Below are 72,089 nucleotides of genomic sequence, written 5' to 3'. Positions count from 1 at the left end.
ACCTGTAGAGAAGGTACCAAAGCACATGCAGGGGATCTAATAGTAATAAGAAGAAACCGTGATAAGTGAAACACATGCCAGTAAACGGGCCTGAGTACGTCTTATGTTTTTGTTCATCCAAAATCTTCAGAACAAAATTCATAGTACTTTCTTCAGGAGGCTGCATCTTCATATTACTATTAATTCCTCTGTGTGTGCTGCTTTGGTGACTTCTCCTCAAGTCATAATGATGTAACTAAGAATATGCATATGTTAAATTAAGTGGGACCAGGAATGAAGTTATGTATCGCACCAACACCAACGATGCTACACAAGCCACTGCTAAATTATTGTCACCCTCAGTTGCCATCCAGTATGAAAGAGGAACTAGGTTGCACTTGTAAGGATTACATTTGGCCTTTCCACCAACTAATCCCCAATTCCGCCTCCAGGGCCAGATTTAAAACTTACAAGGGCAATTTGGTTCTCCTTTCATGTTGAACGGCAACAGAGTGAGGCCAAACAAGCAGACACGCAGATGGGATAGAACAAACAAGCACTGCTTCCACTGTTATTCCTCATAGCTGTGTAGACTTTCCATGGCTATGCCCCAAACGACAGCCACAGCAGTAATGTTACCACACCCTCCTGTTTACCTGGGAACCAAAGCAATACTCGTGAGGTTTCGGGTACCAATGTTAATGCATAGACTACATGGACTGTACATCACAATTCATTTCAGTTGGTCGTGCAGTGCAGGAACCACTTTTCGCATAATATAAAGGAAACACTGTCTGATACTACATCACCACCACCATTTGATTGAAATCTGGAAATTTCAGGGATCACTTAAATGTTAATCAGCCATACCAAAGTCATTGGAAGGAACATTTTATAAGTACCTGCAAGCTGGCGTTTATTTGTACCATTGTGGGATGAGAATGTGGTGCACTGCGCAATAGAAAGGAGCGTTCACACACACTCATGCCTACTCTGCAGTGCTGGACTGACCCTTCAGGCACTTTGGCACTGCCGTAGAGGTCAGCTTTAAAGGATCAGAGTGTCAGCCTTTTTTTTTTGGTGCTCTGGGCCGTGACAGAATGTAAAACGCATTTGTAATGCAATGGGTCTCGCGTTTGATCGACTTAGAGCTGTTAGTGTTGTACATTCCTAACTGTACTTTTCTTGCCACATAAATTGAAATTGAAAAGTAAAACAGTTGATATAAGCAAGCCAATTCAAAGCGCCACGGCTGCCATGAGCGTGAGCGCAAGAGTTATTGGCTCCCTGCGTGAATGTCTAGAAAGGATCGTGGCTAGGATGAAACACAGGCTAAAACCGGAGGAGGGGCCATCACACGCTGCAACAGGAGGAAGCGTGACGTAATGTGATGGCCAACAAAAATGTTCACTTAGTGAAATCATCTTTGGGAGGGAACGCAGCACACAAAGGAGGGCCATTTCACAAAATGCACCAATAAAAATGAGGCATTTAAAAAAGCACACCAAAGAATGAATAGCAAGAGTGGGCGTGGTTATGAGCCCACAGAGAGATTACAACAGGCCAGAGCGCTTGCGCCGCTCGACCCTAAAAAGTAGTGCTTTTGATGTTAGCAGGAAACTATACAAATCATCCATTCAAAAGGATGTAAAGAAGCTATTATTTTTCCTGGGGAGAAATAAACACAAGAAGAGGGAGAACAAACATTGAATAGGAAGCAAGCAAATGAGACTGATAAGACAGCGATGAAATGATAAGCAATGGGCTGACCCAAATCCCACTCTAAGTATTGAGATCTAGTAAAATACTTCCTTACATTTACTCCTGCATTTGGAGCAAATGTATGATTTTTCTATAATTCTTTCTAAATAGCAGGAGTACTCTGGGAAAGCTATGACAGTCGCCGTTTTAAAGGAGTTCTTGCCATTGTAATCATTTACTCAAGCCTATGTTTATATGATATACATTTATTGCCTCTATAAATTAATATTAAGAGTACATTTGCCTTGCTAACCTTTCTCCCCAAGAATGTATGGAAAAACTGTACACCACCACCAATTATGGCAGGGGTCCTATCCCCGTTCCCAATTTGGATAGCGATCAGTACTTTCCTGTGCCAGGAGTAAACCTCTGTCCACATTCGCAGTCCATGGCATCGCCACCCTGGAACACCCAAGTAGAATAACTCCCACGTAAAATTACACATTAGTGGGGTAATTGTGTGTCTCAGTAAATCAGTTTATGAGACTGAATTCGCGTTCTGAGAGTTTGGAACTTAAATTTACTTCTATAAACCATGCCCTTTGCATAACTTAGCTGAATCTAGGTGTGCAAATGTGTGTTTGGATCAAGCTAGAGTGTGCTAGAGTTTGCCATATCACGACTCCCCCTCTCACCCTGGCCATGGATGCAAATACCTTCTCAAATGTGCAATTGCGCCCTGCATTCCCAGGGCAGGGAAGTTGCACTCAAAAACCTATGAGGGGCGGGAAAGAGGAAAGCCTTACACCCTAGGCCACAGGCAGGCCCCTCCAGTGCTGCAGATATTGTAATTAGTCTCCCAGCAGAGGGCAGAGCGTTAACCCAGGTACTAAACTGCAAATTGCCGCTCTGCTTAGTTTGTCAGACAGATTGCTACACCAGGGCTGACGGAAGCCGTCTCGGGATGCGCGCCGAACGCGGCAGAGGTTATGACGAACCGCGGCTCTGCCAATCAGCAGCCAGCCTGCGGCACGGCAGACATTCTTCATTAGTGTCCCCTCTGGTCTTAGGTCTGGAGTTGTGTGTCTGAAATGGCACATCTCTGTTTCCTAGGAAGTCACTTCTCATAATGATAGGGAAAGGAGGACTTTGTAGAAGTCTGTAGTGCCGAGCCACAGGTAAAATAAGAAGGTCCTTTGAGCAGCGATGTGACAGCCAGGTTTTATTTAGTAGAATTATTTTACGATGGCAAAGTAGTAAGAGCCACGGCTACAGGAGTTCGCCCGGTGAGAGGTTCAGATCAACTGCCTCTCACCAGAAACCAAAAGCATTCATTCCAAAAGAACGTGGAATGAGATTGCATCAGAGAGAAAGAACTCTCCGACGTAATCTCATTCCAGGATAAAATAAAGACACATACTACATCACCTCCCTTCTTTTAACAAAATTAACTAAGATCATAGTCTAGCAATTTTACAGGCAATTTAGCGACAGAACCCTGAGGAAGAAAACAAGAAGTATTATCAACATTTGCATCATTGTTGTAAGAATTATTCTCAGGTGCTCTGGACAAATCAGGATCTGGTATAACAGGACACTCATTTGATGAGGAAACTGCACTTTGTTCGCAACTTCTTTTTTCCTCGGTTTCGAAAATTATAGTGTCATCCTTAAGGGAAACACATGTTTTGTCGTAAATCTCTTTCTGTATATCAGAAATGTGTACCAATCTACTCTTGTTCCACCAAACCTTACTTGTCAGCAACACAGAACTATTAGTGACCCGCTCAACTCTAAAGGGAGAGGAAAACTGAGACATTCCTTTAGCAACCTTGTAAGTTTTTTTTATTAGAACCCATTGTCCTACAACAAAACATTTCTCCCGTACATGCTTACGAGAATCAAAATATTGTTTCTGTTGAACCTGTTTTATCCACACTCTTTCCTGAACAGACAGTTGGAAATGATTAGGGCAATTGTGAGCACGCTCTAACCAATTAGGAAAGACCCTAGACACACATTTTCTCCCCCTCAATAATTCAAAAGGAGACACACCCATGGTAGAATGAGGGGTAGAGTGATAGGCATTAACTTTGTTTGTCAAAAAATTCAAAACTTCTGTGCCAGAAGAAAGGGCGGATTGAATACGTTCTTTGAGAAATCGGTTTACTCTCTCAACCAAACCATTCGATGAGGGACTGTACAAGGCTACTTGCAGATGTTTAATGTCATGTTTAGCAAAGAAAGGCCTCATTTAACTGGTAACAAAGTGAGTGCCATTATCCGTAACTATTTCTGTAGGGGCCCCTTCAACAGAAAAGATATTCTCAAGGAATTGAATAACGAATTTGGTATTGGGAGATTCCACGAAAGCAATATAAATCCACTTTGAAAAATAATCAACAAGAGCAATCAAGAACTTGTTACTGGAAGAGAGTAGGCTGAATAGACCCATGAAATCCATGGCTACTTTCTTCCACGGTAGATCAGGAAATGGTACAGGAAAGAGTGGCTTCTCAGCTGTTTTCCAGTGCTTATCAGAAACAATGCAAGACGGGCACAAATTGATGAAAGAGGAAACCTGGCTATTAAAACCTGGCCACCAATAGTGTTCTTTGATTTTTCTGCATGTAGCAGTGATACCTAAGTGGCCCTTGTGTGCTAAAGTAATCAATCTGTTTCTTAGACCAGAAGGTGGAATACAACACCCCCCCAATGCAAATCCCATATTCTCACAATAGCTCTTCTGAAATTTGAGCAAAAGGCTTCAAGGCAGCATAGGTGGCCAACCTTTTTGTATAAACGTTATGACTTTCAACAACACGTCATCGTGAGACACGGCTTCTAACCATTCTTTTTCAGAAATGGTAGTTCTGACACTGCGTCCATGGCAGCGACCACACATTCAATATCTTCCTCAACATCAGTATCATCGGGTAGTGATAATAGTGAAAGGCAATCTGCGATGAAATTCCTCCCACCTTGTATGTAATGAATGGAAAAATTATACTCCTGCAGCTTAGACAGTAAACGTACTAAGCAAGCAGACGCTTTGCCTAAGCCATCCCCTTGAAGTAAATAGACTAGTGGTCTGTGATCTGTAAATAACTCAAACGAATTACCCCATAAATAGGTCTTAAATTTCTGAACTGCCCAGACACAGGCTAACGCCTCTCTTTCTATTGTGCTGTAATTTCTCTTAGAGACAGTGAGGCTTCTAGATGCAAAGGCAGTTGTGGCTTGCTTGCTGTTACTCAACTGACCTTTAACACTAGCATCCACATTGATGAAGCACTTTTGACCATGAACAAAAGGACGCAAAGCAGGAGCCTTAAGCACTAGATTCTTAGCAGAAAGTGAAAGCCTCATCAATGTCAGTGGACCACGTAAACTTGGCACCCTTTTTAAGTAAATTCCTCATGGGTTATACAATGGAAGCATGATTGGGAACAAATCTTGCATAATATTCACATAAACCCAGAAATGATTTGAGGGAATCTTTATCAGTGGGTGCAGGAGCTTTGAGTTTGGCCTCAACATTGCAAAATTTAGGTTTGATAACATCCGGAGATATGAAGTGGCCAAGATAATCAATTTGTTATGCTAAAAATTTACATTTTCTGGACTGACAGTGATTCCTCTATCATTAAGAATACTAAAGACTCTCTCCAAAACAACAAAATGCTCTTCCCTATTTTTTGTGAATACCAGGATGTCATCCTGAAACGCTTGTACATTTTGTAGGTCTTTGAAAAGGAAATCCACTAGTCTCTGAAATACACTAGCTGCCGATGCCAGACCAAAAGGCAACCTCAGGTATTTGTAAGCCCCAAAAGGAGTGACAAAAGTCGTAAGATCCTGCCACTCAACATTCAAAGTAATCTGATGGTAAGCAGCGTTTAAGTCAATGACGGAAAAATATTTAGACTCTCCTATATTGGCTAACATCTCATGTATCCGGGGCAAAGGGTGACAATCAATAAGGATGTTATTGTTAAGGGACCTGAGGTCAACACATAAACAAAGCTCTCCTGATTTTTTCCTAGCTAGAACAATGAGAGAAACCCATTCCAATGACTCAGTGGGGGTTATGATACCATCTCGCTCCAAATTTGCAAGTAACGTTTTCAAAAAAATTCCTAACGCTGATGGGTACTGGTCTAACCTTGTGGGAAACAAGTTTGGCATTGGGTTTCAATTTAATTTTGTGCTGGAAACCCAAAACAGTGCCAATCTCAGACCTAAAAAGGTCTGTAAATTTGGAGACTAAAGTAGACAAAACATCAGACTGCGTTTCAACAGATAACACTGGTAGTTCACCCAAAACAACTGGATCAACTTGTCCAGGTCTGAGATGAATACCAAGCCTGGCCAAGTCCATCCAACCAACAATGTTACTACTATTAACAGCTACATAGATTTTGGTTGAAGTGCTCCTGCCAAGAATCTGTAAAGAAGCATAAAAGAAACCAAGCAATTCAATCACTTTGTCTCCGAATGCACTGGGGTTGATGTCAGGATTTTCCAATTTAAAGGTGGTAGGCCAAACAGAGTGAAAAGTACTGTCAGATAGGATTGTAATGGGGACATCATGATTGGGAGAGATCTACCATCAATCAGGGCTAGAGACAAAGGTCCCTTAATGTCAAGATGTGGATGATCCCTATCACTGGTGAGAATCACATTAGAAATCTGTCCGAACAATCTTGGATTTGCGACTTGTAGGTATCAGGAAAGTCTTGAGCAGAGCAAACCTCAACATTATGTACTCTAACACTCGCGTTTGGAGGTAGCGACTTACAAACTGCTTGGCAAAGTCCCATTTTATTACACCTCATACATTTCTTGCTGATCGCTGGACAAGAAGAATGGTTACCAAGGTGGTTGCATGAACCACATCTGTAGCAAGTAGTTTTCCTCCTTTCCTTTACATTACTTACAGTAGCAATGGTACAGTCGCCATCTGTAATGCAAGAAACCGATGAGTGACCTTCTTGTTTATTGAGAGCTTGCGAGGAAACAATGGATCTCTCAATACTTTTGGCAATGTCCATGGCTTCAGAAAGAGAAGGATTTCTGCAGGTGAGTAACCTTTCTTGCATTTTTTTGGAGAAGCAGTTGAAAACAAACTGGTCTCTGATATATGTATCAATGGAATTCTCAAACTCACAAGGAGCTGCTAAAATGCGCAGAGCCGCAACAGATTCCTCTACAGACTCGTCGCTGGACTGTTTGCGTTTGAAAAAACAATGTCTTTCTAACAATACACTAGACTCTTCAGCAAAATGCTTCTTTAACCTCTCAATTGCTTCAGTGTAGACATTCCAGATGCTGTCCCATCTGGGGTTAGGTATTTGGGGAAGGTTGTCGAAAACATTTTGACCCACCACTCCTAGATGAGTAAATAGTAAAGCAAACTTCCTGGGAGGATTATATGAAAGACCATCAATATCTGCTACATAGTTTTCAAAGATACATATCCAATGTTTCCACTGTATCTCAGGCTTGCCAGGTCTTGACAGAAAAGGAGGAGGATTAATAATATTTTGTGGTGATTCCATAGTTTAAAAAAAAAGAAGAAAAGAATTTCCTTTTTCTTCATATATATATATATATTTTATTTTAAAATACGACTGGTGGAGAATAAACACAAATTAGAAGAAAACTCCTTGTGAAGACGAAGCAAAACAGCCAGGCATCCCTTTGATCAAACATACGATAAGCTTCAAGTATAAGGATATACACTTAAGAGTTCTAAGCTTCACAATGGCCGCTAGACGTCCGGTGCAAAATGTCAGTCTTTAGAGAAAGTAGGCCTTGTGAACCAAACGTCAGGAAAAACATGCTGCGCGTGTCAGGTTATCACGCAACAGGGTGGAATCAAAGGCGCAGGAGCAAATAGTAACGTGTTGCCAAGACAACGTACGCGCGTGCATCCAAGCATGTGACAGGAAGGCCTGAACGAGCAGAGACGAAACGGAAAGGCCAACGGTAAGCGGCAAGAGAAGGTACAAAATGAAATCTTGACAGCAGGTCCACACCACGCACCTTAGGTAAAAGAAGAGGGTTGGATGGATCCGATGCCGCAGCCAAACTCCAGTGGCTCTCGAAATGATAAATGTGGAAGAACCCCACTCCTGGTACAAAAATGTAGTGCCGGTGCACAGGTAAAATAAGAAGGTCCTTTGAGCAGCGATGTGAGAGACGGGTTTTATTTAGTAGAATTCTTTTACGATGGAAAAGTAGTAAGTGCCACGGCTACAGGGGTTTGCCCGGTGAGAGGTTCAGATCAACTGCCTCTCACCAGAAACCAAAAGCAAACATTCCGAAAGAACGTGGAATGAGATCGCATCAGAGAGAAGGAACTCTCCGATGTAATCTCATTCCAGGATAAAATAAAGACACATACTACAGCGTCACCCGTTGTTAATGGCTCGTGGAAGTTTAGTCTACTGGTTTCAAGTGGCTTCAGATGAGTTACTGGCTTTAAAAAAAAAAAAAAAATCTCTGACTGGATTTGTATGTTACAAAAAACAACGCAGACTCAAATGGTGAAATAATAAAAGACAACTGTTGGACACATGCAACTGTGACCAGTTACATAGTTTTACACTTTTTTTTAACTCTATTTGTCTCAACATACTGAAAGGACTGTTCACTTGGCGAAAAAGGTATCGCAGCTTTTAAGAATACTGAAAATTATTCTAATCGGATCGCAAGGTTTGGGAAGTCAATTTAGCCTCAGTAAGACATTCAAGAGCTGAACGTCTTGGTTGGGGAAGTAGAATCTTCGGGTTACATCAATTTAAAGTCAATAGGGCCTTTTCTTTGCACCAGTATAAATTATATTTTGCTAAGATGTACATTAAAAACAAAAAGGATTTATATATCTGTTCCACCTACACTACTCTGTTAGGAAACTTCCAGACTATTATGCAGGATAGTTATTATTTTGTTTTGCATTTAAATTTTAATTGGAAGCATATGTCAGCCACATTTAAGAGGCGGCATGTGTTCTTTTCATAACCGTAAAAAGTGCAATAACTGTGTAACAGGGTCGATATTATGCAAAGCTCTCAAATTCTGCCAAGCGAGATCGCGTTGCGAAAATAGAGAAAAAGTAGTCCACAAACCGAATGGAAAACAGCGAGCCTCGTATGTTTTCTCTACTTGGTCGATGCGCTCGAGGAGGGCTAACCACCGGAAAAGGCATGACGTATGCGTGCCTTCCACTAATGAAATCAAGCAGATTCTAACAGGCAAGCCCACAAACCAATGAAAGACACTGACGTCACGTGGACGGGGCTCTGAGCCCTTATTAATTCCTAAAGTGTCTCGCTAGTGAAACGCATGCGCAAGTGCTAGCGACGCAGGCTCGGCCCTAAAAAGTAAGCCTACACATTCAAGATGGTCCATCTGGCAGTCCCAGTGTGTCTAAAAAGCCAGTCCAAAACTGCTATTCTGTTACTCCCTTTTCTTATAGCTTTTCTGTTGTGATAACATGAATAATTCAAAAACTAATTAAAAGAAACTGAAATTCATATTTACATATGTTATATCTACAGAACTACTGAAAATGAAACAATGAGGTACAATCCAACTTTTTGACGCTTCATTTACAATAGTCTGACCCTCACACACCCACATTAATACCCAGCTGTAAATACGCATACAAAGGCACTGATTTCGACTCAGGTTTAGAGTTTGCCCAGGTAATCTACAGTTTCCCCTGATCACAAATAGTCCAGTTTTTCTGCATGGGATTAAAATTGATTTAGGCTCCTACTGCAAGTGTAGCCCCGTCCTGTGCCCCGCCATCACCCAAGCCCCATATTAGGCACGGAGGATCATGTGATGTTCCCCTTGCTTTTCCACATTCCCCCGCCCCTCCTCTAACCTTCCCAACCATCCCTCACCAGCCCTTCCTGCTAAAGTTTACCACCTACATGTAAATGTCAGAGTGAATCCCCACAGAAATGGGAATTCCATGAAGAATAGTGCTTGAAACACCGGTTTTGCAATTATTCCCCATTCCATGGAGATTAACTCCTAATAGACAGCGTTAGGTGTGAAGATATCAGCTGAAAACCTAAATTGGGGTCACTGAGAATCTATGCAACTAAATCCATCCTGCTCATAACCAGGACCAAAGTGGAATATGTGCTTCCAAAAAGTATGCATAAACACAAAAGGCACAGTTTCCTCATGTGAATCTATAACGTCTGCAAGCACAAACTGCTCTAACAAAAATATGTGTTAATGTGCTGAGAATGACAGTGTGAGATGGACTACACAAGCCTGTGTTCTTGTGGAAACCTGAAGAGTCAAAAGAAAGGCAAGCCACACAGGGTGAACCAACAGCGACAGGACCAATCCCAGAGAAGGGTCTCTTTAAAAACAAGCATTTACAATGCATCGGGTCTCGCGTTTGCTCCTGTAAGAGCTGATCGCGTTGTAAACTCCTAACCCGCCTTTTCACCTATCGGGCAAAAGTGCATTTATGTACATAACCCGAAAAAGTGAAATCAAGTATGTAAAGCGTTCGACTTCTGCCAAGCAAGATCGGGCTCGTAAATTAGAGAAACAAAAGTCCACGAGCCCGATGGAAAACTGCGAGCCTCGCATGTTTTCTGTACTTGGTCGCTGCGCTGGAGGAGGGCTAGCCACCAGAAAAGGCATGCCATATGCGTGCCTTCGACTAATGAAAGCAAGCATATTTTATTAGGGAAGCCCACCAACCAATAAAAAACACTGATGTGAAGTTGACAGGGCTCCGAGCCCTTTTATAAATACAAAAGAGTCTCCCTGCGAAAGCTCAACTTCTGCCAAGCGAGATCGCGTTGCGAAAATAGATAAAAAGTAGTCCACAAACCGAATGGAAAACAGCGAGCCTCGTATGTTTTCTCTACTTGGTCGATGCGCTCGAGGAGTGCTAACCACTAATGAAATCAAGCAGATTCTAACAGGCAAGCCCACGAACCAATGAAAGACACTGACGTCACGTGGACGGGGCTCCGAGCCCTTATTAATTCCTAAAGTGTCTCGCTAGTGAAACGTATGCGCAAGCGCTAGCGACGCAGGCTCGACCCTAAAAAGTAAGCCGACACATTCAAGATGGTCCATCTGGCAGTCCCAGTGTGTCTAAAAAGCCAGTCCAAAACTGCTATTCTGTTACTCCCTTTTCTTATAGCTTTTCTGTTGTGATAACATAAATAATTCAAAAACTAATTAAAAGAAACTGAAATTCATATTTACATATGTTATATCTACAGAACTACTGAAAATGAAACAATGAGGTACAATCCAACTTTTTCACGATTCATTTACAATAGTCTGACCCTCACACACCCACATTAATACCCAGCTGTAAATACGCATACAAAGGCACTGATTTCGACTCAGGTTTAGAGTTTGCCCAGGTAATCTACAGTTTCTCCTGATCACAAATAGTCCAGTTTTTCTGCATGGGATTAAAATTGATTTAGGCTCCTACTGCAAGTGTAGCCCCGTCCTGTGCCCCGCCATCACCCAAGCCCCATATTAGGCACGGAGGATCATGTGATGTTCCCCTTGCTTTTCCACATTCCCCCGCCCCTCCTCTAACCTTCCCAACCATCCCTCACCAGCCCTTCCTGCTAAAGTTTACCACCTACATGTAAATGTCAGTGTGAATCCCCACAGAACTGGGAATTCCATGAAGAATTGTGCTTGAAACACCGGTTTTGCAATTATTCCCCATTCCATGGAGATTAACTCCTAATAGACAGCGTTAGGTGAGAAGATATCAGCTGAAAACCTAAATTGGGGTCACTGAGAATCTATGCAACTAAGTCCATCCTGCTCATAACTAGGACCAAAGTGGAATATGTGCTTCCAAAAAGTATGCAGAAATGCAAAAGGCACAGTTTCCTCACGTGAATCTATAACGTCTGCAAGCACAAACTGCTCTATCAAAAATATGTGTTAATGTGCTGAGAATGACAGTGTGAGATGGACTACACAAGCATGTGTGCTTGTCGAAACCTGAAAAGTCAAAAGAAAGGCAAGCCACACAGGGTGAACCAACAGGGACAGGGCCAATCCCAGAGAAGGGTCGCTTTAAAAACAAGCATTTACAATGCATCGGGTCTCGCGTTTGCTCATGTAAGAGCTGATCGCATTGTAAACTCCTAACCCGACTTTTCACCTATCGGGCAAAAGTGCATTTATGTACATAACCCGAAAAAGTGAAATCAAGTATCTAAAGCCTGGACTTCTGCCAAGCGAGATCGGGCTCGTAAATTAGAGAAAAAAAAAGTCCACGATCCCGATGGAAAACTGCGAACCTCGCATGTTTTCTGTACTTGGTCGGGCTAGCCACCGGAAAAGGCATGCCATATGCGTGCCTTCGACTAATGAAAGCAAGTAGATTTTATTAGGGAAGCCCACCAACCAATAAAAAACACTGATGTGAAGTTGACAGGGCTCTCAGTCCTTTTATAAATACAAAAGAGTCTCCATGCGAAAAGCATGCGCGACCGCATGCAAAGCAGGCTCGACCCTAAAAAGGGGGAGTGAATGCTTTTGATTAAAATGCGCATTTTTTTTCAAACTCCAAGTAGAAGCACAAAGTAAAATCAATTTATTTTTGGGGCAAATTGCTTTAAATCGCCACATGCATTGTGCCATAGTATAATGGTGAGATATATCCGAAATATGCTGAAAAAGGAGGAGCTGGTGTTATGCCGTTAATGCAAATCGACATGAATATCACTAAACACAACCATTCAAAATATACAGTACACTAGTTATCTTATTCCATTACTAGTCCTTTCCAATATGTAGAATTTATTGACACTGGGATATTTATGCGGGATGTGACCCACACACTACCCATTGGCATCGTTTCTTGACTACTTGAACAGCACTGGTTATTGGACTAGTAAGTTTCCGTTGTCTATTAGTCAGCAAGTGGAAGTGATAGACAAGGATGTCTTCTTCTTAAGCTAGCGGACATAACAAAGCTGAAGGGTACCGGAAATCAGGACAAAGGAAAATAAAATACTCAATTTATCTGCCATCATCACATATTCTATCATCAAAAGTGGATAACTCGGTTACAACTGTAGTTTGTAGGTGTGAGAAAACAGAATAGAAATATGAGCAATGTTTCATTTGTAACAGGTATTTGTACTCATCATGTGGGTATTGTGGGACAATAATAATGAGAAGTGGTTCACTCCACACACGCATTGCACTTTGTGCTATACAGAGCTGGCGAATCGCCCTCATGGCGCGTTTTACACGCTTGTTTAAGTGCCAATTTGTGCCCGCCGCATTTCATACGATTTCAATTTTCTTTGTGAATGGCCTCCAGTGTGTTTATTGAATGGTGCGCTCTGAAATTACCACTCAAGCACACACAACATATGTATGGGGCGCAGAATCAAGCACTGTAACATCATTGCATATTCTGCAATACATTAGGATTTGGAATGAACATAGGAGAGCTCCCACAGGAATGCAGGCAAAATGTAATGCAAGCACTACAACTATTACTGGAACCGTCTCGATGAAGCAGTCAGCCAACCGAGTCAGATATTTAACATCTCCTGCAAGATAACCAGCACAGAAGCTACGAAAATCTCCCCAGGCACTTCGCACACAACTATGTAAAAAAACTGCATCCTGCAGACCCAAAACAATTAATTTTTTATAACACATAACATACAACATAATAGAGCCTAGTTCGCCAGCTGTTCCTCTTACGTTTTGATATGCTTCTTTTACACCTTGAAACCCTAACAAAGGAGGTAGAGAAACTAAAAGAAAAAATCAAAACTCCAAATTATATGGTGGAGACAGGGATGTAGTTTAGTGACTGAGTATCGAGAGATGTGAATCTCAAATTTCCAACAAAAAGTGATGGGTCGCAGGGTGGATTTGTGGACTTCGTGCCCAGTTTATTTTACTGACCTACATTTTTGTGCCTGCACTGCAGCACCTAATAAATATCGCTGCAATTGGAGACTGGATTGAGACTGGGGCAGGGGGGTGGAAGGGAGGCTCCCAGTGAAAAGGAACAGAAAACAACAAGCATTTGCAGTGCAATGGGTCTCGCGTTTGCTTGAGTTAGAGCTATTAGCGTTGTACATTTCTAACTGGAACTTTCTTGCTACACAAATTGAAAATAAAAAGTAAAACACATCAGCAAGCCAATTTAAAGCGCCGCCGTGAGCACAAAAGATAGATACGAAAGGAAAAACAAGTTTGCTTACAGTCAAACTTATCGGCAATAGTGCAATTATCCATGCAACAGGGTCGCTGGCCAAGGCGGTAACAAAACCGCTCTAAGGAGGGACAAACGTAAAGCATTTCCCAACGAAAACAAAGGATTTTTGAAAGGCAACCCATGAACGAGCGATAGTGATGAGTGTGGTTAAAAGCCCAGATACATACCAACACGTTGGAAAATTAACACTTGCGTGCTGCAATGCTCGACCTAAAAATGGCAATCACCGTAGGGAAAACACCAGTGTCAAGAGTGAGTTGGATTTGCCCCACAGCAAAATGTTTGCAAATCCTCAGGGTGGAAGGGTAAAATGAGCAAGGTAGGGGATGGACTGTTGTCATAAGGAGCAGTCTGAGCAGTGATTCACAAAAGGAGGGGGGCGCTGTCTGCAGTGGCACAGTGGGCAAAAAACAATGGGTTGGAATGCTACCCAAAGTGATTGCCACTGGTTAGGCTATTTGGAAGAATTCATCCAATCATCTTGTGGGTGTTTGATTGCCAGTAGAATGCCTGGAAACATGAGACTGCTGCAACTTGGTATTTTGGAATTTGTGAAGTCAAAAAGTAGTAGATTTATACCATCCAAAGAATACTCCTGTGGGGTCACCTTTACTACTTTTTTGGCAACCCAGTCACTATTTATATTTAAGTCTGCACTCCAAAAAATGAGCAAGTTAAAAGCTATTTGTTAGAAATGGGGTTTCTGGTTGGCTAGGGTATGCAGCTCAACCAGGCAGAACTTACCCACTCTAGTCAGGGCAAGGGAGTTACACATCCAAGATAACCCCTGCTCACCCCCTTCGTAGCTTGGTACGAGCAGTTAGGCTTATCCCAGAGGCAATGTGTGAAGTGTTTGCACGACACACACAACACACGTGACGCAATATCCCCACCACAAAGGAGACACAACACCAGATTATATGAAAATATACTGTATTGTACATAACGCAATTATCAGACCAAACATCACATCTCAGTACTATCCTGCTACCTTAGCAGTTGTCAGAACATTACACATTAGTTACTCTGCAAACCAGCAGTAGTCACACATAACACACAGGTTACTCAGTATTCTTCAACATAAGCAGTAGCCAGGAAACACATTATTACACCAAAGCACTTGCCATAAGAATATCATAAAATGCCCATAGTAAGAACATTAGAAAACATATGGCAAGTTAGAAAAACATATTAGGAAGCATGTCCATAAAAGGAACATTTACATATGCACACAAAAACATCATAAAACAGGTAGGCAATATATATTAATTCACAAAATCTTTAGAAAGAACTTTAGATTATATATATGGATCCTTAATCAGTACCTGGGTAAGATGAAACAGGCACCTCCAGTGCCTAACAAACGAAGAAGGTGAAAAATGGGCCACCTTGTGCTCCTCTGCGCCGAACGGGGGCCTCCCTTATCTTTTAGACCCAAGGAGGACTGCACGCACCTCCTCTCTTTTATGTGCGGGCCCCTCTGGGGACCTATGATTACTAGGGCCCCCCACTGGCCTCCACCGCCCCTCAGGAGGGGGGGGGCAACGTCCTTGTAATAATGGAGGAGGAGGCGGGCATCACGCACCCCCTCTGACTTTGTAATGGGCCCCTCTAGGGGCCCATGATCTCCGAGGGTCTCCCCCGGGCCTGTCCTGGCCCTCTGCTGTAGGGGGGAGACCTCTACTGTGAATGCTCCGATGAGGCTGCTGCCCACCCGCAGTACAACCAAAGCCTTCCGAGGCTTCAGTAGGCGAGGTTCCAGCCAGTTACAACAGGTTCTGGGAGTGCCCCCTCTCTCCTTTTTAGCACAGGCTCCAAACATCAGTGGGGGGTTAAAGACCCTATTGTGTGAAGTCAGGGCACAGCCTTTACAAATGTAGGTGTGCCCCGCCTCTCCCTTCTCTCAGCCCAGGAAGACTATTCAGTATGCAGATGCACCTCTGTGACACCTCCACCCTCCCTGTGTACAGGCTGTCTGAAAAGTATGCACAAAGCCTCAACTGTCACTCTGCCCAGATGTGAATTGGAATCAAGCTGCAAAACACCAGAGTCACAAGCACAGATAAATGTGCACTTTCTAGAAGTGGCATTTCTGTGATAGTAATAAAAAATACACCCACACTAGTAAGCAGCATTTATTATCACCATCACAACCATACCAAACACGCCTACGCTACCCCTCATAAATCAGACAATACCCCTTACACATAAGGCAGGGCATTTCTAATGCAATCCTATGAGAAGGCAGCACTCACGCAGTGAGACACCAAGTTAGGCTGTTTGTCACTACCAGGAAAGGCCACGCAACCTGGCACCTGCCTTTCTACATGCATGGCACCCTGCCCATAGGGCTATCTACGGCATACCTTAGGGGTGACTTACATGTAGTAAAAGGGGAGTTTTGAGCCTGGTAAGTAAATTTAGATGTCAGGTCCCTGTGGCAGAAAACTGCGCACACAGGCCTGAGACAGGTTTGAAAGTCTACTTCAATGGGTGTCTCAAGCAGCGCTGCAGGCCCACTAGTAGTATTTAATTTACAGGCCCTGGGTATAGCGATACCACTGTACAAGGGACTTATAGGTAAATTAAATATGCCAATTAGGTATAAGCCAATCATACCAACTTTAGATGGGAGAGCACCTGCACTTTAGCACTGGTCAGCAGTGATAAAGGGCTCAGAGTCCTAGAGCCAATAGTGAGAGGTCAGAAAAACCAGGAGGAAGGAGGCAAAAAGGTTGGGGATGACCCTGCGTAAGGAAAAAAGTCTAACACTCTTCTAAAAATGAGGACAAAAAACTGACAGAAAAAATCCAACTCACTACCAGATTCTACTATCAAATCAAGAATGCATTTGAAGAGTGTCACACCCCAAACACCGGCCCCAGAAGCTAAGCTCTTGCCTGTACCACCTGTACCTGGTAGTTATCTCTGGGAACTCATGACTACTGTCATGTACAACACAACTACGTGGAGTCCCTGCCCAGGGATCACTTATTTTATGTGTATACACTCTCCTTCGTCTCTGCTACGAGACGCATTGTTGGTAGACTTGTCAAATCAGTGCATGTATGTTGGGTTCCATGTTTCCAGCCTTTGCTTTTTACAAATCTCTTTAAGTGACTGGCGACTATATGTTCAAAGCCTGAGATGCACATGGAGGTGAGCGCTCCATCAAATTAATAGGGCAAGACAAGACAGAACTGAGCCAAGGGCCCGGCTTGCCTCTAAAAATACGTGCATGAGCCAAGCCATGAAAACATTTCCCATGTATATCGTGCAACAAACATAATGTAAAAATATTATACAGTCTCTTCAAAATTAAAAAAGTGTATTTCCTTAGCATGGAGAAGCATTTCTCCTTAGTAGATCAGATTATATCCATGCATTGCCAGACATTTATTAAAAGTGAATAAACATGAACACAGAAACATTAATGGCTCGCCCCCCAATGATAATGCCATTAGAGAGCTAAGAGGCAAGTAATGAGTCATGTAAACCCTACATGTGGCCTATGGTTTTGTGACCGGGTGTTCCCGGCACAGAGCGCTACCAGTGACGTATCGGACGATGCCGATACGTCACTTCCGCGTCTCCCCGTTGTCGGGGAAACACGACGAGAACGAGACTGGGAGAGTGCCGTTGCCAGGGAAACCAAGATGGTTTTCCGGCACGGCAGGGGAAAAAGGGAGACGGTGCGGCAACCGGAGGGGAGTCCCATGGGACGAGAGGTCAGTAGGAGATCGGAGGAGACGACCAGAAAGGAGGAACACCGAGAGGAAAAGCCAACGAAGACGGAAGGACGTGGAAATTCCGAAGACCACGAGGATCGCGAGCTGGACACCCTTGGAGAGAGAGAGCCACAGGAGGACCGCCACAACTCCAGCCACGACCCTGGAGGGTCGTGGCTAACCAAGGTACGGTCCTTGTGGACACAGAAAAAGGGCACACCTAATAAAAGGACTGGGGAGGGGATATAGAGGAGGGGGAAGAGGGAGGTTTAATAAGGGGCACCACGACCAGCACATGTGAGGCACTTTTCCCACCAACCTTAGATTGTGACCACATCATTTCCCCAACTCCTCACTGGCACCAACCCCCTCCCTGTGTTCTTACCTGTTTCCCCAGTCAATGATAGAGAGAGAGTGAAAACCCTGTTATAGATCCCCATACTTACCCGAGCGTTCTTTGTCCTTCTGTTTCCGGTGTCGTCCTGGATCCACCTGCAAGGGCAAGCCAAACATTCAACCTGAAAGAGACAACAAGAAAAATAGAAGAAATCACCCATCTGGGAAAACAGACGAACAAAACTACAAATCCAGGAAAATCCAACCCCACCTTTGTTACAAAGACTTCTTGTTTTTTTGTTTTCACCAATTAATCAGAATAAACCACTTACATAATCAATTCTACACCTCTCCGTTGCCTTTATACTGTTCACTCTGTCACAGGTTTTATTATAGATGCAGCAACATTATGGACTATTACACCAAACATAAGAGGTACGTATATAGGGCACATCCTGTACTCAAGTATTTAACATTGCTCTCATGTGATAATAAAGAAAAAAGAGGTTCTGTGAAATAAAATGATTACCTAAGATCATTTAAATTGAAAAAGCAGGGAATCCCTGTTAATTCCAGGATATCTGGTTTCACATTTGAACATTAATATAAAACAGAAGACAGAGAGAGTGACAGAGATAATAATCAAGGGTCACTGTTTTGCTTTTATTTTTGGATCATGACAACAACAAAGTCAGACAAACTATGCTGACTCAGGGACCCAAAAACCAACTACCAAACTAAGAATGCATTTATGTGCGGGGTGTCACACCCAAAACTGCCCTCTTGAATCTACTTCCCTGGGTGGAGAGAAGCCTTTCTCGTTTCATGGATCAATATTATAGTCAGGCTGTTAGAATTTGGTTGACAGTCAGGTTACCCCCTGTTCAAGCAAGGACCCTCACTCTAGTCAGGGTAGAAGAGGATCACCCTCAGCTAACCCCTGCTTACCCTCTTGGTAGCTTGACAGAGCAGTTGGCTTAACTTCAGAGTGCTACGTGTAAAGTATTTGTGCTAACACACACAGTAACCTAATGAAAACACTACAAAATGACACAACACCGGTTTAGAAAAATAGGAAATATTTATCTAAACAAAACAAGACCAAAACGACAAAAATCCACAATACACAAGTCAAGTTATCAATTAAAAAGCAAAAAGAGTCTTTTCTGTAGTTTCAAACACACACTAACACTGTTAGCGTGAAAATGTACCTTCCGTGTGTAAAAAATAACCCCGCACGGGCGTGTGTGCGTCAACAAAGGGCTTGGGATGCGTCGCTTTCACTCACGAGCGAGACCTTGCATTGTTTCTCCTTCCACCGGGTCAGGGCGCGTTGTTTCTTCTCTCCACAGGAGAGTGATGCGTCAATTCGGTCAGCACTCTCGGGTCCAGGCAGGCCTTGCAATTGTTTTTACACGCCCTGTTGTGTTCGCGTCGGAAATCCAGCCGCACAATGATCCTAAAACCACACAGCACGGGTTGCGATCTCCCAGCCTCTGTCAGCGATGCTGCGAGTCGTTTCTCCAGCTCCGTGCGTCGATTCTTCAGACGCGTTTCTGGCGAGCGTTGATTTTCAGCCACGGAGCCGGCGGCACATCTTTTCTTCAACCGCAGATTGGAGTTGCATCGATCTTTTATCCGCACAGCGCTCTGTACGTGGATTTACTCCTCTTAGGCTGCCAGCTTCTCCTTTCAGGGTCCCAGGAACTGGATGGGCACCACAGGGCAGAGTAGGAGTCTCTCCAGAGACTCCTGGTGCTGGCAGAGAGAAGTCTTTGTTGTCCCTGAGACTTCAAACAACAGGAGGCAAGCTCTAAATCAAGCCCTTGGAGATCTTCACAAAATGGAAGGCACACAAAGTCAAGTCTTTGCCCTCTTACTCTGGCAGAAACAGCAACTGCAGAATAGCTCCACAAAGCACAGACACAGGCAGGGCAGCTCTTCTTCCTCTGCTCTTCAGCTCTTCTCCAGGCAGAGGTTTCTCTTGGTCTCCTTTGAAGTAGGCCTACTTCAATGCAAGGTCTCTCTTGAATGTGAAATTCTGTCTTGCCAAGGCTAGGCCCCAGACACTCACCAGGGGGTTGGAGTCACAGAAATGGTATAAGCAAGAAAATGCTCACTTTATAAAAGTGGCATTTTCAAACACACAATCTTAAAATCAACTTTACTAAAAGATGTATTTTTAAATTGTGAGCTCAGAGACCCCAAAGTCCGCATGTCCATCTGCTCCCAAAGGGAATCTACACTTTAATCAGATTTAAAGGTAGCCCCCATGTTAACCTATGAGAGGGACAGGCCTTGCAACATTGAAAAACGAATTTAGCAATATTTCACTGTCAGGACATATAAAACACATTACTATGGGCCTAATTCTGAGTCTGACGGGCGGCGGAGGCCGCCCGCCAGACTTCCCCCCTCCGAAATACCGCTCCGCGGTCGAAAGACCGCGGAGGGTATTCCGAGTTTTCCCCTGGGCTGGCGGGCGGTCTTCGCAAGACCGCCCGCCAGCCCAGGGGAAAACTCCCTTCCCACGATGACGCCGGCTCGTAATAGAGCTGGCGGAGTGGGAAGGTGCGACGGGTGCAGTTGCACCCGTCGCGTATTTCAGTGTCTGCTTTGCAGACACTGAAATACTTTTAGGGGCCCTCTTACGGGGGCCCCTGCCGTGCCCATGCCATAGGCATGGGCACGGCAGGGGCCCCCAGGGGCCCCGTGACTCCCCCTCCCGCCATCCGGTTCCCGGCGGGAGAACCGCCAGGAACTGGATGGCGGGAGGGGGAGTCGGAATCCTCCATGGCTGCGGAGCGCGCTCCGCAGCCATGGAGGATTCCTACGAGCGGCGGAAAGTCAGCGGGAGACCGCTGGCTTTCCGCGTCTGACCGCGGCTAAACCGCCGCGGTCAGAATGCTCGTAGGAGCACCGCCAGCCTGTTGGCGGTGCTCCCGTGGTCGGTGGCCCTGGCGGCCACCGACCGCCAGGGTCGGAATGACCCGCTATGTGTCCTACCTTAACCACAGACTGCACCCTGCCCTTGGGGCTACCTAGGGCCTACCTTAGGGGTGTCTGACATGTAAGAAAAGGAAAGTTTTAGCCCTGGCAAGTGGGTACACTTGCCAAGTCGAATTTACAGTTAAAACTGCACACACAGACAATGCAGTGGCAGGTCTGAGACATGATTACAGAGCTACCCATGTGGGTGGCACAACCAGTGCTGCAGGCCCACTAGTAGCATTTGATTTACAGGCCCTGGCACCTCTAGGGCACTTTACTAGGGACTTACTAGTAAATCAAATATGCCAATCATGGATAAGCCAATTATATACACATTTTGTAAAGGAGCACTTGCACTTTAGCACTGGTTAGCAGTGGTAAAGTGCCCAGAGTAACAAAAACAGCAAAATCAGAGTAAAACACACATCAACAACCTGGGGAACAGAGGCAAAAAGTTAAGAGAGACCACGCCAAGGATGAAAAGTCTAACACAGACCATCAACCGCAGATTTCACAGCCCACATCAGTGCATTCCTACAGAAGGTTACCGTGCCTGAGGGCTGGAAGCAGACCATAATCACTCCAATCCTTAAGAACCAAGAGGTTGACCCCGAAGTTAGAGTCGATTATAGGTCAATCTCCCCTACCAAAGCAAAATATTGGAAAGAGAAGTCACAAAACAAATACAAGAAAACAAGCATGAAAATAAAATTGGGCTAAACATCGCAGTTGCTTACATCAGATACCACTTCCTCCTCCTCCAAGAAAATCGCCATCAGGCAGCTCTGATTTCCTGCACCTACAGTATCTGCAGCATGTAATTTGGTAAAATGCAAGGTCCTGCTAGAAGAGTGGAAAGTAATCACGAGCACACACATTTGTGCCCAGAGTTAAACAAAGAACCAAAAGCTACTCAAATGTGTACAGGTTTCAAAAGGGAGGGAGTTTTGGGTGCATTCCTGTTCAGCATGTCACTATTCACTGCCCCAGATTCTGTTTGCTGGAGTTGCTATGGAGTCTGTACATGCGGCATCCCGTAGGGGTTCGTCATGGGCAGTGGATTGTGTAGGGTGCGAGTGGTGGAGGAGGGCTTCCAGATTACTGCATGTGGTGGAGAAAGTCAAATTAGGGCTTCTTCTTAGTGGGATCACAGACGTCCCGATTTACCAGTGCGAGGCGGAGCTCAACTATAAAAATTGCTCAATACAGTATGGTGACGTCTGCATTGGGAATTGTGTGGACATCACAGAATAAGGTGTGACATAGGCCCTCATAATGAGTTTGCCGGGGGGGAAGTGGGGGTTGGTGCATCACCAGCACAATCAAAATCATCAAGAAAAATCTGCATAGATTTTTAAAGGAGTTTTCCCCTTTGTGGTTCCATCATCCGAGCCATTACTCTTTCTCTAAACGATACACCTGTCTCCTTTCATTTATATTATTCTGTGCAGTGTAGCATTGTGCCACTGGAAGCATTAACGTTTTACTCTGGCAGTCTCCCACGATACAAAAGACCTATGTTGCACCCAGCCCTTGCTAGGGTACAACATTGGAACAGATTCAGTTGTTTCGCCACAGCCGCATCAAATTCATCAGAAGAGGACCCATCAAATCCATCAACTACTAGTGTAGTGTTGTGAGAGACCCAATAGAATTCATCCATGCCATCACTATTCTTCAAGATATACATATCTTCCCATGATCACATTTAATTGAATACTACCTCAATGCCAAAGGTCTATGCCGGAGACACTGTGTTCCAAAATAAACTGACCTAAAACCCAAGCTGACTCTAAAGACTATGTAAACTACACCTTTCATTGGACAAGGAAAAGCATCATGTGACTTAATGGCACCACAATGGAAATTATACTTTCAGGAGGATATGATAGACAAACAGTCACATCTGCATGTCCTCCAGGCTCGGAAACGGCCCTAGTAGACAGAGAACATGAAGAGCATGGATGCAACTTTCAGTTTAAATCACACATTCATTCTCTAGGTAACTTCTATGTGAAAAGAACCAATTTCATTTTTTGTTATTTTTTGGCATGATTTGATTGCTCTTTTAAAGAGATCATCATTTGGAGTTAATCTGATCACTCGCCATGGGCTGGTTGTATTATAGCTACATGATATTCACAGGTCTAGCCAAAAAGAAAATAGGAGACAGATCACAACAGATACATAACTAAAGAGCAAGGTAGCTCTCCACCAAATGAAATACAGTTACACCAAGTCATCTGAAAAGCACTACACTGGCTCCCAGTGGAAATCAGGATGCAATGGAAGATGCTATGTAATATGCACAAAGGCTGTGGAAAACGTTTCTAGTATAAAGGTAGAAAGTTTACCCACAGTATGTCCCAGTAAGCATTCTTCAACCAGTCAAGGTGCAGCTAACTTGTCAGTTGAAGGGTAAAATACTTAGGCAGGATGAGTCCCTGGAGTGCAAGTCCGTAAACTCTGGGATGTGCTATCATGCAGCCAGGAGAGCACAGACAACCAACTTAACCTTCAGGAAACTGCTAAAAAATAAACTGTTCAGACAATCAAACAACTAAGAATTTTGGGCCAGGTGTGCAAAACATTTTATCAGTTGCACAGACTCAAATTTGGCGTCTGTGACAGTTCAAATACTTTTTCTTATTTACTAATTCAATTTTCGAAGGTCGAAAAGTGTTTCTGAGTCTTAAAATGGGATTCCGAATGGATACAGATTCAGTATCTGGAAAATGCATGTTATAGGTATCCCTTACAAATACTGAATTGTGTCTAATCCTGCATCATGTCTAATGTATCAATATTTTGTGACTGAAATCTGGCTGCAAAACATTGATTTCTTTTTTTTTTTACTAAATCTTTAAAGGAGGTGGTAACCCACTCGCAGACATGGAGGGGGCCCCGTGGGACCCCTTCCACTTCGTGAATGTAAAAAACAAGTTTAAGAGAAGGCAGTGGTCCTGAGTGGTAAAATGGTTCAACAAACTTTAAAAAATAAGAAATAACCTTTTCTTTTTTAATGTAGTCTCAATTCTTTAAGAAAAAAATAAAAACCTTTGCTTTATTAAAATGCAATTATACAGCTTGTGGTCTGCTGACCCCAACAGGCCACCATTCTTGTAATGGCCTCAAATCTTAGAGTCAGAATTTGCAATCTATCTCATTAATATGCATGAAGTTGGTCAGATTCCGGCTCACTATGATTCATAATTTTAACAACTGACATATTAGTGCATAATTCAGTTCTTAAAATTATTTACTGGTTGCCAACAATACTGTTTGATAATTGCTACCAGTATTATGCTACCAGTAAATAGTACATTTAGTCCCAGGATCCCTAAATGCCGAAATTAGTAATGACAAATATCGGGGCTCTGGTGAAGGGAGTACGATGGAAACTATAATCATCAATAATTGAAGATGCTAGTCCCCTACCACTACTAACAACCTTTTATCCACTACAACTGTATTGTCCCCACTGACTTTATATATATACGTATCAGCCAAAAACATGATTATTCAAAAGCATCATACATCTGCCAGTCACTGTTAACTATTGTTTCTTTGGATGGTGCCCCTTAGTAGCAAAAAGGGTACATTTTTCGTCACATAGAAAACTGAGTTAAGTGTATAAATAAATACCCAAACACATACAAATAAATAAGTAGATAAAAAGCACTATGAAAAGGTGCAACAAAGTTTCATTATAGATATCACCAGTAAAGATAATGGTGCAGAGATTAAGCTGCATTATGATTTGCTGCGTACCATTTAGGAAAGGAGTGCAGTGTCGCTTCGACTGACATTTTATTTAATGGATTAACACTTGAGTTTATTAAGAGTCACCTCAGTGTATTTACAGATGTTATTTGACTCCCAAGCAGTAACAACTTTAATTTTATGTAGCACATATTAATATTCCGGTTGAGAGCCCCGTGAGAATTATGTGATGTGATTTAGAAGAAAAGCAGAGAGAAAGGAATAAAAAAGTCTTTTGAGAATTTATTATAATTGACAAAAGCCAGTTCACAAATAGATAATTACGGTATGAGTCATTTATAAGACAGACAGAGAGAACACAGAAGGAGTCCTTTATCAGAAAGAGGGAGAGCTAGAGAAGATGAGCGAGCAGCAAAAATAGATTTAGTAAGAGGGAGGCCAAAAGAGAGTGTGATAAAGAAGGCAGGGGAGAATAAGAGTTAGGAAGAAACATATAGAGTAGGCAAGAGTGCAAGAGTCAGAGAATGTGCCTGAAAACATGGAAAGACAGAGAGAGTAAGACTGATAAATTGTGAGAGAGAAATAGAGAAAGGCAGTTCACAAGAGAAATACCAAGAGAGGGAAAGAGAAAGATGGAGTGGAAGAGAGGGCAAGAGAGAAAGAAAAAGAAAGAAATATATGGAGGAGAAAGTGGAAGAGAAATGGGGGCGAACATAAGAGTAATAGGGTGTCAGTGTATCATTGAGTGATAGACAGTTCCAGGTCAAGGCTAGTAGGGTGCGCAAAGTACTCTTTAGTTCCTAAAAAAGGGCTGCGAACTGGGAAGGTGTTACCTGTAAACTTTCTTCATGTATGGCTCCTACTTTCTCTTAGTTCGTCACCACATTGCATCTTTCACATTTGTTTTATTGCTCCTTTCCCAGTTTCTATTTTCCCAATTCTCTTGTCTTACCTCTTTTCCTCTGTTTGGGTCCTGTTTTCCAATAACCTTGGGAAAATTGGTTCAATCTCTAAAGCTGTTTTTGCCTGACTGTCTTCCGGGTGCTTCTGGGCCTCCGAGTATTTCCTGGTGCCTTCAGGGCTCATTTTTTTCATCCACTCCAAAGTACGAGGTGAGTCCATACTGCTTTCCCTACCTTGTATATGCTTTCATGCGTGGGCAAATTGAGCTACATCTATCGACTGCCCCACTAACTAGTGCCTCAGACCAACCTCCCTTGCCATCCGTGGATACTCAAACTGTTATATAATCTGAAGTACCTTCTCGTGGCCTGGCTGCAGCTTCTCCATATGCCCCTTATTTGTCAATATCCACTGTTCCACTGAGAACAGAGTTCGCTCAAGGGGACTAGTTGCAGTTTTTGGGTGGTGAACATATCTTTGCCAAGGAAATGACCCCGTGTCTCACAAGTCACAAATCTAGTCCCTTGAACAAACCTAGTGTTAATGAATGGTGTCAGGCAGACCACATGGATCACAAACAGTCCATAATAGGAATACCCTTAACCTACCGCCTTCAACATATCCTTATGTTCTTGTTTCTGCACGAGTTTCCACACATAGGGGTGGTCAGGTGGAGATGGGAAACAGCTAACTCAAAGTATTGCACTGGTTATCTCAGAACATGGAGTTCAATGCTATTAGCCACAACAAGATATTTATGACTAAAAGGGTGGGCCCTTCTTGTAAACATTTGGCTGGTGACTTTATTGTCGTTAAGTTTAGAAATCCAATCTATGCCAGAAATGTACTTGCATTATCAAATAATTGTGACAAAAAGTAAGGTGGCATTATTCTCTTACCATTAGGCTACTTCTATAAACCTTCACAGCAGGCTGATTCACACAGATTATTGCCCACGAAAACAGATATAGTAACAACAGAAGCGAGTGCCTGATCCTAGAAAAGGATTTTCCATTATGCAATAGATATGTGTTTAACCTGTCAGAATTCAGGTGGTCTTCCCTCAAAACATTTTGCCTACATGCCTTCATTATTGTGCTGAAATTCGTTTTTGTTGGCCTTAGGACTCAGTGAACTTTACCACTGCTAAATATCTCTAAACTGCTTTTGCTCACGCCCTTAAACATGGTTTGATTAGCTTATACCTAATTAGCATATTTCATTTACTTATAAGTACCTTGTACAGTGATATACCATATAGCCAGGGCATGTAAATTAATTGCTACTAGTGGGCCTGCAGCAGTTGTTTTGCCACCCACTTAAGTAGCACCTTAATATATGTCCCATGGAATGACATTGCAGCCTGACTCCAGTTATAAACCGCCAAATCAAGTTATCAATATAACCCCTTGCCAAGCCTTAAACTCCCCTTTTATTGTATATAATTCATCCTTAAAGTGGGCCATAGGGAAGGGTGCATTTTAATTAAAAGGTTGGACATGTACTTTTAAGTTTTACATGTTCTGGTAGTGAAAACCTCCTAAATGTGTTTTTCACTACTGTGAGGTCTACCTGTCCTATGGGTTAATATTGGGTTGCCTTATTACATATAGTTATTGCTAACCTTTGATTGGGATAGGTAGTTAGTTCATATTTAGTAGCTATGAAATAAAATCATATTTAATGGTAAACCAGGATTTGAAATACAATTTTGAAAATGCCACTTTTAGAAAGTTGGCATTTTCCTGCCCTTAGCTCTTTTGTGTCTGCAGCCTATCTTGGGTCACATGACTCTGTGTAACTTTGTGAATTTCTCCAACACAGTCACACAACAGAGGGAGTCGTTGTGCCTGAATGGGTTATTTTTTGTCAGGATGGCGTGGTAGCATTGAGCACAGCCCCACTTGTAACTGAATAGGGTGTGCTCTGCCTTCACACAATGGACTTATCACCTCCACATTGTCACAGCAGCCAGGTCAGGAAGTCAGAAAATTCTATGCATTTCATATAATCTTTCTAGAAGCTTCTCCCACCTTCTAGAGGAATACTACCAGGGCATCAAAATAGGACCTTCAGACCCCCTCTTCAGTTCACTTTCTGGACCTGCGGAAGGACTCTCAAAGGACTGCCTGCTGCTGTGCCCTGCTGTGCACTCAGAAAGACTGCTTTGCCTCACCTAGAAGGACTGATTTGTTGCCTGAAAGCCTGAACCCTCAGAGGCCAGCCTTGCATCTTCACCTGATCCCAGGACTACCAGAGTGACTTGTAGGGCTAGTTTGCCGGCCTCCTGTTCAGAGACACAAAAGGCTCCCACAATCTTGAACCCATACTTGTGCCCAGCCTGAGTGAGTCCTGCACTCCCACGTGGTGTCCCACCGGTCCTGGACCATCGCTTGTGGTTCTAAGGCTACCCAGATGGCCAAATCCCAAAACTGAGGACTTAAAAAAGTTTTGGGCAAAAACTGCTCTGAGAACCAGGAGGAAACCGGGACCCCCTGTCAGGAATAAGGCCAGGCGCAGTCCAGGTCTCGTCCGAAATTCCGCTGCGCAACTCTGTGGCGCTTTATGCGCACCATTGGTCATCCCGCTTGTTCCAAGAATGGCCATCAGTGTTGTCTGCCCTGTGGTAAAGCTCACATAGCTGCAGGATCAGGGCATTGGTGGACAAGATGCAGTTATCAGTGCTATCCTATGAAGGGACTACATTTCCCATGTTTTTAGAGGCGGCGGCCATCTTGGGGTGTGGCAGGCCTATAAAGCCCAGCCACACCCAAGCACGTTGCTCACTATTTTGAAGACTTCGATGCAGCCAGACCTTGTGGAGGTTTGTCTGGAAGAGTCCAGAGTTTCCGAATGGCAGAGTATCATCTAACCAAAGTCCATGGTGCATCCAAAAATGAGTAGGTAAGGCCTTGCTGAATCCAAGTTTGGAGGAAGTTATTACTTCCAAGAGGTAACGCGCTTTGTGCCCACGTGATTCAAGGTGTTTCCATTCACAGATGTAAAGTGCTCTTTTGGCTCAGGGATTCAAAGCGTTTCATTTACAGAGATAATGCGCTCAGTGCACATGTAATTCATGGTGTTTCCGTTCACAGATGTAAAGCGCTCTTTTAGTTCAGTGATTCAAAGCGTTTCAGTTCACAGAGATAACGCGCTCAGTGCACATGTAATTCATGGTGTTTCCGTTCACAGATCTAAAGCGCTCTTTTGGCTCAGTGATTCAAAGCGTTTCAGTTCACAGAGATAACGCGCTCAGTGCACATGTAATTCATGGTATTTACATTCACAAATGTAAAGCGCTCTTTTGGCTCAGTGATTCAAAAGCTTTTCAGTTCACAGAGATAACGCACTCAGTGCACAAGTAATTCAAGGTGTTTCAGTTCACAGATATAGAGCGCTCTTTTGGCTCAGTGATTCAAAGCGTTTCAGTTCACAGAGATAACGCGCTCAGTGCACATGTAATTCAAGGTGTTTCCGTTCACAGATGTAAAGCGCTCTTTTGGCCCAGTGATTCAAAGCGCTTCAATTCACAGAAGGAAAAGGTCCTTGGCACAATGATCTAAGTGATTTAGACTACTTGAGTAAAAGCGCTTCCTGGTGTGATTAAGTAAGGCGCTTTAGGTTTTAATAAGTAAAACCGTTTTGACATTTATTATTATGAATGTGAAAGTATTTTGGAGATGAACCAATCAAAGTTTTCATTGTTCTTTGAATAACTTAAGATATGAAAAAACATATTTAAGTCTTTGAGATTTTCTAAGTCATGATCAAAGGTTTATGTTGAGAATACATAAATGTTACAGGATTGATATTCTGTGTAAAATCATAGTTCAACGTTCTTGCCATCTCTTGAATCTGAGGTTGTGTCTTACAAGGGGCTTCACCCGCATTTCAGAAGAGGTCTCCACCTGGTATCTCGGAGACACATTTAGTCAAGAGTCTATAAATGATTGCATTTTCGATGAATGAGTACATGCATATTGTTCTAACCCTTCCTTTTCAGATCTCTCTCCCTGCTGTTCCCTTCCCTAATTCCCTTTCCCCCGACTGGCTTCACCATAACTCTGTGCTATAATAGCTTACTGAGTTGGTGACGCCAGGAGGTGGACCTTTTGTTCAGCAACGTGCAGATCCCGAGGAAGGGTCCCCGTGACACCCCCCCTTGCTCTCCTATCTGCCTGGAGTGCAAATTCTGGTCGGACTGACTTCAACTTCTCCTGCTACGCTCTTCTCAGCAGCAGCAAATCCTATTCTGCGGTCCTTCCCCAAAGAGTTATCTGGCCATCTAGAACTGCCTCCGGCTACAGCCTTCTGCCTCATCCCACTGGAAATTTTCAATTTCCAAAAAAGAGACTAAGGGCCTGATTAGGTTTTAGTGGAGGGGAATGCTCCGTCACAAACATGGCAGATAATCCATGATATCCAGGGAGATCTTAAAAAGACAGATGGGATGCCCGTCTCATTTGTGATGGAGTATTCCCCTCCTCTAAGAACTAGATCAGGCCCTAAGTCTGAATGTAGAAATCTTCGCTTCAGCTTCAACCCAAGGATCCCCGATGATGACGCTCCCTCCTTGGACACCCCCCGCAGACTTGTTCCACTGACCTTTACGTCCTCAGAACATATTTTCTCAAAATTTCTTCAAAGTCCGAAGGTAAGCTCTGACCAGGCCCATTTCACTTTTTGTATCTGACCCATGCTCCATCGTGGTTAGCCATACTTTTCACCCTCGACTCCGTCTCGCGCGACTAGATCCCTGCTGTTGGCATTTTGATGCATAACTCCGGTTCTACTGATTAGATTTTTGTCATTTTGGTGTCAAATTGGTTATTAAAATGTATTTTATTTTTCTAACTGGGTGTAGGAATTTTCTTATGCTGTGTTTTCACTTTATTACTGATTGTGTGCTACATAAATACCTTACACATTGCATCTAAGTTAATTCTGATTGCTTTTTTGTGCCAAGCTGCCAAGGGCTGAGCACAGGTTAATTTAGTGACTTTTTGTGTTTGACCCTGCAAGGGATTGTGGCTGTTGCCTGACTAGAGCTCACAACCCAGCCAACCAACAACCCGATTGCCCACAATTATTGCCCCAAACACATTACTGCAGTTGATTGATTTATGAATTATGAGCTGGAACATTGTCAGGATTAATTCTAAGTTATCTTTTCCTGATTGGTTGTCCATGATTTATAAATATGACATCATCCTATTTCAAGAGACATGGGCAATTTCCTCTTTGAATAGTGGTAGATTTGCATTTGATTATATTGCCATTACTATCTACTGTTCTATGTAAACAAAAAGTGGATTGTCAATCTGGATTAAGTTAGCCCTAAAAGTTGATGCAAGGATTATGGTGCCTAAAACCACAGAGATTCAAAATGTTTACGATTTTTGCAACTATTGAAGGATTATGTTAGGGCATATTTTAGAGTGGGATCCTTTCTTAAATCAGCTGTACACTGTTGGAGCTCAACACTTTTTAATGTTTTTAAAGTTAAATCTCTCTGATTTTTTTAAGCCTACATATTTATGAATTTTCATGACTACCTGCACTGCTTTGAAACATGGCTAAAAACATTGACAAAGCCAAAATATCTCATAAAGGCAAGACCTATTAGCATGCTTTTCTTTGCTCTGCCTGTGCTCAGTCATCCAGGCACTGGCTAACTCAGAACACCACTGATGGCTACTACAGAGACAATTTGATGCCCCTCTTGCCTTGCACTGCCTTTGCACCTGCTGTGGTAAGTATTTGCAAACCAGACAGATGTCCCTCAGAGTACAACCCAAAGAGACAGTCTAAAGAAGTCAAATTGTATCTGAAACAGTTCAGGCACACCCTTTGTAGTTTTTTGACCTAGGGACCTTCTATCAATTTCTGTATATTTACACTAAAATATTCTGCACTCACTTGTTTGTTCACTCACTCAATGGCAAAAGGAAGGGTTTGTTGGCAAATCATTTATTCTCCTGAGGCCAAAAAAATTAATGTGAATTTGTTAAATGTTACTAGAGCTCATGTAGAGTACTCCAATACCTTCAGCTCGCCATGCCTAAAAAACAAAAATGAGTGTGAACTTTATGTAATGGTACTGGTGCTCATGTAAAGCGCTCATTACCTTCGGTGGGGTCAAGGTTGCGCTATATAAAAATGCCCCCCCAAAAAAAGAAATAGCTCCTTAATCACAACATGAGGAGCGGACAGGCACTAATTAAGATAACAAATCTGTACTTGGCCCATGTGCCAAGGAAAGGAAGTGATGCAGGAAGTGACGTGTGCTGCTGAACTAGAAAACAGCAAAGAACAGTGATGATGCCAATGAACAGTAAGCTAAAAGCCCCCTTTTAAAGTATTTTTTTAAATACACGATAGGTTGCCAAGAGACAGCACATGTGCACTGCCTGCAGGCTCGTCCTTCCAAAGACTTGACCCTAGATGATGTTTGTGAGAAGAAGTAATGCAAATCAATGCTTAAGTTTACCTACCCCTGTTGTAGTAACAGTGGCCATGACAGGGGTTGATTTGAAATCCAAGAAAAAGGAAAAAAGGCGCAAGTGTATCGCCAAGAGAGGCACACTGAAAAATGAGTTATGATGAATTCCTTACATTTGGTCAGAAGAATGAAGATGTAGGGCAGCACATGTAGGGACTGACAACCATGACCAAACATAGATATTGACTTTAAAAACTCACCCAAACTCACCAGCTGTGTATAATATTGTACGGGTACAAAAACAAAGGAGGGAGAAGGAGGTTGTGGGGCTGGGTCTATCCTCCTTATAGCCTATATAACATTACAAAAGAGGCCCAGCTAAGAGAACTACCACAGGGTAGATAGGAAAAAGGATTTTCCTGTTAGAAAAACCCTCACCCACCAGTGTTACCCCTTGGTGCAATGCTTCATCATTGGGTTTCTTCCCATTCCGCTACGCAGCGAGGCATGCTACGACCTACGGGATACGTGGGAGCACTGATGTAGTCTTGTCAATGTGAATCACAGGAGGGATAGGAGTGGTGGGGTCTTGGGTGAGTTAAAAATACCTGTCTCCTAGTAATTCCAATGATTTAATAGAGCTCTTAGAGGCGGCATGATTAAAAAGGGGCTGTGGAAGTTGGGGATGTAATGTACCTGACTTCTTAGTTTACATGTTTCGGAGCCTTACCCCCAGGCTCCTCTTCAGATCCAAAATGGACTCCCTGGTGCCACTCCTTGTTTGACTACCTCTAATGAAAGAATAAATAATAAATGCTCTGTGATATGGTGCAATTCACCTTACTAATGTGGCGTCATAAGATGATACCTATTGTTTATGGTGTCCGTCATTGATACTCAGTAGTATTTGGATTTTCATATCATAGCTCCTCCGGGAGGGGTGTGTGCTTGTAGTTGCACTTTCCTCAAAGCGACACTCCCGCTCTGTACCTAGTGCTCACCTCCCCGGGGTCTGGAAACTTTTTTCAAGTTTCAGCTATGATATTACAACTCTTCTCTATGTTAGCACCTGCTGCAAGAAGGCATTATTTTTTATGCAAAGCCTGGGATGGCTAGGTTTAATATATTAGGTTTGCATTAAAAAAAAAAAAAAAAAACTATTGGTATTTGGGTTAGTCACTCAAGTAATGCTCCCCTGATAACAAGTGTGCAAAGTGCTTTTTGTGTTGAGAAAATAACTTTTGCGCCGGAATGTAAAATACTGTGCACTGCTATTCGTTGCTTTACTTCATTTTGCATGGCTTTTCCCTACTGCAAATTCTCAGTAAATATGGGCATAAATTTCTGTCAAGCATGCTAGAATATGAAATTAAAAATACACTATTAATTAGATTGCCCACCCACTTTAGCGGAGGGGCACTGGGCAGTTGCTCACTTAGCCCCTGTCTTAAAACGTCTCTGTAGGGCGTTGCAGTGATGAGGCATCAGTCCCACATCCCCAGAACCCTTCTGCCTCTAAGTGCCCACAACCAGATATATGATAAGTGAGTTTAAATATGGACACCACATACTACTGTGTGGAAAATAAAAAATGGAATGAGGACTATTACCCCAAGTTACTCACCAATTAGAGGCAGAGAAAGGCTGTGCTACCCACCTATAGCACTTTGTTAACCTAGTGCCTTAGACTTGGACGAGGAAAGATTGAGGAGGAAATGCATGGCTTGTGGAGCCCATAATAGAGTGGTACTTGTTTCAAGGTTCAGTACTGTGTATGCGGGTGATTAATTCATTCTAGGAGAACAGTATTTTTCCAGAGTGACAGAATTTGGGCAGAGCATATTGCTTTGTATCTATGGTCTGAAATGCTATGGAATTTGGTGTTGTAACATCTTAGCAAGAGATATCTGCCCCAAAGAGGGTAGTCATCTTCAGCATGTTGCAAAAGTCAGTTGGCATTAGTGGCTGACTTGAGCCAGTGGTTTCTGGTATTCGGCACCAGCACTTAATTGTCAACATCAGCACATAAGACAGTCTGCCACATGGTGGAGCTGTCAGTCTGATTTAGAGGGGAGCACAAGTGCAGATGGGGATTAATTAAATATGCATTAAAAAATGACTATTACTGCCTGTCGAAGCCATTCTTATAGCTTTTGGGGGCATGGAATAGTATGAATTCTCACACCTGTTGGAGTGTGATGGTTGGTTGTTGTGTTGGTATAGCATTGGCAGAAGTGGCAGGGGCACACTGCTGTGACCACCTGACAAGGAACCTATTACTTATTTTGTTTTACAAATTAAGCACTGGTTGACATAGGCTTTCCCTATGAAGAAAGGCTTTAAGGTCTTAGGACGAATCTTCTGGTATGTCATGAGGTGTGCATTGCTACAGGAATACTTTTTGGGAATTCAGTAGGGGTGGAACCAGCAGCAGCTGCCACTAGAGGGTGCCAGGGCACCGCCCACATCCACATTGATTCAAACATTTTGTGGATGGTAATTGCAATTATCATCCACAATATTATTATTTTTTCATTAAATGGGTTTAAGTCTGTGCTGGGTGCTGCTTAAGTGCTTGGCTGCCTCTCGCACTTGCTCTGATGAGTCGGGCAGCCAGGCACTTTTGAGTGGGACACATGCTCTAGTGAGCGTGTGTCCCTCAGCATTTCCCTTTGTTCAAAAAATCCCTATGTAGGCTAAGGGCTGACCTAGCACTAGCCTGGCTTTCATTGTTTGTGGGTCTGAAGAGACCTCTCATTCGTGATGTCAGCAGTGTCATATTTACAAGCAGTCCTGGGCACCCAGGGCATAAGCCCCTCTTTTCCCAAGACTGCTTGTCAATCACTTTCACAAGGTGCAAGCAAATGGTAAAGCGTGCTGCATGCAACCTGTGAAGTGTTACAGGCATGTGACTCGGGGTCACAGAATCATGAGACTCCATGATGTCGAGCCATCGGACGCCGAGAGAGCCGAGAGACGCATTCTCAAGCCTGCCATCCTGGACTGGAACAGCAGCACACCCTATTGCGGGCTGCTGTGCGTGTTCCAGAGCAGGATTTGCAGGTAAGTGGGGCTGGTGGGGATGGAGGCCTGCCATCATGGCAGGCAGCCTGTGGTTTGTTTTTCCTGTTTTTGAAACAATAAAAACTAACCGCAGCCTGGCACAGCAGAGCACACAGAGCTCAGATATTTAAAAGTGCCCCCTTTATGTGCTTTTATCATGCGTAGGTGTTTTACCTTACTACATCAGTTTATATCACTATATTGAGAAGCATTTATTAAAACTGTTAATAAACGCCTCTCAATATAGTAATATGAACTGATGTACCAAAGTGAAACGCTCCTGCATGTTACAAGAGAGCACTTTTAAATATGTGAGTACATGGTGTGTGCATCCTGAACTGACATATTTAAGAGTGCTCTAGTCTCCTGCATGCTTTTAACATGCAGGAGAGTTTCACTTTAGTAAATCAGTTTATATTGCTATATTGAGAAGCATTTATTAACAGTTTTCATAAATACCTCCCAATGTAGTGACATAAATTGACATACTGAAGTGAAACACTCCTGCATGTTAAAAGCAGACAAATGGTGCCCCACCCCTTTCAAATTCCACCAGCCGCCACTGGATGGAGCGTCAAGAATATGACACTAAACCACTACTACCTAAACAACTACTACTTAAACAACGACTTCCCAACACCGAAAAAACCTATAAAACGAATTATTTTACAACGAAGTCTAAACAACGAAAAAAAACATTAACTAAATTATTCCTGAACAACGAACACCTATTTAACAACTACGAAAACCACTAAATCACGAATATTCCACTAAACCACTACTATGTGAACCACGACTACCTAAACAACAACTCCCCAAATAACTACTACCTAAACAACGACTACCCAAAAAAATATATTACCTAAATAACGACTCCCCAAATAACGAATACCCAAACAAACTACTTCCCAAACAACGAATACTTAAACAACGAATCCTAAAATAACTACTACCCAAACAAACGACTAGCCAAACAGCAAATACCCAAACAAATACTACCCAACACCGAAAACGCCTAAACACCTAATATATTTAAAACGAACTCCAAACAACGAAAAATATTAATAATTAATATCACAACTAAACAATAACGATTAATAAATAAAATATTAAAACCACTACAGTACTACGTCAAAAATAAACGAAATCGAAAATAACAATATATTTCCTACATACAAAAAACAAAACATCACAAAAATCCAAAACATATAAACACCGTTTTAAATCAAAATAAATAATACTTAAATAATTATAAAACAAACACAACACTAAAAAAAAAACCTACATAAAACGATAGTCCTACAACACTTTCTACATGACCCATGAAGTACTTCCTCTACTAAACAAACGAGAACGAACATAAAAAAAATACAAACTACAAAACAAATACACTCCACAATTATATATATCTAACATCACAAACGGATTCATAATAAAAAAACACATCGAAAACACATTCAATTTACAAATAAAACAATACTTACAAAAACACATATAAATACCAACGACCTCCATTTTCTACTCATTACTAAACCGAACAACTTACAGAGAAGACGAGCATATCACTACGGAAAAGAATTAAAATATAATTTATCCAACACCGCCATCTACTGAGATAACAAGGTAAAATATCCATAAATAAATATAAAGAAATGTACTAACCTATACCACAGCTAAAATAATATATAATTAATGTACCTTTCGTACTATTTTGTTACAGGCATAAATATCAAGAATCTGACCAAAAAGATAAACACCACACCTTCACCATCAAAGGTAAACCATTACCATTATTCAAAAACAATTTCACTAAACCATAAACAATTGCATTAAAAAAATTGTTAAATAACGAATACCATAATATAATTAAAATATATATATGAAATATTAAATCTACAAATTAGTTAAAAATAAAAATTAATTCACCTAATAAATTTAACCAAAAACCGGATATTATTCACCAAATTTCAAACCTACTAAAAAAATTACTTCTAAATCAAAAAACAAAATAATTAATAAAACAAAAGAATAAACTAAATAATACACTCTTTCTTATTTCTTACAGACTCCAAGAACCCCAAAAAACACCAGAAGACATAAAAAAGTGAAATAAATCAATTAAAAAAAAAATAACATCTGAAATAAGAAAATAAACTCAAAGTAAGTATAATATTTTCATTATAACATACAACCAGATTTTCTAGTTAAATAAAACTAAACAAACATTCTTATTCAAATACCCCTTAACTTAACACCAAACACATAAATTCAATAAAATTAAAAACACTTCACAAACACAGTACATATATTATATAAAAAAAATAACTATTACAACTCCACCAAACACTTACCTCTAAACAGCTGCTGGACTATAAACATAAATAAATTTCACAACAAAACACCAACTTCCAAAACAAGTAGTACCTTAACAACAAGGACAGAACACCAACCTTGTTCTTACTACTAATAATTTTACCACAAATGCCTTAACAACAATATTTCATTGTGAAAGCATTCTTAAAAAAAGCATTACTAATAATCACCATTCACCCTACATCCCTCACCCCACCCCCCAACCACACCCCAAAACCTAAAACCCCCTGACCCCCCACCCCCTCCCCAAAACCAAAAACGCCCCACCCCCCAACCCACCCAAAAACCTAAAACCCCCCACCCCCTCCCCAAAACCAAAAACACCCCACCCCCCCAACCCCACCCCAAAACCTAAAACCCCCTGACCCTCCACCCCCTCCCCCAAAACCAAAAACGCCCCAACCCCACGCCAAAACCGAAAACCCCCTGACCCCACACCCACTCCACAAAACCAAAAACACCCCACCCCAAAACCTAAAACCCCCTCACCCTCCACCACTTCCCCAAAACCAAAAACGCCCCACCCCCCAACCCCACCCCAAAACCGAAAACCCCCTACCCCCCCACCCCTCCCCAAAACCAAAAACGCCCCACCCCCAACCCCATGCCAAAACCTAAAACCCCCTGACCCCACACCCACTCCCCAAAACCAAAAACGCCCCACCCCCAACCCCATGCCAAAACCTAAAACCCCCTGACCCCACACCCACTCCCCAAAACCAAAAACGCCCCACCCCCCCAACCCCACCCCAAAACCTAAAAACCCTCACCCTCCACCACTTCCCCAAAACCAAAAACACCCCACCCCCCAACCCCACCCCAAAACCTAAAACCCCCTCACCCTCCACCACTTCCCCAAAACCAAAAATGCCCCACCCCCCCAACCCCATCCCAAAACCAAAACCCCCTGACCCTCCACCCCCTCCCCAAAACCAAAAACACCCCACTCCCCCAAACCCACCACAAAACCTAAAACCCCTCACCCCAACCCCCTCCCCAAAACCAAAAACGGCCCACCCCCCCAACCCCACCCCAAAACCTAAAACCCCCTTACCCCAACCCCCTCCCCAAAACCAAAAACGCCCCACCCCCCCAACCCCACCCCAAAACCTAAAACCCCCTAACCCCCCACCCCCTCCCCAAAACCTAAAACCCCCCACTAACCTAATCACCTCAATAAATAACACACAATCACCAAATATAAAAGATAACAAACCACCTACACCAAACACTTACAAATAGAACACATTATATATTAATTAACTTACTAAGTAGTAAACTAAATCCACCACAAATTTAATAATAAAAACTGCAAACTTCTTTTAACCTATTTCTTTTAAATTATTTACAGATATTTCACAAATGGCATCGCAAGGAGAAGCAAGTTACATAACCTCAAGAACCGGAAACCAGCTACTAAAATATGAAGGTTATCTTTATTGCAGAGACAAGGTTGTCAACCTCAGGAGCCATTGGAGGTGTGTACAATTCTACTCTTCACATTGTAGAGGCAGAGCTGTAACTCTAGAAAACACAGTTGTTAAGACATCAGAGCACAACCACTCTGCCTCTGCAATAGAAATTGAGACAAGAGAAAACATACAAAAAATAAAAAACATTGCACACACCTCCAATGACTCCTGCGGACAAGTTATACGGGAGGTAGTACAATATATTCCAGTACAGATTTCTGGTAGCATGCCTTCTGTACCAAACCTTAGGAGAATATTTCAACGAGAAAGACTGGCAAGTAATCCCCAACATATAACACCACAAACCTATGAAGACATTAACATCCCCCCAGAACTAACAATTACCTTCTCCAAAGAAACTTTCCTCATTCATGACAACGAAAACCCTCAAAATAGAATTTTAATATTCAGCACAACATCCAACTTACTAATCCTACAAAATAGTGAAATTTGGATGATGGATGGAACTTTCAAATCTACACCCCATCCATTCACTCAAATTTACACCATACATGCCACAAAAAATAACACTACAATCCCCCTAGTGTATGCATTACTACCTGATAAACATTCCTCTACATACAATGAATTTTTATCAACAATCAAAAACAAAACATTAAATAAAACACCTAGAAAAGTAATACTAGATTTCGAATTATCAATGGTAAATACAATACTAAAAATATATCCACAAACCCAAATTCAAGGATGCTTTTTCCACTTTTAACAAGCATATTGGCGTAGAATACAAAAATCATCCCTAAGTAGAGAATATTTCTCAGATTGCATACTACAATTTGAATTAAAAAAACTCACAGCATTATGCTTTGTACCACCTACAAAAGTAGATGAGTATTACACCGCAATAACAGAGTCTAACTATTATACACAAAATGAAGACAAATGAGAACCCTTACTAAATTACTTTGAAGAAACCTGGATTGGACACCTAAACAGATCTGGTCGCAGACGAAAACCAAGATTTCCAATAGAATGGTGGAACTGCTACCAAACCTGTTTAGAAGGTGGTGCAAAGACTAATAATGCCATTGAAGGATGGCACAACGCCTTCAATAAAGTAATAGGTAAACCCCACCCAAACCTGTATCATTTCATGGAAATTTTGAAAAAGGAACAAAGTTTCCAAGAAATGAGACTTGCTCAATCACTGTCAGGTAGCCTGAACCCACGCACAAGTTAAAAAAGCAAAGAAATGACTGAAAGAATTTTGGCAAAAATACAACAATTTGATACAATAACACCATCAGAGTACCTCAACAGTCTAGCATATATTCTACATTACTAACAACCACTAACCTACTGAAAAATTACTTGCCAGTTCTAAAAAACACCAAACACCATCAATTAAATTGGCATTTTTCAAAAAAAAATTACACTAAATTTACACAACAAAAATTGTTCTTACCTTTCAAGTTTTCATGTCTTTATCCAAACATGTGATGCTGAATAAATCTTCTTCATTAATATAGAAAGAAGCATCTCATACTTAGAAAAGAAAAAAAAAACATTAGTCATCCAAAAACAAATAAAAAATATTCATATTGCATGGATGATACAAAAAACAACTCTATATACTATAAAAACAATGAAAGAAATAAAATATAATACTTTACCAAAACAGAAATTCGAGAAATATCTAAAAAACGTAAAATACCAAATATACTTTTTTTTACCAAAAAAAAGTAAAAAAATTAATCACCTACTAACCAAAACCACATCATTAATTAAAACATTAACTATCAAGAAAAAGACATGAAAACAATATAAAGGATACTACTAACACAAAATAAAAAATTAATCACAAAACCTATTAATCCCAAAACTAAATTTATCAAAAAAATATAAATTTCTTTCCAACTACTACAAAAGCAGTAAAATCATTTGTAAGATAAAACACTGCTAAACAAATTTGTTTACTTTTACGAAACCACTATCGTATTCAAAAATATACGATAACAAATAATTAAACATAAGAAACATAACAAACACTGAAAATCTACTACCTACCTTATAACTACCTCCAACAACTATTTCTGTAATAAAAATACCCTACTGCATACTGTAAAAAAAAATATAATCCCACTTACCTGAACGAGGTCTCCGCTTCCGTCCTATCTTGACCGCGACTCTCCACCGACTGAACACAGAAGACGTCAAACAAAGTAAACATGGAAGAGCACTAAAAATAGAAAACGGACTATTTCACTCATAGACTATAATAGGGAAAATAAGAAAATACCACAGAAAATAGATAAAGAAATATCAAAAAATAAATAATAAAATTCTATAAATCTGTAAATATCAAACAATAATTAAAAACATTTTTTTTTGCATTTTTTAAACTTGATTATGTTCAAAATAAAAAATATTAAAAAAAAAAGAATGGTATTTTTATTTTTTTTTAAATTACATTTACATGAAAAAAAAACATTATTGCAAATGCAAACATTTCTAACACCAAAAAAAAAAAATCTATATATAATCTACAAATAATTATTTAATTAATTAATGTTTAGAAATAATATTAAGACAAAAATAATATATGTATACAATTATACATCCAAAACAATAATTACAAAATATGAATAATATTAATTACATCAGATCAAAAAAAAATAATCAAAATAAAAAATAAAAAACATTTTAACAAATTTTAAACATCACAATTTCTTTTTTAAATCTAATAAATATTTAAAATAAAAAAAGTAACATTATTATATTCCAAAATCTACTATACCAACTACTATACTATTACAAAATCAAATATAAATTTTTAAACATAACTATTTTTAAACACAATTATTTTTACACCTTCAATAACAACAACAAAAAAATACAAAACCTAAAAATATAACACAAAAAATAATTCACCCATAATAAAAAATTATAAACTATCAATACATGTCCAAATCATGATCCACCAATAAACCAAATTGCATCCCCCAAAAAATAAATAACATTAAAAAAAAAACTCAAACATAGAAAAAAACAACTAATCATAAGAACAATACCCCAACCATAAACCCTACATCCCCTATATCCCACCCCTAATTCTAAATATACTTTCAATAAAAAAAAATAAAAAAATAACCAAATACAATAAATAATACCAGACTACTAATATACTTCCCACCCATAACTCCTAGATCCCATATGTCCCACCCCTAAACCCACAACATAAATTCCAAATTTTAATAAAATACAATAACTTAAATTAATACCCAAGTATTAATACACTTCCCCACCCATAACCCCTACATCCCATATATCCCACACCAAAACCCACAACATAAATTGCAAAATTTTATAAAATACAATTACTTAAATTAATACCCAAGTATTAACACACTTCCCCACCCATAACAACCACAACCCATACATTCCAAAAATTAATCCACAATATACCCTTAATAAAAGATAAAAAAATACTTAAAGTCCTAATAAAATACTCAAATATGAATATACTACCCCACACCAATTTCACAAAACAAAAAAAAATACCGAACTATGTAAATTAACACCCAATTACTAATACACTTTACCACCCATAAGCCCTACATCCTATATATCCCGCACCTAAAACCACAACATAAACTACAATATAAAAAAAATACAAGTACTTACATTAATACCTGAGTATTAATACATTTCTCCACCCATAACCCCAACATCCCATATATCCCGCCCCTAAACCCACAACATAAATTACAACATATAAAACAACACAAGTACTTAAATTAATACCTGAGTATTAATACACTTGCCGACCCATAACCCCTACATCCCACATATCCCACCCCTAAACCCACAACATAAATTACAACATATAAAAAAACACAAGTACTGAAATTAATACCTGAGTATTAATACACTTCCCCATCCATAACCCCTACATCCCACATATCCCGCCCCTAAACCCACAACATAAATCACAACATATAAAAAAACACAATTACTTAAAATAATACCTGAGTATTAATACACTTCCCCGCCCATAACCCCTACATCCCATATATCCCGCCCCTAAACCAATAACATAAATTACAACATATAAAAAAACACAAGTACTTAAATTAATACCTGAGTATTAATACACTTCCCCACCCATAACCCCTACATCCCATATATCCCTCCCCTAAACCCACAACATAAATGACACCATATAAAAAAACACAAGTTCTAAAATTAATACCTGAGTATTAATACACTTCCCCACCCATAACCCCTACATACCACATATCCCGCCCCTAAACCTACAACATAAATTACAACATATAAAAAAACACAATTACTTAAAATAATACCTGAGTATTAATACACTTCCCCACCCATAACCCCTACATCCCATTTATTCCGCCCCTAAACCAACAACTTAAATTACAACATATAAAAAAACACAATTACTTAAATTAATACCTGAGTATTAAAATACTTCCCCACCCATAACCCCTACATCCCATGTATCCCGCCCCTAAACCAACAACATAAATTACAACATATAAAAAAACACAGGTACTTAAATTAATACCTGAGTATTAATACACTTCCCCACCCATAACCCCTACATCCCATATATCCCGCCCCTAAACCCACAACATAAATTACAACACATAAAAAATACAAAAGTACTTAAAATAATACCTGAGTATTAATACAATACCCCACCCATAACACCCACAACCCATAGAATGCATTACTTAATCCACACAATATACTTTAAAAAACTAAACATATAATAATTAAACCCTAAACAAATAAAAAACAAAACTCACCTTAAAATTCATCAAAAAATAATTCACTTACCTTAAAATTTGTTGTTCTGGCATTAGTTGTTAAGGTAAAATGGTTGTTAAACCAGTAGTTGTTCAAAACTTCGTTGTTAAGACCCAGTAGTTCTTCAAGATTCGTTGTTAAAGCAAGTAGTAATTCAAACGTAGTTGTTAAGGTTGTTTCCCGTCTGTGCTGGGTGTGTTTCTGTTACCAAGTGTTTCCCCACACAGTCTCTGTATAATACCAGGACAAATGCTCTTTCAATTTTAGTTTTTTCATTGATGAATGTTATGGTGTCATATACTGAAGTGGGGGACTTTTTTTTATTCAATAATAAAGTAAGCACTGACAGTAACATCACTGGAGACGGGACCCCATTGGATTAATAAAATGTTAAGAGAGTAAAAACAGCACTGAATGACTCACGAGGAAGGCTCTTGTTTAGGTTTCTCTCTATGTAGTATAGAACAACAATGTGAGAATGAACCCAGGATATTGTTTTGTTTTGTGTGTAGTGCAAGTGGTTGTATAACTATTTCATTAAACTTCCTCTCCTACTTCTCTCGAAAATAACAATTCTTAAGAGCATCATCTTTTGAAGTTAGTAGGTAGACATTGTTTGAAAAGCTATGGGGCCTATTTAAAAAAAAGCATGATGGATTACATAAAGTAATACTCCTGTTGTATTCTTTTATATACTCTTACATGCCTTTGTGAATTGGCTCCAGCATATTAGAAATGGAAATACACAGGGAATGTGCATATATAATTAGTACAAATAGGACGAAGTGCGCCCTCTTTGCACTTTTACTAGTAGGGAGTTGGACATTTTGGGCCAGTTCACAAACATATGTGAGAGTATGTAAGCGAGTGCTCCTACTTAACAAGTATTACTGCTTCCTGTACTCATAAATGGTTTTGTGAATAGTCCCCCTATGCATTGCAAACATATGGTGCATTAGGGTATCCCATGGTTAGGGATTTGGAGGATCAATGAGCTTTGCATGTCATTAAACGCTTCTCTGATGCCCTTTTATTTCATGGGTGATACCTAATAGCAGAACTTAAACCACAGATTAAGAGAAACATTGTTAGAGCAAACCCATAGCAATGTGTGTGCAAATAATATGTTCAATACACCTCTTAGCCTCTGGGAATTACTAAGGTTGATTGCAGGAACAAGTGGCATTTTGCAAAGACCTTCATCCAGATTTAATAGAAATATTCTGGATGTTATGTTAACAAACATTAATAATCAAAATATTTTCCCGCGTACTCCATAGGATTTACAGCTCGCCAACCTGCACTTTTAAAGAATAGCACAATTTCCTCATGTCAATGGATGTATTGACAGAAACTTTACATACAGGCTGTGTATGATGGATCCAATATCCCCACAAACATTGCAGCTAAATTCCCAGAGAGCACACAAAACTCATTTATGTTTAGACATAGTAGGATGTATGCCTATCTTCCTAGATGAGATTTTGCAGATGAATATTTACATAGTAAGTGTAAGAACATTAAGAAAAAGATAAGAATTGTGTTCATTTTTTCACAATTGTAGATTTTTTTTTAAGCTTAGGTGCACCCTTGGTTTTTAAACTCAGTCCTAAGGCTTAGCACATAAAGTGAGTGCAGATATCATAATACGCAAAACAGGTTTAGGTCAGTAATTGAAAGGAGATTTGGACTTCTAAAAATTCCATTTAATAGCTAAGTGGGTAGTAAGGGTGAGAGTTGGCCGCACTCAAGGCGAATGTACATAAAAATTGTAGGTCTGGGAAACAGGACGTGGTGCAAGTGATCAGATGCCCTACTACCCTTGGGCAACAATAATGTGTAGGGTCAATACACAGATAATAGTATACGAAAGAGATCACAGCACACAATATACAATGGTCAAACATAAACAGGATTAAGACATTTTTTCATCAAGTAGTAAGTTGAATGAAACAATCAAACAAATCGGTATTCAGGTCTTGTCTTCAAGGAGAAGTTCATTTATTCAAAACGAAGTAGCGTTCAATAAGACAGAAAAGCGTCTTTCCAAGACAGCCAACACGTATTTCGTCACACCAGTGACTTTTTCAAGGCCGAAAAATAACGGAAAGGTTTCCAAGCAAATAGGTCCAATGCGTCTCAGGACCCTGGAAAGTCCAAATAATACTTGGTAGTCTCTAAATAATCATCATCAACGTATAGTGGAGATTCCAGAAAACCGTGCAAGGTTGTTCATCTAAGAAGAGGGACCCTGGTAGGTCTAAATGTAAGTTTCTAAAGTCAAATATGCTGCCGTCCGCCCGTGTACCGGCGTTGTGATCTCTGTAAACCTGATTGTTTCATTCAACTTACTACTTGACGACAAAATGTCTTAATCCCGTTTATGTTTGACCATTGTATATTGTGTGCTGTGATCTCTTTTGTATACTAAAAATTCCATTTAGGTGGCTCCATGAGAGTAGTAGTACACTACAACTCTAGCTGTAAAATGATAGCACCATATGCTATGCTGCATAACAAAGCAACAAGGATGGACTACTAGCAGTAATAGACTAAGGCTCAGAAGATGACGACTCAAATCAAGCATCACATCAAACACATGATGCCTCTAGGGCATCAAAAGGGAGAGCACAACATGCAAAAATTACAGATCATAATTGTTAAGGTAAGTGTGATATAATAATGTGTTTTCACTTAATAAATTGAACAAATGTGTTGTTTTCAAAATATACCATTCTGCTTTATTTGAAGGTATTCAAGTACATGCTATAACAGTGTCACTTAGCAATGTTTTGACACTTTTGGATGTGTTACCAAAATTCTGTTAACTCACAATATCCCAATAATTACTCAAATAGAAACAAGTTGATTGTTTTCACTTACCACCAAACAGTGGCCCTTTCAGGAGTTGCTGACCCAGCATTTCTTGACACATCCTCAAGTCCTCCCCAGCTGCGACTGCAACACATGCTCATAGCTTCAATTACAGAAGTACTGTGAACAATGGAAAGCTTTTCACTTCTGCAGCCTCTATTTGGCCCCCACTTGCTATATGCCTTGGTAGCAAGCTTTCTACTGCATTGGTCACTTGTAAAAGATCATTGGCAACATCCTCACAATAGTGGCCCATTTATATTTGTAAATTAACTGTGTGCCTAGATAAAGTTGAAGTCACATAGGCAAGGTGACTGATACAGTACATGCAAAATGATTATGTTGTCTATGGCTTTGTGACAAATTGTGTGAATGACCACATGATTTATTTATTTAGAGCCTCTGACATATGTTCCACTTTGTCACCCATGGACCTCTGCCCTGCATCAATTGTGTGTGCCAATTGTTGAAAGTGTTTTTTTATGCATCTTTTCACGCCCACTAATTTAGTATTATAGCTTTGTCTTTTAGTTGTAGGCACTGGATGTTCAACATTGAGGCCTCTAAATTCCAAACATCTGTAAAGTGTTGCCCCTATTTCAAGAGGCAACAAGACTGTGCCCACAACAAACTGTGATGTCTGGAAAAACTCCTTTTGTGCAGTTGTCTGGCAGTCACAGCTGAATCATCACAGTCACTGTGTGTAGACTGCTCTGCAGACTTCTTATCAGTCTATGTGTGATGGGGATCTCTAGGCCCGGAACGCTGAGATTATGCTGCTGAATTTGTGTTAAAATAAACAGTTTTTACAAACATTACTTTTCTTTTGTTGAATTATATCTTCCATAATGCACTTAAAAGAAAATAACAAAATAGAGACTGGAGTTGTTAGATCGTATCTTTCCCACTCCCTATTCTAAACATATGTTATAGATGTCTACCTGTGTTTCTTTGAATTTATGCCTTAATAATTTATAAAGATGAAGTATGACATTTACCTTGAGAAGTTGAAGATGTGTGGATGTATCCATATTGCTAAATCCAGATACACTCTGTATCTCAAGTGTATGTTCTACTAACTCCTCAAGAAGAATAGGTTGTGGTTGTGTTGTAGGTCCTCCTCATGTTGCATGTGCTTCACTTAAGTGGATTACCGCCTTCACTTTGGTGTTGATCAGAGATCATGCCATCTTTGGCAAATCTATTGTTCGCTGTGTGACCCCCGATCAATATTATCTTCTACTGTATGCTGACTCAAATTTTTCTCTTTTGTGAATTATACACAGAAAATAATGATTTTTCAAACAAATCAACATGGTGGGCTACACACTCTTCATTGAGAATTTCCAGTTTTTTCTCACTAATCTTTAGCTTGCACTTTCTGTTTCCTGCATCCTTATCCAGGTCTTGACAAGAAATTACTTTTAATTTTAAGGGTAAATACCTCATCAAAATAGATATTTGGGTTGGTTTTTGAAGTGCCTCTCCCAGCTGGGTGGTCTCCGGGCATTGGCTGAGCATGTGGTGTCGTACTTTCTGTCTGTGAGGTCATTATTCCCTGCCTAAGAGAGACTTTCGGTAAATGTGACTCAATTTTCCTTTTACCCATTCTGTAAATGCAATTCTATAAACAGGGAATGCAAAACATACTGATTCAGGCAATGTTTCCATAACTCGTAAACATGGAATAGTGATTCTCCATTTGCAATTCGGAAGTAATCACAATACAAATTGGTATTCTGAAGTTTTGTACATCTAGCCCTAAAACTTTATTCATTTCTGCTAATTTAAATCACTGTATTTTGTTTAAACTTTTTATTTTTTACTTTTTCTGGCTTAACTTTTTCTGGCAGAATTTTAATAGTGGAGGTTTATAGCGGATATACAGTATTTTCACCATTTCCAGCTATGCTTAGTTTTGCAGGGGCAATGGTACTGATATCAAATAAAAGACAGTAGAGTCTGTGTTTTAACAGGAGGACAGAATCAGCATGACTGCCCTTGTGGATGCAGGAATCAAATGCACAATGAGGTCATGGCCCTTTTGACCCAGAAATTACATCAACACCACCCCACTAATTTAGACACCATGACCAACGTGGCCATGGTAGGAAAACTCCAATCAGAAATGTAGTTCAAAGCTTTATTACAAACACAAGCTCAAAGTCACGTAGACTATGCACAAAACCAAGTTATAGAGATACATATTCACCAGGGGTTTCCCAGGGTGACAAAATAAGTTCAGGAGTACTAACATCAATAAAACTAAACATTCAATGAAGTCAAGAATCAGTGGGGCTAGGCATATGTCAACCCTACAGCTAAACAAATTAGGAAAATTCATGGGTGAGGAGTAACTAATCGGGTCAAAATACAAAAAGGGACAAAAATAATTTGGAAAATATTTACTTAGGCTACAGGAAACTAACTAAAAATAAAAATAAAATAAGTGTCAGCACTGTGGAGAGTCTAACGTAAAAGGGCATTTCAAAGGGCATGGGCAAACGGCAGAGAGGAAGATACATCTCCAAGGGATACAGCATTCAGGGAACCTTTGTGAGCGCAGCATCTGGTCAGCGCAGCATCTGCAAGCATCAGGAAAGTATCTGTCTCAAACCAAAACAAGACTGCTTCTGCTCTGAGCAAAGTTCGATCAGCCAACAATATATTACTCCACATGAAATGTTCCAATTGGATACCAGAATGAGTTCATATTACGCTAAAGGGGCATCATCCTATCAGGATCACTAGGCTAAGTTCAGGTTGCAATAGTCCGACAATTTCCGAGGCCTGTCATGAGCACATGAGGATGAAATTTGAAAGAAGGCTTCACGTTAGCAAAAAAACCAACTCAGCACGTTTACATGACAGCTAAATGGAAGCCCTGCAGGCCTCAGTTATGCTAACACAAAAAATATAAAATGCAATTGAATAATGCTTATTAATAAAACACACATAATATGAAACTTATACATTTGTAATTAATAATATATCATCAGTGTAAAATAAAACATTTAATTTAAAATTGTAAAAGCTTTGTTACTGAATTACACTAAGTATAACAGAGAAGTGTATTGTTCTCAATTGTACATAATTTCAAATTAATTAATTCTTCATAAACCACTTCTTCATTAAACACATAAAACTCAAGAAATCTAAGTTCGTTTGACATTGGCTATTAGTTTAGAGGGTAAATTAAATTCTAACATCAACATTAACCTTCTAGCATGTAATTAAATTGAAAAGGCACCTATGTTGAACTGTGAAATACAAGAAAATATTGCATTTAAAATGCATGGCAGTGTAGCTTTCAACATAATTTTTTTCTCTTTTGTGATTCTGAGCTTAAACTTGTCACATTTCAGCAACACTAGGAACATAGCAAAATGTATGCTCTATCACCCTGTAACGGTACGAACAGTATAAAGGCAACTGAGAGGCGCTGAAAGTACTCAGGTAAGTGTTTATTTTATTTGTAAGGGTTAAATGTTCGTTTTTATGGGGTTGAGAGTTCTTTCTTTAAGATTGGGTAGGTATCTCCTTCTATGGCTGATGGCTTCTTCTGTTTTCTTTTTCCCTTTTCCCAGGTTAACGTTCCAGTGGTCTCCCGGGTGTTTTCCAGACTCGAGTACCGGAAACAGAAAGGACAGAAAAAATACCACGGTAAGTGGGGTGAACAACCTCCTCTATTTCGCTATAAACTAGGACGGACTGGGAACATTATAGGGAAAAACAAAAGGTGGGGTTGTGCCCGTGAGGAGTGGATGGGGTCCAAGTGCTCACGGTATGGGAATTTTCTTTAAGTGATTCACACGTGCAATCCCAGTGTCACACGCCTTCCTTTCCCCTCCTCTGCCCTTGTTACCATCCCTCCCCAGTCCTTTCCCAGTGGTGTCCCGCTTGTGTGCCCACAGGGACTGTACCTTGCTAAGCCACGACCCTCCAGGGTCGTGGCTGGCTTCCTCGTGTTCCTGTAGCTGATCCCCTTCGTTGAGGTGACTCGGCTCCGATACTTCCGTGGTCACAGGTGCTCTTCTAGTGGATGTCTCTGTCCAGCCGCCTCGAGGAAACTCTCCTTTGTCCGTAGGTTTTCTTTTTTCTCGTGCCGCTCCTCCCGAATCCTCCGTCTCCTTCAAAGTCGCCACCTCCTTCTGTGAACTCCAGCGTCTCTTCAAGCGCTCGGGGAGGAAGTCGTCCGAGGTTGCCCCGGCAACCTCGGGACGCCTGCCTCTCTCTGGCCGCGTTCCCGTGGAGACGCCGGGACGGGTAAATGACGTGTCGGAAGCTTCCGACACGTCATTTTCATACCGTTCTGCCTTCGTGACCGGGAACGCCCGGTCACACACCTCTCCCCATGAACGGTCCTGTTCGAGGACCGTGGCCGAGCCCGGAAAACGAAACAGATAATCAGCAGGGGCCTGCTGGGAACCTGGTAGGTGGCGTACCTGAAAGGAAAATGGCTGCAGTTCAAGGAACCATCTCAGAATCCGGGAATTAGTGTCTTTATGTGCAGCCAACCACGTGAGGGGAGCATGATCCGTAAAAAGAACAAATGGTCGACCCAACAGATAATACTGTAAAGCGTCCACGGCCCACTTGATGGCAAAACACTCCCTTTCAATTATGGGAAAATGGCGTTCTCGTGGAAACTGTTTCCTACTGATATATATTACCGGGTGATCACGTCCCTCCCCGTCAGGTTGAGCTAGAACCCCGCCCAGTCCTACGTCGGAAGCATCCGTGTATAGATGGAAGGGTTTCGAGAAGTCGGGACATTGTAATATGGGTTCTTTGGTCAGATAGGATTTCAATTGTTCAAAACTAGCCTTCTGGGAATCTGAAAAAGGTTCCAACTGGTTGGGGTATGTTTTAGACAGTAGGTCCGTGAGGGGAGCTGCAAGGGTGGAATAGTCAGGTATGAACCTTCGATAGTAGCCGACCAACCCTAAAAATGAGCGTAAGTCTTTTTTAGTTAGTGGGCTAGGGGTGTGGAGAATGGCTTCTACCTTCTTGTATTGGGGTTGTAGTGTTCCCTGGCTGATTTTATATCCTAGATATGAAATGTCTGGTTTTCCAATAACACATTTTTTGGGGTTAGCAGTTAGCCCTGCCTTTGCGAGAGTGTGAAATATGTGATGTAAATGGGTTAGATGATCTTCCCAGGTTTCGCTAAATATAACTACATCGTCTAGGTAAGCTGCTGTAAAGGTATGAAATGGTTTTAATAGTTTATCCATTAACCTTTGAAACGTGGCAGGTGCTCCATGTAGTCCAAACGGTAGGACTGTGAAATGATACAGTCCGGACTGTGTTGCAAAAGCCGTTTTTTCTTTGTCTTCTGGGTCTAGAGGGATCTGCCAATACCCCTTTGTTAAGTCTAGTGTGGACATATATTTGGCTTTTCCCAGTTTTTCGAGGACATCGTCTACTCTAGGGATGGGATATGTGTCAAACAAGGAATTTTCGTTAAGCTTCCGGAAATCGATACAGAATCTGATAGTACCGTCCGGTTTTGGTACCAGAACGACTGGTGAACACCAGGGACTATTCGAGGGTTCCACTACTCCTAGTTCTAACATTTTCTGTATTTCCTCTTCCATAATCTGTTTTCGTGCCTCTGGGATACGATACGGACGTAACCTAACTATTTTACCTGGTGTGGTTCTTGTCTTATGGTGTATTAAGGTGGTTTTACCCGGTGTTTCTGAAAAGAAGGGTTGGAACTGTTTCAGTAAGCTATATACTTGTCCCTTCTCTCGCGTTGTTAAATCTTTATTTATCAAGGGTAAACCCTTTTCCTTATGGGAGTCGGTGGGACAAAACTCAATAGTTAACTCTTTACCGGGACATAGGAACCTATTCACTCTTGTGGGACTGGTAGGATTATTGGGTTCTTCCCATTTTTTAAAGAGATTTATGTGATAAATCTGGGTTTTCTTAGGATTGGACGCAATTTCAATTAAGTACGTAACAGGAGAAACTGATCGGATTACCCTATGAGGGCCCTGCCATCGTGCTAGGAGTTTGTGTTCTGAGGTGGGACACATTATTAATACCTGATCTTCAGGTTGTAAAACCCTCAGCTTACTTCCTCTGTCGTAATACTGCTTTTGGGTTCTTTGGGCTTGTTCCATATTCACTCGGACCTCTTCCCATATGGTTTGTAGATGGGACCGTAGGTTGTGGGCATATTCTAATAGGGGCCTTCCCGCTCCTTCTGCCTCCTCTTCCCATGTTTCTACTGCCATGTCTATAAGGGAACGGGGCTGTCGACCGAACACTAATTCAAAGGGGCTATGGCCGGTTGAGGCCTGCTCATGGGTTCGGATAGCGTACAAGTCCAGGGGTAATTTCTGATCCCAGTCTCTCCCTGAGTCCTGTACTACTTTTCTTAGTAAGGTTTTGATGGTTCGGTTGTATCTTTCGACCAATCCATCTGTCTGAGGATGATAAACCGAGGTTCGGATTTGTGCAACACCTAACGTTTTACAGACCTGTCTCATTAAATTAGACATAAAAGGGGTCCCCTGGTCGGTAAGTATTTCATGGGGAAACCCAATTCGAGAGAAGACAGTTATCATCGCTTGGGCTACTGATTTGGTAGTTATACTTGTCAGTGGAATAGCCTCGGGGTATCGGGTGGCGTAATCAATCATAACTAGAATATATGTATGGCCTTTGGATGAAGGTACTAGGGGTCCAACCAGATCCATTCCTATTCTACTAAAGGGAATGTCAATGATGGGAAGGGGCATCAGTGGGGCTTTTTTCGGTTTCCCTGGTTCCGTAAGCTGACACCTGGGACACTGCGAACAATATTTTCTTATGTGTGCAAACACCCCCGGCCAGAAAAACCGCCTGAGGAGATATTCTTCGGTTTTCTCTCTCCCATAATGACCCCCACCTGGTTGATTATGGGCCAGGGTCAGGACATAATCCCTAAATTGTGCTGGTACCAATAGTTGTTGTTTACGTTCCCCCATACGATTAGTGGTTATCCTGTATAAGAGGTTTTTCTTAATTAGGAAGTAAGGACCCACCTCATCGGTTTCTTCTGACTTTGCGGACCCCCAAGCCTGAGTGAGGGAGGGATCTTCCCTTTGGGTTTGTTGGAAACTGATAGGTGTTTCATGTATTTCTGCTACAAGTCTGTGGGTTTGTTCGGGGCCCTTCTGACCCCGGAACTGTTCTTTTCCTTCCCTTTTCTCTCGACGTGAAAGTTTCCTACGTGTGACAGGGTGCTCAATATCGTCGTTCGAGAAAGGTGCTTCCCTCCACCAGCCCTCTGTCACCTCGGGTTTTCTAACCTGATCCAGGAGTTCTTGGAAGTGTTCATAGTCGGTCCCGATGATACATTCCTCAATCAATTGTGTCATGATTCCCATAGGCAGGCAGTCCCTGTGGTGGTCCCACTCTATTGTCAGTATTTGCAACGGATACTGCTCTTTATCCCCGTGAATGCAGCAAATATTCACCCACTGTCTTGGTTCCCTGTCAACGGGTCCTATCAGATCTCTCCTCACCACTGACTGGCTGCAGCCCGAGTCTACTAGAGCACATACCGATCGTTCGTTAATGCTCATTACTTGTTTAAACTTCATGTTACCTCTTCCGGTACACAATACCCGTCGTCGAGTTACTCCAATCTCCATTTGCTCACTACTGTCCTGTTTCCTCGGACACATACGGGCTATGTGTCCCCATTCCCCGCAGTTATAACATTGGGGTCCCTGTACCGGTGGACTTTCTATTGGTCTACGGGGAACGGTCTCGTCAGGAAGGGCTCTTGGAGTACTTTTTGGACTGGACACCCCCATTCTTATACTGGGCCTGGGTGGTACACCCCTCACATCCACGGAACGATGATATGCGCAAGCTAAATCGATCGCCATTTCAGTATTGACTTTTGGATGTTTGCGAATCCAATGTTTGGTGGAAGTAGGTAAGGCATCTAGGTACTGTTCAAGGACAATGGTTTGTATCACCTCCTCGCGACTATTCCCGATAGGGCCTAACCATTTCAGAGCCAAATCTTTTACTCGATAATAGAAGGGGCGGGGATCCTCACTTGGTCCCCATTAGATTTTCCGGAATTTGACTCTGTAATATTCTGCATCATGCCCCACCCGTTCCAGGATGCTAGTTTTTATCTCTTGGTATGGTGTGGTGCCCCCTGAGTTGGCAGCTTGATAGGCAGCTTGTAAAAGACCGGTGAGCAAGGGGGCGACATACTGGCCCCATCTATCTTCAGGCCACTGGGCAGAGGAGGCCACTCTCTCGAAGTTAGTAAAAAATGCCTCTTGGTCTTCCCCTTCCTGGTATTTCTGTAACACAGAGCTGGGTACATTGGGGTGGACCTTACTGATGGCAATGGTCTCGGTTAATTTCTTCATAGCGGTCTCGTGTACCAGCTGGTTATTTGCAAGTATGGTCGCCTGGCTCTTCAAGGCCGACTGTAAGGCTTCCCTGTCTTCTTTTGCTTCACGTTGGTGGGCCTCCCATACCAACTGTAAATGTCGCTGGCCTTCTGCCAGTTGTTTGATCATATCCTCCAAAGATGGGCTCTCACTCATGATTTTATACTGTTTGTACTTGGAGTGGGTAATGTCTAAATCCCACTTCTGACACCACTGTAACGGTACGAACAGTATAAAGGCAACTGAGAGGCGCTGAAAGTACTCAGGTAAGTGTTTATTTTATTTGTAAGGGTTAAATGTTCGTTTTTATGGGGTTGAGTGTTCTTTCTTTAAGATTGGGTAGGTATCTCCTTCTATGGCTGATGGCTTCTTCTGTTTTCTTTTTCCCTTTTCCCAGGTTAACATTCCAGTGGTCTCCCGGGTGTTTTTCAGACTTGAGTACCGGAAACAGAAAGGACAGAAAAAATACCACGGTAAGGGGGTGAACAACCTCCTCTATTTCGCTATAAACTAGGACGGACTGGGAACATTATAGGGAAAAACAAAAGGTGGGGTTGTGCCCGTGAGGAGTGGATGGGGTCCAAGTGCTCACGGTATGGGAATTTTCTTTAAGTGATTCACACGTGCAATCCCAGTGTCACACGCCTTCCTTTCCCCTCCTCTGCCCTTGTTACCATCTCTCCCCAGTCCTTTCCCAGTGGTGTCCCGCTTGTGTGCCCACAGGGACCGTACCTTGCTAAGCCACGACCCTCCAGGATCGTGGCTGGCTTCCTCGTGTTCATGTAGCTGATCCCCTTCGTTGAGGTGACTCGGCTCCGATACTTCCGTGGTCACAGGTGCTCTTCTAGTGGATGTCTCTGTCCAGCCGCCTCGGGGAAACTCTCCTTCGTCCGTAGGTTTTCTTTTTTCTCGTGCCGCTCCTCCCGAATCCTCCGTCTCCTTCAAAGTCGCCACCTCCTTCTGTGAACTCCCGTGTCTCTTCAAGCGCTCGGGGAGGAAGTCGTCCGAGGTTGCCCCGGCAACCTCGGGACGCCTGCCTCTCTCTGGCCGCGTTCCCGTGGAGACGCCGGGATGCGGAAATGACGTGTCGGAAGCTTCCGACACGTCATTTTCATACCGTTCTGCCTTCGTGACCGGGAACGCCCGGTCACACACCCTTTATGAGCAATACTAGACTCAGATAGATTTCAGTAATTGTTGTATGCTCTAAGGGGCTTAGGGCCAGATGTAGGAAGCAGTTTGCATGGTGCAAACTGCGAAAATCGCAGTTTGTGCCATGCAAACAGCCTTCTGCGATGCACATTCACAATTTGCGAGTCGGTACCGACTCGCAAATTGTGAATGCGACTCGCAAATAGGAAGGGGTGTTCCCTTCCTATTTGCGACTCGCATCGCAATGCAGAATTGCTTTGTGACCGCGAATGCGGTCGCAAAGCAATTCGCAGTTACCACCAGTGTCACACTGGTGGTAACTCATTCGCAAAAGGGAAGGGGTCCCCATTGGACCCCTTCCCCTTTGTGAATGTTGCCAAAAAGGTTTTTTCAGAGCAGGCAGTGGTCCAATGGACCACTGCCTACACTGAAAAAACGAAACCAAATGGCTTCGTCATTTTTTTTATTTTGCAACTCGTTTTCCTTTAGGGAAAACGGGCTGCAAAATACAAAAAAAAACTGCTTTATTGAAAAAGCAGTCACAGACATAGAGGTCTGCTGACTTCAGCAGGCCACCATCCCTGTGAGTGCAGGGACTCGCTATGGGGTCGCAAAATGCGACCCACCTCATTAATATTAATGAGGTGGGTCTTTGCGACCCCATAGCGAGTTGCAGACGGTGTCTGAGACACCGTTCTGCATCAGGATTTGCGATTCTGAAATTGCGAGTCGCACCGACTCGCAATTTCAGAATCGCAAATTCTGATCTTGTTACATCTGGCCCTTAGTTACAAGCCTCATGGCGCAGGGCGGCACAGTTAGTGTCTTGCTGCGCCGCTCTGTGCCACAGGGAAAGGGCAGAAATACGTTGTATCTACAATGTATGGTGCATTTCTGTCCTCTCCCCCTGCGCTGGCACACAAATTGCTGCCTGGCCCCAACTCAGGCTCCCTTGCACCATGGTGCAAGGATGCCTGCGTTGTGGGGATGATTGTTTTTGTGCATGAAGGGAGACCTTCATGCACAAAAACAATCAAGAGAGGTGTTTTCCTCTATCTATGTGTGCTGCAGACTGCAGCACACATAGAAAGAGGACAAAAGAGGAGAAATAAACATATTTTTCCCTGTTACGTCACTTCTACAGCACCTCTGAGGTGGTGTAAGAATCTGACACATTCTCAGACTTGTAAATCTGGGAATGCTCAGATTCCTTTCATGGGTGTTGCATGGGAACACCCACAGCAACATCCATGGAACGCCCCTTTCACCAGTGTTAAGCGTGAAGGGGGTCCATATTTACAAGGCCATGAATAGCTATGCAAGGTGGTTTTGCCTGACTTTGTAAATATGGGATGACACATTGTGCCACCAGAGCATTAAAAAAAAATGCCGCTCCGGTGGCGCAGTGTGCCGCAAGGGCCTTGTAAATGAGGTCCTAAATAACAGTAATCTCCACAAAATCACTCTGTTTATTCCCCACTTTCCAAAATGCCTGAGATAGAGCAATCAAAACTTAAAGGATTTACAGTGTGCATGCACGTGTTTGCGCAGAAGGCTCCGTTAAATTCGAGGGAGCAGCTCACATATGATGATGAATAGAGGGGTAAAGAGAGATAATGGTATCTCAGATAGGAGCCTAAGGGCAGCGAGCAGAAAAATAAAGCAGGTGAAAATTGGGCTGGTGAAAAACAGCCAAAGCATTATAGCAAATTTGTGGGCCGCTGGAAGGACTTTGTCTCAGAAGGGAGAGTTGTGTGGCTCCTGACATTTCATCTGCAGTTTTTCAAGATAATGATTCCTCTTTTGTAGATAGCAGTAGCGGAACAAAAGCTGCAGATAGCTCTCTATGATTACCCTCCTGCACAAATCCATTTCAAGATATTAGTAGCTGCGCGTGTAGGTGAGAACAAACGTCTGTGTGGGAGAATCCACTGAATAATTTGTTTTCTCTGTATAATCATATTCCCCTCTGAGAGTCGCAGTCATGTCATCGGAGATAATGTTTAATGAAGGGTTTTCTGGGATAAAAATCAGACATTTCTCATTTGGAACGACATTAGGGGTTGTCATTTTATGGATGGAGAGCAACGTCGGTTCGCCAGTGTGTCAGCGCAGCGGATGTGACGTCATGTGCCCTTTGCGCCCCGCAATGACATCACTTGAAGAGGTCCCCGAAGCATCACAGGAAGTAATATCATGCGTTTTTGACTCTGATGACACCACAGAAGGTGTCATGAAGTTAGAAAAATAAAATAAGTCAAAAGTAAACAATAAGCTTACATTATGAATGTAAGGAACATATTGCTAGGTACAACACTGTCTTAGCCCACCGTGCTTGACGGTCTTGTCTTCCATCTGCAGCAAAACATGAATGATGTGGTGCCACAATCTCCAAATGACAACTCTTTGGACCAGACACAGTAGCAGCAAACGCCCTCAAACAAACAGGCGTGGGCATTTAGCAGGGTGATCCTTAAACATTGCTTTGTTATGCCATTAGTATGATGCTCAACATAACTGCCAGATAACATTGTTACTCAGATATACCCAGCCACTACTTCATGTGCCAGCTTCTCAGTTTCCACGTGCCTATGCCAGACTGGCAAAGTTAGGCATATATTTCAGTATGAAAATGCTTCAGTTGGGCCCATATTTCCTTGCAGTATCAAAAGGCCGCAGTCAGGCAAATGTTTGATGCCATGTTCACAGTGCATCAGCTAGGCACAAATGTTCGAGCCAGAATGCCAATCTCTAAATTAAGCACACTTTTCAGAGCAGCAACGCCCTCTTCCACCCAAGCACATATTTCCATTCCATTATCACATTGCCACAGTTAGGCATGCATTTTGATGCTAGTGTCACAATGTCCAAATTAGGTGCACATTATACAGGCACTAACACAATCCACAAGTAGGCATAGATTCCCATGCCCTCGGTGAACATTGCTGGAGCTCAAACTAATGACTTCTTAAGAAAAGAAATACAACTAGGAAAACAGATTAAGAACAAACCGGCCATACATAAGTAAGCATACATAGCATCAATCGGTATATTGGAAAATATTGTCTAACATTTCTAGTTGTGAAAACCTACTGCCTCGTGATTGTAGCAAGGATATAACTTATTTAGTTTCTAGTACACATGTAAAAACAGCTTTTAAGCGTGTCTCAGATGAAGCAACTGCAAATACTCAATAAGGGGGAAGAAATAGGGGACAAGTGAACATATTGTAACTCCTCCATTGCGAAATGCACATTTTGTATCTGGTATTTCGTGTAGTTGCCTAATAAGTAAATATAAATTATTTTTGTGGCATGTATGGAGTGATAAAATGTACTTAAAAGGTGTTGATAAATAAACATATGACTTCACCACCAGCAGGCAGTGTTATGTAAAATAAACCATAAATAATACTATACTGACCAAATTTGAGGTATTTGCAAGTGCTGCCCAAAGGTTTAGAACCAGGGCCTAATTTTCAGAATGACAAACTTTTGCGATTCACCTAGCTTTAAGGGACATGAGGAGGGAGCAATTATTTTAAGGTAATAGTAGACATGCTTTCAAAATGCTGTGGATTACCAACATACCATACCAAAATAACAAAATAACATAATCTCTGCAATCTTTTGCATTTCTCTTTAGCAGAAATTGTCTGTGAATGTCTCGAACTTGACCATGCCCTGTCATATGTCTTTAGCCAAAAAAGTGGCAGATAATGAAGTGCACTGGAGCTGGATCACTTTTTAGAGTAGGGTGCTGGCTTGTGGCATCTGTTCACTAAAATTACTATACTTCTGAAACATCTTGGTGCTGATACCAGTGATTTTAGCAAATGTGAAAAAACCCTTCTGTAGTATGGTATGGCTTATCCTCATATCCATTTTGTGTTAAAACAACGCTGAGTGCAAGTTGGAATATAATTATCTCCTGCCTTGACTTTGCACAAGGCCTCCTGTCCCCGATTGCCACCAGCAGCTCAAAGCAGGAAGGAGAAATTAATTCTGGCCAATTGGTATCACAGCACCTTAATCTGGCTCACTTGTAATTGGGACCGAGTGTGAACATTTCCATCTCATTTCCTTGTTGAATGGTGACATTAAGCAGTTAGCCTTAATTATGACTAAACATCTGACCAACATTGTCTAGCATATTATTAATCTTTATCAAGTTGGTTTTATGAAGGAGCAACGTGGTGGTACTAATGTTAGTGTCTTGCTAAATATCATTATATTTTTTTAAACAAATGTTATTGAGTTTATATAGCAGGATACATTCAGGACAGTGCAGCAAGAAGGAGGCAGACAATCCCTGATATATCAACAGCCCCATGCCATGATCCTCCTGAGAACAGATAAATACAATATATCATGGCAGAGAGAAAAATTCTGTCCAGGGGATCCGCTAGAATCACCTTCAATTGTATTGATGGAATAATTATTCAGGCATCAACAGTGTATCCTGGACATGGAGAAAATAATATACAAAAATGCAAAACCTTGTAGGAGAACGGAGGATAAACAAGCAATGTAAACCCCACTCACCCTTCCCCTGCTCCCAAATGCATGGACCCAGCTAGCAGTGTGAGGAATGAAAAGAGAAAGAGGAATTTATTATAGGTAGTGTATGGTGGCCATAAAGCACCTCTCCAAAGTCTAGAAAGTCTCCCAGTTCTGAGCCATTGGGACCCAGAGCTAGAAAGCTTGGTGTACGGTGGAGCCCTTGTGTCAACCAGCTCCTGAGGTTCCATGAGATCATGTCTCATAGCAGACCATGCCCTAAGATCATCTTCCAACTTCTCATCCCTGCATACGTATTTCATGCGGACCTCCTCCGCAACCGCACACTCTGATATATTCCTCTACCAACCTGCATGTGTGGAAGATGTCAGGCTAAACCACCTCATGGCGATACAACGTTTTTTCTTACAATAGACCTAGGAGAAGGAAAATCCAGCGTAGCTTCTTCCTGGCAGGGGAATAGCCCGAGCAAGACACCTGATGAATATCGAGTGACACCACGCACCCAAGGCCCTGTTTAGCGTCTGCAAGATTTCACACCAATAAATGGACAGCGAGGGACACAACCAAACCATATGTAGAACGTCCCCTGTAGGGGCCCCCGCATCATGGTCAAGTTTGTGACATTCACAAACAATTTCTGTTAGAAAGAAATGCAGAAATGTTAAAGATGATGCTATTTTGGTAATTCACAGCATTTTGAAAGCATGTCTACTATCACATAAAAAAAATTGCCTCCTCCTAAGTGGATCACAAAACTTTGTCATTCTGAAATTTAGGTCCTGGTTCTAAACGTTTGGCCAGTCTAGTATTATAGATTGCGTGTAAAGTATGTGGAGTGAGCTATGATTGATATATAAAATTGTATTGCACAAGTTTAAAGCATGTGTTAGAACTAATTGTATGGCCCCCTTCATGGACCCCCACCCACTCTTTGGCTTTTAGAGGGTTTTATAGGATGTCATCCCACTTACTGTAAGCCCTGAGAGGCTGCATTGGTAAGTCCTTATGCAGTGCTGTATATATGAGAGAGATCAGCCTATGATCCTGAGCTGTAGTTGATAGGGTAGTCATGGTGCACGACCTTTCTGCTGGGTGCTTTCTGTGGGAAAGTTCGGCCAGACTATGCGGGCCATAGATTAGCTTTTTATGTATTGGAGGTATTGTAGGACTAATTAAGGGAGTCGAAGGCCTGCTTGATGTCTTACAGAGGTAAGGCATATGCATCCTCTTGCAAGAGTGGGGCATGGTAGATAGAGGCTAATCGTCACAGATTGTGAAGAGTATTTTGTTTGGGGATGAAGCCAGAATGGTCATCATGGATGAGAGCCGGCAAATACTGCAGTAAGCATGCCGCCAGGAGACCCCTAACAAGTTTAGCATCCATTTTGAGGAGAGAAATTGGTTGAAACACCGAATTATACTGTGGATGTGTGCCAGGTTTTGGTACCATAACTATGAGGACCTCATGCATACAGGCAGCTCCCGACCCGCAGAGCTTCATTGTACACCTCCAATAACTTATCTGCCAGGGAATCTGCATATTTTTGATAAAACTTCAAAGGTAGAGCATCACTACCTGGAGTTTGTGCCATCTTAAGGTATTGAATCGCAGCAAGGATTTCCTCCCTGGAAAGCGGGCTGTTCAGGTGTTCTCGGGCCACAGAGTCGAGGCTAGGGAGGGGCAAGCCCGATGAGAAATCTTTTATTTCATGGGTAGGAAGGCACAACCATTCCTTATAAGTGTGCTGCATATGAGAACAGAAGGCATCATTAATACGAGGCTACGAGGCCTTCGGGCAGTTTAAGCGCTAGACAAGCAATTATAACATAACATAACATAACATAACATAACATAACATACCCTTCTGTGTGACCAAGGTGCCGGAGGTATCATAAAGGGAATCATGGGAGACCTAGGCATCTCCTGATGACCCAGACTAGCCAATAGTACCACTGTTTTATCAACCTCCGTATGGAGTCTATGTCGGTGTGCAGTGTAAGTGTATTTCTTTAGCCTACACCATTCCTCCATCAACTCTGCTATGACGGCATGCCATAGAGGCAAGTGCTGTGGGTCAGAAGGAACCAGTATCTCCAAACCTTTCAGGCATTTTTCATGTATATTAGTTTCCAGCTGACGACACAACACATAAGCAGTTTTAATACGTGTCCCATGCATGACAACCTTCATAGCTTCTCATTCCAGTGCAGAGGTGCTCGCTGAACACCAGGTATTAGTTAAATAGTGCATCTGGGACTCACTTACCACTGACGCAAAGGGGGGGGGTCAAGTAATGTCCCTGAGCATAGGCATAGGGGAATCACTGGACACTGTGTGTCCCCCAAGACTCAGGAGCAGCGGAGAATGGTGTGATAGATAGCGGGCTGAATAGGAGACTCCTGTTACAAAAGGGGCCATTGCATTAGAAATAAAGTAATTGTCAATACGACTATATGTATTTGTTGCAGGGGTATGACGGGAGAATATCTATTCTGAGGGATGCCGGTCCCTACAGACGTCACATAGCTGTAAACCATGCAGCACATCTCAGAGGGTTCCTGTCAGGGAAGGCTTAGTACACGCCCTTCAAGGCTCCATCCAGCACACAGTTACAATCAACAACCAGTACAACATCCGTATCAAAATAGGGGGAAGCTGCTTTCATAAGCCCTGAGTAATAGTCTGGGCAGTCTATATTTGTAGCATAGACGTTAATAAAACAGATCTCCCTGCCAGCGAGGACCCCAAACAAAATTACTTAAAGCCTTTCTGGGTCAGCAAAGTGGTGTTTATAATGGAATTGGACTAACGGGACCACCCAAATCATCACTCCCCTTGTGTACCCAGAATAAGAGGTGGCATACACTTGCCCTCTCCACCTCTTCTGCAAACACAGGATACAGTCTGCCCAAGCATGAGTTTGCTGAAGAAACACAATGGAAACTTTGTAGCGCTTCAGATAGGCAAACACCTGTCTATTTTTGTTTTAATTGGGCCATAACCCTAACATTCTAAGTGAGAAGTTTGGTTATGGTAGTAGCCATACGTCCAAAGCCACACATACATTTTGTGAGAGGCTGTGCAATCCACAGACCCCCAACACAAGTTGAAGCAACTTTGAATAACCAACGGGACAAATACACACAGAAGCAGAGCATAGAACACCCCTACCATCCAAATGTAAAAAACAGAACTCCCCTATAACTCTCCCACCCCTGGGCAGTGTAACCAGCCCACACCCCACCTAAAAAGACAAGTCTGAAGTCAGTAAACTCTATCCCACACCCCAAGTCCCTTTTATTTAGAAAATTAGAAGCAGTGCCGATATGAAAAAGAAACCCACACAATGCAGCGGAAACACCCTCAGCTCCCCTCAAACTCCCAAACTACAATGCAATTCTAAAGGTTAAATCTGTGAGGAAGGTGCGAGGCCAAGGCACTCAAGCGCCTTCACTTCGGCCACCAGCCTCTGAGTAACTGGCGCACCCTCTGGTAATAACAGTTAATATCAGAACAAAACAATTGCACACATCAGGCATATCGGAAGGCAATAATAATCGAACATTTCACATCAACACCGCCTTTCAGCATCCCGCCCATACGGTGCACTGTCTCATAAATGCCCCCTCTGAAAAAGAACAATCTTGAACAATCAAGAATAATCGTGTACACACTGGGGAGCATGAGTCCATGCATCAGACACTCTTCAATACCCATTTGGCTGATCCTATAGTTTAAGTGCCAGAAGAATCATCTCCGGCTGCGTTGTGTTCAGCCTGCCTCTCCTTAGATGCCCTCTCCAAATCAGGGCTCTCCTCCACAGCCAGGAGAGTACCATCCAACCTCACCACTATTCTCTCCAAACTCTGGGAGTCCACCAAGCATTTCCATTTCCCACGTTGTTGTTGACAGTGAATGGACTGGAGTGAGGAAGTTATCGAAAACATGCCTGGTCGATCCGAGACTCCTGATGAGGAGCCAGCCAGGGTGTTCAACCAGTCATACGCCTCTCCAAATGTTCAAAAGAACAGACCTTTCCTGCATGCTAAATCCTTAGTTGAGCCGGGAAAAGCAGCCTGTCTGTCATACTGAGGGCCCTCAGTCTCCGTTTAACTGCAAGAGAGGTTCTTCATTGGTCCTGCACCCTCTGCAAATAATCCGGCAATATTGAGATGAAATGTTCTTTGAACAGCAGCGGACCCCTCATGCAAGTGGACTGCAGGATGGTGTTGCGATACAGGAAATTAAACAGATGGGCAATGATCGCTGTGGGGGGGGGGGGGCCTGGGCACGGCGGAGGGACTCAGGGCCTATGTGCTCATTCAACAGTAAAAAACTTCAAACCTCTATTAGGTTGAAGGACCAACATAAGTCACTCCTCCTGGAAGAGTTCAGTGGAAGGCCTTCCACCTTTTCAGGAAAGTCAACAAATCACAAATTATTACTGTGGGAGCGCCCCTCTGAGTCCGCCATTCGGTCTTCATGGAGATTTGCCAGTTTCTGTAGGTTGATAACAGTATCCCTGAGAGCACCAGCCTCCTGTTGTTACGAATCCACTTGTTGTTCCGCCATCGTCACTCGGTCTGCCACCTTACAAATATATGTACCAAGCAGGGTAACATCTATGGTGAACAGAGTCTATCTTATGAATCATTTCATCTCTCTGAGTTATGGATTGCTACCAGTAAATCCACCAAGGATAAAGTTGTCTCCATTGAACCCTATGCCGATCCAATGGTGCCATCCAGAGAGATCCCTGGTGGCTGGGATTGATCAGGCTTAGATCCCTTGTTTCTCACCATTGTGGGTGCAGATCTATATGCATTCCAGGAGAGCTAGGCAACATCCATCCACAGTGATTGTGAGTCCCAATATGTATCCAACACAAACCGGACCCACATTAGGGCCCAACCGTCAGGCCGCAACACTACAGTCCCAACCCATGCTCAGCACTGTCTAGAGGGCCCAAGCATCATGGGTATCAACATAGGTGGAGTCACTGTAAGATAAATTGTGCATTCTTCCAAACCTTTGGTGTCTCAATGCAAGGGGTCACAAGGTGATACTCTGGGATGGGAGCAGCCGAGTTTTGTTGGACGTGCCCTGTTGTAGATACTCTCTTATATAAAATTTGGCCACGTGCATATATAAGGAGGCCCTGCATGGAGGTACAGATGAGCCTCGGCTGCTCCTGCCCCATAGTACCACCTTGTGACCCCTTGCATTGAGACACCAAAAGTTTGGAAGAATGCACAATATATATTACAGTGTTTAATACAAAGAGGCTCATCCCACACGGCCCAGCCCATTCCCGTTCTCACCTGGTGTCTCTGGCACAGACACCTGCTGTTGCACTTCTTTACTGCCCATGTGCACTATGACACAAATTTATCAATAATTGGATCTGAAGAGAAGCACCTCAGCTTTGCCCCTCACAACATGCAGTCCTTGAGGAAGGGCTACAGTAGACCATGTTTGGTTAAAATGGTCACACATATTGACTGTTTGCCTTTGAAATCATTTCCTTCTCGTGATTTTATAGCCTCTTAAAATATCTCAGGCATGATGACATGGTATTATCCATGAAAAACCCCAATGTTTCTTGTAAGCTGGCCTGTACAAATCACAAGTCCATCCCTTCTTTAATGTCTGAAACTGGAAAGATCGGAAAGTGAAAAGAAAGAGAATCTATCTCACTCATCGGTTTATTACTATGCAGTGTGTATAGACGCTACAGCAATCCACCTACTTTCGCTGTCTCACCTTATGGAAAGATGCATGTGACTACCTGTTGTGCCTTTCATCATTCTGGGATCAATTAGGGCTAGTGGTAAGTGACAATGGACAATATTACTGGGTTACAGCTGGTCTCCAAGGTTCTCAGGAGATCGCAATGGAAAATCATTAAGAAGGGGGCATAACAGCTAAGAAAAGAGAAGATGGGACCAAAAGGTTAAGGAAGAGAAGCATGTACTCAGGATGCAGCCTGTCCCTTTCGAAGGAAGGCAGTGTGGTGAGAGCATCTCTTCAAGAGCTGGAAGACTGTTTAGGATTATTTTTTGCTTTAACATTATGGGCCTGATTTAGGGCCTGATTTTGTCGTATTGATCGTATTGGTTACTCCGTCACAACTGTGATGGATATCCCGTTAGCCGAAATAATGGGATTTAGTTTTCTGCAGATGGGATATCAGGCCCATATATATGTTACGATAGTAACATCTCCCCGTGACCGTACCTTTGAGAACAACAAGATTTATTTGTCATAGAAATATAATTCACAGTGAAGTAGAGATATTGTTATCATGAGATATTCTTTTTTAATATATTTACGTTTATTGGAATTCTTATTATCATTAACCAACACCATAACATTGCACAGTATGAAGTAATCAAGTACATGCAGACAGCAGATATATATATATATCCATCTTGATGTCTTCAAAGCACATGAGTGCATAAGGTGTACGGGGGTGGTGTAAAGTATTGATAGCTCCATCATCTCTGAAAGGGCTGCAAAGACCTTGGACCAATAGTCATTTACGGATGGGCAGTATCAGGTCAGATGTATCAAGTCTGCACCCGGAGCCCTGCACCCCTAAAAGCGAGATTCTGGCCCTAGCCATTATTTAGCCACACTGGGAGGCCAATGGTACAATCTATGCAAAAATGTTAAGTGTGTAAGATGTAACAGGCCATTTGGGGACAGTCTGCCAGTTTGCTCACAACTATATTTCCAGTCTTTGTCAGTAATTGTCCCCCAATATCCGCCTCCCAACCAAGTTTGGTCCCATGAGCCATTCGGGGGCCTCAGCTTGCATAAAATAATACAAAACAGTTGCTAGGTGTTTGTTAGGCTAGTGATGATGGTTTCCAAAGCCCTACAGGACGTGGGTGTCTGCAGAAAGGCACAATTCTAAGTTTTACAAAGTTCTTGCAGCAAAGGCATGTGAACATATTTAGGGCCTCATTTATGAGGAAGTGGAGTAGCGCAGCACCAAAATTGGCAGTGCTTCACTGAGTCACTTCAGGAATGCAGGGGTGCGCCGTATTTACAAAAATATGGCACACCCCTGTGTTTCCCCTAGGGCTGGCTCTAAAATTAGCTTCCTAGCGCCAATGCAGGCACCCTTCCTGCACATAAACAATCATTCATGGCGTGTTGCTCTTTCTATGCGTGCTGCAGAATGTGATGCTCCAATGGCACAAGAGCCTTATAAATGAGGCCCTTAGTGTATCCCACTCCACGGCAGCTGCAATGCAGTGCTAGCCGACAAATTGTCCCTTGGGCTAAACATCCCTCATCGTGTGCATTCCCCAGTGCTTGAGCCAGGGCTGACCTAAATGCGCAGATATTTAACAGATAAGGTGCACCATGGAATAGAAAACTCTAGCGCAGTCATAGGGGTGCCGGGAGTCAGGGGAAAGCCTATCGAATTATTCCAATTAATGGTGACACCTGATAACGCTTTACCAGAGTGAACTCTCTGATGAGGGGGCTGGGGTCGCGGGCTGCTTCCCATAGATATAGAGCAGTGATACTCAAAGTACAGGACATGGGCTGCTTGTTGCCCTCCTGACCTTCACATGTGGCCCCCTAGTGAACAGCAGCCCTGGGCTCCTGTTCACTTAAGAGGTTACTAACTTTCAGAAAGAGGGTAAACAAATGGGCAAGTGTTTATTTACAAGATAACCAAAGTAAAAGAAAAGAAGCAAAAACAGTTATCCTGCACTACTGAACGTTCAAAGCACGCTCATTTTTAAGACATCTTGCAACATGTATATCAAAATGACAAAGGGGGTCATTACAACCCTGGCGGTCTTTGACCGCCAGGGCTGTTTTAGAGGAAGCACTGCCAACAGGATGGCGGTGCTTCCATGGGGGATTACGACCGCGGCGGAAGCACCGCGGTCGCACCGCCTGGACCGGCGGTTTTCCGCCACTTTTGTCCCGGTGGAATTAATCCTCCAGGGCAGCGCTGCCCAGGGGATTACGAGTCCCCCTCCCACCAGCCTTTTCATGGCGGCACACGCAACACCGCCGGCTCCATTTGGAGCCGGCTCCTGTATTGCGGCCGAGATCCCGGATGGGCAGGCGGGCGGAAACCACGCAAAAGCATTTCACCTTAGTACATAAAATTTTATAAGTGCATTGAGAAGTATTTTTTAAAAGTGATAGTTTTTAAAAATGAACCTAGAAACATTCATGTCTCATCCCACCCTGACCACAATGCCAGTAGTGAACCAAGAGGCAAGTCAGTTGTCCTGTCGAACTCTCTGGATGTCCTGGGTTCTTACTATATATGGACAACATTATAGTTTATTAAATCAAACACAATAGAAGGTTTTGTTAACCCCTACGGTGCCTGGGACGAGGTGGTGTCGTCCTCGCACACGGTTCCCGTGTGCCTGGGACGAGACCACCTCGTCCTACACCGGGCCCACTGGGAGAGCGTGGACCTCCCACCCACACCCCCCATCAGGGATGGAAGGAGAATCGCTTCCCCTTCCACCCTAACCTCCAGATCCTCCCCCTGTGACATCCAATGACGTCAGCACGCGAGGTCACCTCCCATCATGCTTCCAGCGCGATGCGGAAGAGAAATGCTTAGCATTTCCCTTCAGCTTGGGAGGAGGGGGCAGGCAGAGACATGAAAGGAAAGGCCTTTCCTTTTATGTCTTTGTAAGCATTTCTGCATGCGCTCGGGCTGCAGAAATGCCCACTAGGCACCAGGGAGTTTATTTTTTTTTCTATATGTGAATAGCGGGAGTGGCCCCTTGGGCAAGGGCTGCTCCCCGGGGGGGCAAATAATTATTAGGCCTTTTCTGGCCTATATTGATCAGGCTGATCTGCCCTTGGGCGGCAGAAGCCACTAGACACCAGGGATTTGTTTTTTAGGTCAGTTTCATACACGGGGAGCGACCCCTTAGGCAAGGGTCGCTCCCCAGGGGGTGGGAAAATTTAGTTCAGGCCATTTCTGCCCCTCTTGGAGGCAGATCAGCCTATTTTAATTAGGCCAATCTGCCCTCGGGGGGGGCAGAAACCACTGGACACCAGGGATTTGTTTTTTAGATCAGTTTCACACAAGGGAAGCGACCCCTTAGGCAAGGGTCGTTCCCCTGGGGGGCAAATTTATTTTAGGCCATTTCTGCTCACCTTGGGGGAAGATCGGCCTATTTTTCTTAGGCCAATCTGCCCCTAAGAGGGGCAGAAACCACTAGACACCAGAGATTTATTTTTGCACCAATTTCACGCAAGGGGAGCGACCCCTTTGGCAAGGGTCACTGCCCTTGGGGGCAAATTTATTTTAGGACATTTCTGCCCCCTTTTGGAGCAGATCAGCCTATTTTTGTAAGGCTCACCTGCCCCCCAGAGTTGCAGAAACCCCACCAGACACCAGGGAAGAAAATGTTTTTGCAAAAAAAGAGGGTGGGGGTATGGCCATATCCCCCACCCCAAATAAATGAGGACAAAGTTGTTTTGCCCACTGGTGGGCAGATGGGGCAATTACCCCATATCCACTCCCCAGGGGGGGGAGGGGGGCAGAAAGCCTACTAGATGCCAGGGAGTTAAAAAAAAATAGTGAGCTGGTGGCTACCAACTAGTATAGGCATGGTTATGCCCCTACCCCAACTGAAGGGGGTAACAGTCTTTCAGCTTTCCCCTGCACACTAAACAGCAAGCAAGAGGACATTTGATTATTTGGGGTTTTGGTTTTACATTTGAGCCATGAGAGCCTGTCTAACTCTCAAAATCATCCCACTTGGGAACGGTGAGGGCTGCACTTTTTGGACTTTGGGACGCTGCCAGGTAGAAAACTCCACAAGACCTAGACACATCTGAAAACTAAACATCTGGGTGAGTCCAGGGTGGTGCGCTTCATATTCACCTCGCACCATTTTCTTACCCACAATGCCCTGCAAACCTTCAATTTTGCTGGAAATCACACATTTCCCCCTCATTTTTGTCATGGAACCTTCCAGAACCTGCAGGAATCCAGAAAATTCCTACCACCCAGCATTGTCGCATCAAATTCTGCCCTACTTTTCAGCCTAAAAATATTTTTTTTAAAACTGCCCTTTTGATCCTCTTAAGTTGCCCCTCAATTTTGACATGTTTTTGTCTCTTCCCCCGTCACAGGCACTTGGCCCACCTACACAAGTGAGGTATAATTTTTACCGGGAGACTGAGGGGAACGTTGGGTCATAGAAAGTTTGTCCCGGTGCAGTGATCCCACTCAGAAATGTGGGAAAAAGATTTTTTTTTGTGCTAAATTTGATCTTTGCTGAGGATTCTGGGTATGAAAACACTGGGGGATCCACACAAATCACACCTCCCTGGACTCCCCCAGGTGTCTAGTTTTCAGAAATGTTTGGGTTTGGTGTATTTCCCTATATGGCTGCTGAGCCCAGGACCATAAACGCAGGTGCCTCCACCCCCACAAAAACAGGTCGTTTTGTATTTGATAATTTTTATGTGTCCAGATAGTGTTTTGGGGCATTTCCTTTCGCGGGCACTAGGCCTGCCAACACAAGTGAGGTACCATTTCTATTGGGATACTTGGGGGAATTCTGGGTGGAAGTAAGTTTGTGGCTTCTTTCAGATTCCAGAACGTTCTGTCACCGAAATGTGAGGGAAAAGCGCTTTTTTGGCCAAATGCTGAGGTTTGCAAAGGATTATGGTTAACAGAACCTTGTAAGAGCCCCACAAGTCACCCTATCTTGGATTCTCCTAGGTGTCTAGTTTTAAAAAATGCACAGGTTTGGTAGGTTTCCCTAGGTGCTGGCTGAGCTAGAAGCCAAAATCCACAGCTAGGCACTTTGCAAAAAACAGTTCTGTTTTCTTTGGGAAAATGTGATGCGTCCACGTTGTGTTTTGGGGCATTTCCTTTTGCGGACACTAGGCCTACCCACACAAGTGAGGTACAATTTTTATTGGGAGACTTGGGGGAACGCTGGGTTGAAGAAAATGTGTGGCTCCTTCCAGATTCCAGAACTTTCTGTCACCGAAATGTGAGGAAAAGGTGTATTTTTGGCCAAATTTGGAGTCACCCCATCTTGGATTCCCCTAGGTGTCCAGTTTTCAAAAATGCATAGATTTGGTAGGTTTTCCTAGGTGCCGGCTGAGCTAGAGATCAAAATCCACAGCTAGGCACTTTCCAAAAAACACGTCAGTTTTCAATGTAAAAATGTGATGTGTCCATGTTGCGTTTCCTGTTGCGAGCATTAGGCCTACCCACGAAAGTGACAGACCATTTTTATCAGGAGACTTGGGGGAACACAGAATAGCAAAACAAGTGTTATCGCCCCTTGTCATACTCTACATTTTTTCCTTCCAAATGTAAGA

The sequence above is a fragment of the Pleurodeles waltl genome, chromosome 1_1 (genome assembly GCF_031143425.1).
Source record: "Pleurodeles waltl isolate 20211129_DDA chromosome 1_1, aPleWal1.hap1.20221129, whole genome shotgun sequence".
Taxonomy (NCBI): Eukaryota; Metazoa; Chordata; class Amphibia; order Caudata; family Salamandridae; genus Pleurodeles; species Pleurodeles waltl.
This window is presented reverse-complemented; position numbering follows the sequence as displayed.